This window comes from Numida meleagris, chromosome 3, assembly GCF_002078875.1.
Source record: "Numida meleagris isolate 19003 breed g44 Domestic line chromosome 3, NumMel1.0, whole genome shotgun sequence".
Taxonomy (NCBI): Eukaryota; Metazoa; Chordata; class Aves; order Galliformes; family Numididae; genus Numida; species Numida meleagris.
Window position 1 is genome coordinate 27,158,880 of NC_034411.1, and position 72,089 is coordinate 27,230,968.

General features: G+C 40.8%; 1 protein-coding gene and 2 long non-coding RNA genes across 5 annotated transcripts in view; 1 reads left to right on the plus strand and 2 right to left on the minus strand.

Annotated features, from left to right (window-relative positions):
- On the minus strand, window positions 23,973–54,004 carry PPP1CB (protein phosphatase 1 catalytic subunit beta). Of its 3 annotated transcripts, none has more exons than XM_021391907.1 (8): window positions 53,692–54,004; window positions 41,977–42,108; window positions 38,491–38,721; window positions 38,040–38,144; window positions 31,542–31,613; window positions 28,046–28,197; window positions 26,350–26,484; window positions 23,973–25,738 (listed from the first exon to the last, which is right to left on the minus strand). In XM_021391907.1, exons 1-8 carry the CDS (start codon window positions 53,741–53,743, stop codon window positions 25,634–25,636), a joined length of 984 nt encoding a protein of 327 aa, XP_021247582.1. In that variant the 5' UTR covers window positions 53,744–54,004; the 3' UTR covers window positions 23,973–25,633. The 3 variants fall into 3 exon arrangements, with proteins under 3 accessions (XP_021247582.1, XP_021247581.1, XP_021247583.1); XM_021391906.1 differs by lacking the exon at window positions 53,692–54,004 and adding an exon at window positions 51,784–52,784; XM_021391908.1 differs by lacking the exon at window positions 53,692–54,004 and adding an exon at window positions 49,110–49,320.
- Window positions 58,294–72,089, minus strand: part of LOC110396316 — a 23,119-nt gene continuing 9,323 nt past the window's right edge. Inside the window, exons 3-5 of the long non-coding RNA XR_002436922.1 lie at window positions 68,436–68,500; window positions 66,271–66,327; window positions 58,294–66,106 (exon numbers count right to left, since the gene is read on the minus strand). This is a non-coding gene — a long non-coding RNA (uncharacterized LOC110396316). The remainder of the gene's footprint in view (window positions 66,107–66,270; window positions 66,328–68,435; window positions 68,501–72,089) is intronic.
- The window catches only part of LOC110396317, an 8,028-nt gene continuing 5,241 nt past the window's right edge, over window positions 69,303–72,089 (plus strand). The window contains exon 1 of the long non-coding RNA XR_002436923.1: window positions 69,303–72,089. This exon is cut by the window's right edge and continues 4,131 nt beyond it. This is a non-coding gene — a long non-coding RNA (uncharacterized LOC110396317).

Here is a 72,089-nt window from a genome sequence, read left to right on the forward strand (position 1 = left end):
GCTGCTTCAAAGGAACACAGTGAGCCTCCTTTTTCAGATATACTGAACTCCAGAAGGCTTAGCTAGTGTCAGGGGAAATCATGAGTCCTCTGGAAATCTCTGAAATGTAGGCACATCATGTACAAAGGGAGACTGTACAAACAATACAGCCAAATAAGTAAATTTCGGCAATAAAACAGTCATTTACTGAGGATAGAGCATACAGAGAGCAAGAATCAACTGGGAAGCACTCTTTTGTAAAATTATTTGCCCAATTTCCATGTGAGCTATCAGTGAATCTTGGAAATGACCATAGGGATTTCCAGTCACCAAAACACTATTGCCAGCTATTTCCATGCCACAAACATGACAAAGACCGACTGAACACCTCTCCCTTCTTCCACACTGGTTTAAGGCAACTTTTCCACTACCTTCAAAGTGGTGACATTTTCAAATGACAAGAAAATTCTGTCTGGCATGGCACTGTCCCTCTCCTCCCCTCCATTTCCAAAGCACTGCAGGACCTGTGATTTGCTACTGCAACATGCACAGTGCTCAAAGGGAATGCAGAGCAGCTCCAGAAAAAAAACAAACACTAGGCATAGGAGTCCACTACTTGCAATGCAAAGCCAGCTCCACCATCTGCACTGCCACTGCAGCACAGAGATCTTGGTGCAGGAAAGTCACCAAGACTTAAAGCAAGATCAGAGAAAGCCACATTACTGCCTGCTCTCCTGAGGTGGGCTGCAGAAGGACTGTAAGTTAGGTCACTTGATTTCCGTATTAACTCCACTGTACAGGAGTGGGTTGGGCATGAGGACTAACATAGCAGTAAGCCCAGTCTTCAATCCAAATCTTGAGGCTTGACACAAGCATGAAAACTGAATAGTAAATACCTTTCTTGAAAGGTTCCACTTCCATCAAATATATAGATATACTTATCTCCAAGGTTGCAGCTGCCAGCCAAAAATCTATCCATCTCAAGAGATGAACAGTTAGTGTGATAATGAGATCATATCCTCTGAAATTAATTCCCTGGTACTCAGTTTGTCCAGCTTCAATTCATGGATTCTGCACAAACTGTTTCAGGGAACGCTGCAGCTCAGCTAAAGATGACTTGTTAATAAACAAGATGCTGTTACGAACACAAATTAGAAAAGGTCAATAAACAAACTCTATTTTAATAACATCTTTTCATTTTTTCCCCAAGAGAAAGAGAGTAGCAAGTAAATACGTTCGTATGAAAACTCTGTCTCCACTTATTCTGCTGCTGTTAATCAGCATGCTTAATTGCTCTGGGGCAAGACTGTTTTTATATCAGCAGAGGATGAGGCCCCTGCTAGATTTGATTCACCACTGGGTATCAAAGACAACTATGCTGAAACGAGCAATAATAATACTGATACCAAACAAGAATAAGTTGCCTTCTCCATGTCCCACAAGAACTTGGCCTTCTCCAAGAAATGCAGAGTGCACCTGAGGCTGGCAGCCTTACTGTTTTAGAAGTAGTTCCTAATTAAATCTTCCACCAGTAAGTGGATGAATGGACTTTCTTTGACTGTGCAATGAGCAGGAGAGCCTAACAGTCTGATAAAACATCTTACCCCCTGCACAGCCATTTCGAGCTGATCTACAGACTGCCTTTTGAGGTATTGCCATGTTAAAAATGCTCTTGCCTGAAGGTATTACCTCACTGTGGCAGATGTCACCAACTTGGCACTATCTGAAAGGTCTATTAAAAGCAATGCAATGAATTATTCGAGTTGTCATCACAGCACTGCTTTTGAGATATTTAAAATGGTTTATTATTGATAGCCTCATCCTGGAAAGTGCTGAGCATCTTCACTTCCACCCATGGATACCCAGAGAGATGAGGGCTGGAGCAGAGGCTCCCCAGATGCTGGGCACCGTCAGGTCTGCTCCTGCTGCTCTGCGTGCCTCCACTGCTGGGAGAGCTGACCCAGCAGCAGGCACCAGGCTGCCAGTGGTGCTCGGAGTCCTGAGTCCTGTCTGCTTTAGTGATCTGGGGAAGTGACGTTGATGGCAGCCTGTGGAGGAGCTGCACCAGAAAAGGGAGTGAGGAAAGGTGTTTTCCCCAACTATTTTAGTGTTTGTCTTTTTGCTTCCCAATATCCAAATTTGTGATTAAATACGTATACACTCATCAGCAATATAACAATTTGCCCCAAATTGAGTCTGTTTTGCCCATGACGGCAACTGATCTGTCTTCATCTTGACCCACGAGCTTTCTCGTTCCTGTTTTTTCTATTTTATCCCCCAACCTGCTGAGGCAGTGGGTAGTAAGAAAGTGGCTGGGTGGGCTTTTCGCTACCAGCTGGGGCCATCCCACCACGCTTAGGTACCAAACATAATACGGACAAACGGTGAACCATGTGCAGGGAACCAGGAGCTACAGCACCCATGGAAGCCTCAATGAAAGGCAGCAGCTCCTGGCACCCACTGAGTACTGAAAGCAGCCAGAGCTGGAAGAATGCTTCTGCTGGTCCATCTGGCTGCATCTTATTTCTGCATGAGGAAGAAATATCTCTTGGGTTCTGCTATGTTTTCTGCCAACACATTTGACTTCCATCTTGGGGCACAAAACACAATATAGCAAAGCATCCTTGAAAAATTGCTCAGCTTTGCTACGTGGCAGTAATGACTACATCTATTGCCAATAAAATGAAGAGGAACAAATTCTGAGAGGGGAAAAAATATCTATAGGCGTACAGAGGATAAGAGAAGTAAGAGTAATTTGCTGCGTGGGTCTCTAAAGCACAAATCTTTGGTTAATTTCAGTTGCTGATATTGCTGTTGTTTGTTTCAGTTTAGACATACCACCAAGAGACAAAAAGGAAACGTCAGATATAGAGTTAGATTATAGAAGAGAATTTACACACAGCTTCCTCTTAAATTGATTCAAATTGTCTCAGATATGAGCCAGGTCATGCAAACTAAGATATCCCTAACCGCTGGAAACAGAGCCAGAATAAATATGGATTTGAAATATGAAAAAACGGGAAGTCTCCAGGCATCTCTTTCTCAGCATCCTCAGTGAAACGGAAGAGAGTAATTGGCACATTAACAACAGTCATGTACAGTATTAAACTCTAACTTCTCAAGTGCTACCAAGGGCTCAGAAATATTACAGGGGAAGCAATAAGTCTGGTTAAAGCAGAAGGAAGATATAACTCATGCAGGTTTAGGATCTACTGAATTGGTCTACTGAAGGGCAGAAAACCCTGGATGCAACGATACTTTAGATCTTGCTTAACTGAGAATTCAATCTAGCTTTTTTTTTTTTTTCTGCAGGAAACAAATGAAGCCACAGATACCCCCGTAAGACCAGAGACAGATCTGAAAAGCACCAATAATGAAAGTACTAGAAAATTCTAGAAGGGAAAGGAGGGAGCTACCGAGGCATCAATACACCATGCAGTTTGGCAGCTAGGCAAATTGATGCATTTTGGGCTGCAAACACATACATACCAGTGCTGCGCCAAGACACCCAGGCCAACTCTGAATGAGGTACTTGTGTTACCAAAGCTCCTGTGGCTACATTGGCTTGACACTCCATTCAATCTTAAAGGAGCAGGACACATAAGCTCAGCAGCAGGGAGTGACAGAGCAGCATGCCAGCAGGGCTGCACGCTGGCAGAACCCAGGCTGACTAAAGTTGAGCTACAATGCAGGTCTCAAACCCATGAATGTTTTTCCAGCTGTTGAAAGAAGGGCTGGGGAAAAAGAAATCATCCCAGAATCACTTATCTACGCAGGCTGCCACGGCTGGCTGCACTAACTTGAACAGCTACAGTGTTCCTCGTAGCTGCTAGAGGATGTCCCAGACACTGGCTGCTTGCAGTAGTAGTGTCCCCAGTGAGGTAAACTCTCATTTGAAATAGGAAAAATCTGTACTCGGTCCCAAAGTAGACACCGTGGATGAGCAGGCTAGACTTACCTCTGTGAAATTACATGACAAGTTCATCACTGGAGCGCCATTCTATTCCGCAACCATTTCTGTTTTCCTTTTCCTTCTTGGGAGTTGCAAGAACGGGATTAACGGGAATTCAGATGGCCTTCTGTTGTTTAAGGCTGAATCTTACTTGTTACATTCATACAAGGTGGCACAGAACTAAGCAGACATCTAACCTAGACAGGCAGGCTTTCATGTTATGTAAAGCATAAGGAGATTTGAAAGAAAAGCTACTATTAACCTCTGCCTAATTTCTTCTAAAAAAGATTTTTTAAAGCATTTGAAAGCAGGACAAAGTGGAAGCTGTATTTCAGAATAAGGCCTGTTAAACAAAGGCCACTGAGATATACAAGACTTAAGCATACCGCAGTGCTTCCTTTGTCTATCTTTTCCATCAAGCTTGAACCTCTCCGAACAGAGTGCTCCCTCTTGTACTATATACTGCACACCCTGAAACAATGAACTCTCAATCCCTGGAGTGCCCAGGTATTTATGTAATAGAAACAATCATAACTGTTCTGAGATAGCATAGGTTGTTATTCCAGGAAAGATTAGATCATGGTGTAGACCTTGAGTTTACTACTTAGTTGGGGAAACATTTCTTGAATATAAAGAAGCAATTGAACTGCCACTCTCTTCTTCCTTAATCACGTACTACAAGCTTCTTAAGGACATTCAAGTGATCTGTGCGACAAAATACTGCTTGAATACTTTCTCTTGCAGGCACTGCTACAGTCATGCTGTCACAAATCCTGCTAGTAACATTACAATGACATTTCAGCACCCTGCCAGGAGCAGACCACGGCAAACTAGGACAGCCAGTTCAGTCCCTGAACAATGAATGACACAGATACAGAACCCAAATTCCTCTTAATTCCTGCCCAGTGTGAGGAATCAGGTAAACGCTCCAGCTCCTCACACTGTTTCATTGTCTACCGCTCTGAAGAGGGCTGACTATGAACCTCAGACACTGAAAAACAGAAGACCAATCAGATAATGTAGCATCTCTCTCCTTTAACAAGGATGGCATCGTTATTTCTAGGTTACTGTATTCTAAGCATATACAGTGAAGCTGACACCATTGTATTATTTGGTCCTCAACAGCTGGATGCTCTACTGTTAAATTTATCCATGTGTTTGGATAAATCCTGTCTTTCTTGAATCCTTTTCTTTCCTCAAATATGTGCATCAATAACACGTGATCAAAACACAAAACTTCCTTAATATGGGGAATTCCAATTGTGATGAAGTCCCAAGACCCTACATTAGGATTTTTAACATTTCTAAACAGCCTCTGGTTCCAAATCAGCTACGGGTAGGCACATTAAAGCAGCTACCCATTATAAGTCTGAACAAGGTTAGACCTGCAGAGTGATGCCTCGGGGTGAATATTTGTTTCTCTATATTCTCTTAATTCCTAACTTCTCCACCAAACTATGTAGGGTGGTAACCTCACATTTGCAAAAGATGTCCATCAACTTCAGGTATACTGATTCAAAATAGATTTTTAACCTCTGTGGAACAAGTCAAAATGCTCAAATTTGCTTTGTAATTGCAAACAAAAAATGGCAAAAATATTGATATTACCTTTCAAAGTACTTTTTTCTGATTTACACTGTATGCAAACATGTAAGATCATAACTGGAATGAAATGCTTTTGGCTTGTCAAAATTATAAACATTAAAAAGCTTTCCTTTGCATTTTAAACACTGTGTCTGCTCATGTAAAATCATCCCATTTTACTCAGTCAGGAACTTGCAGTCCCAGCCCTCCTCAGCCAAATATTTTCAATTGTTTTTCTTTAGAAATTTTGCTTGTCCTGTCAAGAGTTGATGATTATTTTCATTATTTTCTGCCAATAAGTGGGACTTAAGCACAAGAAAGGTACCACTGCACAGGAGACAAATTGGCTTACTGGGTGCTACGCACCACGGTTCTCTGAATTGGATAGTGCGGCTTCGTTTTTGCTCCATAGTTTTAATGATTCTGGACTCCCTTCAAAGGACAGAGAAACAGCAAATATTCACATAAAAATCCTATATTGATAAAACAAAGTTCAAATTTAAATATAAAAATTCCCTTTAATCAGCTATGCTTTTTGCCTTTGCAACCCCAGTACATTTACACGATGAATCATTCAGTCTTCTGAAGACCTACAGAAGAAAATAGCTTTGACACCCATCCGCCCAGCAGGCTGGGCTAAGAACAGAGGTTCATTTCAAAATGCATTCTTCTCATTTCATGGTGAAACTGTGATAATACACCGTACAATGAATATTTAAGGACTTCTTAAACCTTCATGGCTCTGTTACGTACCATTTGCTGTTTGCTCACATGCAAGCCACTTTCCATGGTTTAGCAGCAGTTCTGGTCAACTGAGGAGATCCCAGACAACTGGAGACTTGCCAGCATGACACCCACCTACAGGAAGGGTCAGAAGGATTCAGGGCACTACAGGATTGTCAGCCTGACCTTGGTATTGAGGAAGGTAATGGAGCAGATAATCCTGAATGCAATCACACAGCATGTGCGGGACTCCGAGGAACCAGGCCCAGCCAAAACAAGTTCATGAAAGGCAGGTCTTGCTCAATGAACCTGATCTCCTTCCATGACTGGGTGACTCACCTACTGGATGAGAGAAAGGTTGTTGATGTGGTCTCCTAGACTTTGGCAAAGCCTTTGACACCATCTCCCATGGTATTCTCCTAGAGAAGGTGGCAGCCCATGGCCTGGACAGGTACACACTTTGCTGGGTAAAGAACTAGCTGGAGGGCTGGGCCCAGAGAGTGGTGGTGAATGGAGTTAAATCTATCTGTTGAATAATCATGAGCGGTGTTCCCCAGGAGTCAGTGCTGGGGCCTGTCCTGATCAATATCTTTACTGATGACCTGGACAAGGGCATTGAGTGCACCCTCAGTAAGTTTGCAGATGACACCAAGCTGGGAGGAAGTGTCGATCTGCCTGGGGGTAGGAAGACCCTACAGAGGGATCTGGGCAGGGATGAGGCAAATGGGATGAAGTTCAGCAAGACTAAGTGCCAGGTCCTGCACTTTGGTTACAACCACTGCAGGCAAAGCTACAGGCTTGGGGCAGAGCGGCTGGAAAGCTGCGTGAAGGTAAAGGATCTGGGGGGTATTAGTCAACAGCCAGCTAAGCATGAGACAGCAATATGCCCAGGTGGCCAAGAAGGCCAGTGGTATCCTGACTTGTATCAGACATTGTGTTGCCAGCAGGAGCAGGGAGGTGATCATCCCTATGTATTCGGCGCTGGTGAGGCTGCACCTCGAGTACTGTGTTCAGTTTTGGTCCCTCACTACAAGAAATATATTGAGGCCCTGGAACCTATCCAGAGAAGGGCAACAATGCTGTGACAGGTCTGGAGCACAAGTCTTATGGGGAGTAGCTGAAGGAACTGGGATTGTTCAGGCTGGAGAAGAGGAGGCTCAGGGGAGACCTTATCACTCTCTACAACAAACTGGAAGGAGGTTGTGGTGAGGTGGGGTCAGCCTCTTCTCCCAGCTAACTAGGACAATGGCTTTAAGTTACGCCAGGGGAGGTTCAGGTTGGATATTAGGAAGAATTTCTTTTCAGAAAAAGTGGTGAGGCATTGGAACAGGCTGCCCAGGGAGGTGGTGGAGTCACTGTCCCTGGAGTTGTTCAAGGAAAGGGCAGATTTGGCACCGAGGGACATGGTTAGCGGGCAGGGTGGTGACGTGTCGACAGCTGAGCAGACAATCTTAGAAGTCTTTTCCAATCTTAATGATTTAATGAAGTATGAAATTCAGGTTTAAATGTACCTTTGGTACACACCTGTCTGTCTACACGGTTACATTTTATTTTTTATATCACTAACTTCCTATCTTACAATCACGTCACCAATGGGTCAAGTGGTCAATTTAGAGGCTTATAATTTTATATACATATACATGGTTTTATAAATCAATCCTTATAGCTATACACAGTGAAAGTAGTTTCTAAATGGAATTTTGCAGGGATATTTAGCTTTGAAAACACAGAGAGCCTAGACAGGCACATATTCTCTGCCCAGTGCCTAGTGGGCAGTTCTGCATCAGAGCATCCTGGGCACAACCCTGAAAGAAGCAGGCAGACATTTAAGCATTCCCTGACCCCATGAGCACAACGGCATGGCACAAAGGAAAGGGTCAGCTGAACACAGAGAGCTGCAGTGCTGGAGTTATGACAATGCTACAGTGTGACAAGCTACAGACATTACCAAAGTAAAAGCTTTTAATAATTCATTTCCCTGGCTCCCCTCCTGGTGCTTGTTCTACAAGTCTGTTGTCTACCCAAAACGGGACTTCATTTGGCATGTGCTTAACCTTAATAACAGGAAAAGAAGAACACTAGAACGAGATATATGGGGTTTTGGGAAGTTGCAGCTCACCTCTTATTTCTTGCATTTTCCACTCTTGAATAGCTCTGAGCAAACATACACAACTGCCTGCCTTTGTCCTTTTGTATACAGGGCCTCAGGAACACCCTGCTTTGTGAATCATTCTGCTACGTGGGTCCTGAACTCAACAAATCTTTCATAAGCATATAGGTAAGCAAAGGAGGGAAAAAAATAAGATAAAAGAAAAAGCAGACCATCTAGCAACATCTCAGATTGACAAATGTAAGCACAAAAGCTAGGAGCTTGTACAGACCGCCACGTCCATAGAACCCCTATGCACAGTCTGTGCAGTCTGTATTATGTTTTATCTGTCTGCAAGACCAGGAGTACATATCCTACAGTTATCAGAGGGAAGTTGCAAATGCATCCCTAGGTGTAGCAAAACGTAAGACAGATCCTCACCAGTAAACTAGGACATGAGTAAATCCTCCATTCTTCTGAACAATTCTTCACAGTGACAACTCCCTCCTTCCCACACGCACACTCGCACGCCCAGGGAAGCAGGGGGCGGGGGAAAGCTGAGCTTTGTGATGTTGTCTGGAAGCTCATCAGACCCAGGCTACTTCCAAGCAGAGGAGGGGAGCAAGCTCCAAAGGCTCTGCTGAGCTCAGCTGTGAACCGGCACTACGCTCAGAGACGACCGCACGCACTGCTGAGACCGGAGCCCGCTGAAGCAGAGAAGAGGGCGTATATCCATATCCCTCACCAGGAAAGAAAGACAGGGTGGGAGTGAATCCCCAACCTGCTGAGATGGCTTGCAGCACCGGAACGCTAATTTGAACTGACAGGAGGCAGTGACAACCAAACCCAAGTGAAGTGCTGTGGCTCCTGAACGCTGCCAAGGTGCTGAGGGTGAGCAGAGAATACATAGAGGAGACGCACAGTGCAGAGGTAACCCTGGCACTGCTGACGTCGCTGTGATGTATGGGTCTGAACAGTGCCCAGCTGAAGCTGCTGCTTCACAGCATTGTTTTTTCTTCTTTAAATGCATGAACTTACCAAGTCTGGTTTTCTGACCCTAGTTATTATACCGTGAAATAAAAAAAAGGCTTTTGGTAGAGGATTAAGAGACTTCAGCAGCTAGCAGGAGAATATGGTGCAGAATAAACTGTACAGCTTGTCGCTTCATTTCCCTTCTAGTATTACAGGATCCTGCACAGTAATAGAAATTACCCAGTTTCAGCTATCAGCTTGGGCCTGAATTTGTCGCAGCATACATCGAATCAACAGAATCAGCTCAATGACTAGAAATGGATCCGTAAGCATAGACCTCGCATTCACTAGCACTGTGACAGCAGTTGTGGCAGCCCCCCCTCTGTTGGCCTTGTCTAGCCTTTGGGTGTCATCATAGCAGGGAGGAGGAGTGCAGGGGACAAACATGTACTCATGTTTGCGATACAGAACAACTTCAAGCAGTGGTAGGTTCCTACTGCCCTCTGGCGTAACATGCTTGTAAAGCTTCTGAGATGGAGGTATCAGGCAAGATAGTCTATCACAGACTACATGTTACCAGCTTGAATTAAAACTGTGGTAAATGGAGAAAGGCTGCTTAAAATAATACGTTTTGACTTCTTCTTTCTTCTAATTCTTTAAGCACATACACGTTTTCTGTACATACACAGAAAATTGACCACAGGCTGATTCCTCCTTGCTATATTTTTGCTTTTAAGGTTATGTATTTTGGGTTTTAATAACACCCACAGCTTACAAATCATTGAAAAGACCAACACAGCCCCGTCTGTACCATTTGCCCACTCCTTTCTGCTTTAAGGACTTAACAGGTGTTGACCCAGAGTACACCAAGTTACCAACCAGCAAGTCCCTCTAACAAAGTGCACCAGCAAAGATGGCTGGAAACCTCTTTGCACTACACAGTCAGCACAGCAACCAAAACCATACCAAATTTTCACAGCAGCAAGGCTGTCCAGGCAAAACTTCATATTAAGTAGTTTGTACAGAATAAGAAAAAAACCTTGGCCTAAAGAACTTATAGAGAAATTTCCTGTCTTAAAAATATGACAGCAGTACTACTTACGTTACAGATAAGAAAGGATGCTGGTCACTATGCAATAACAACGTCTATTTCCAAGTTCACCCCTGTATAGGGAACTCCCTTCAGCTCTTTTTCTGGTAGCTCGTGTTCCTTTAAATCTTTGTAACTTATGGAAACTTGCATAGAGAAACTCAAATAGCATTTTCTTACATCCATTTTCTTCTGTTCCTTCCCTTGACTACTTACAACACTAGCAAGAACTAGATGACTGAAGCAGGCTAAGATATGTTTTTTCTCTTTACTGTTCATGCAAACAAAATCAATTCCTGCAGAAGAGAAGTTATATTTAGGGGGTAATAAACAAGATACAGCTACTTGGTTTGATTTTTCTTTTCCCCTGAAATAAAACAGACATCACAGTCATGGGAGCACTAGCAAAACACAGAAACTGTAGCTCAGAAACACGCATGTCTGAAAGAATGCACATAAAAGGCACACGTACAGAGGCAACATGTAAAGAGCAGCTGAGATTCCCAGTGCCATTTGGATGCCTATGTACTTGCCATTAGAAGCAAAAGGAATTGAGTACTCGAATGAAAGTCTTGGAATTCTTCTAAGAAGTTTGGAATGCCAACATTTTACTCTTCTAATTCCATTCCTAAACTTTTTCAATACTTGTACAAGCACCTATATTTAAGTGGGAGCAGAACTCTATGGCTAGGGCTGCAACACACAGACACTGCATAGGCAAGGGATGGCCCACAGAAAATTCCACGCCCGCACGTATTTACGTATTCATATAAGGCTAACAGGATACCTTGCCCTTCTATCATCCCAAGCTATGGATCAAGTTTCCTGTATGAGCTGCTACACCTTCAAAGAATGGGCAACTACAACTTCCAAGTGGTTTGATGCTTATACTTCTTTTTAAAGGCAGCATTCAACTTTCAACCAAAGGACAAACAATAGCTAAAAATCAGACATTTGAGTTATGGGAAATCCTGAGGACAGAGCATGTTACTGAGTCTGCAGGCAACTGCACCAATGTTAGCAAGATCAGTAATATATAGAATACACTGGGAATGGCTGCAGTCACTTGCCTGTAAGACACAAGAGTCATAATCTATGGAGAGAATCTGACTCCTGTTTTGATAACAACTCTTAAATGGCGGTGCACGTGATGGAAGAGCCTACCATGCCCGTGTCAGAGTACGTATGTACGTAGCTGATCCTAAAACCAATGGAAAATTTTTGGGATGGATTAGGATGTCAAAACATTCTGCTTCTAACTGCAACCATATAATTTTACTGAGGCCAAAGAACACTGGAGGAAGCAGCCAACAGTTTGTTTATTTTAAAGACAGATGTGTGGAATGTTGACAAAGCACTGCTTTGCTTGACTCAAGTGGACCAACAGGCTTTTCAAGAAAGCTTCAGGCAGGTACAGGCTCAAGTTTCTGACTGGAGAAAGTATGCACAAACAGAATAAAGATGAGAAACAAGTAAAATATTAGGACTAGCATTAATGTACTTTGCTGCCATGCCAAAGAATCTCTATTTATGATACTGATTTGGTTAAGTGCTTGAACACTTCAGTATGCAAATAATCCTTATGACTGAAAGGGAATACTTTCATGCTTAAAATTCAGTACACAATAAAGTGTTCCATTGTGTCAGTGTTTAAAAGGATTAAGGTCTGCTAATCCATTTAAAAACTCCCCTCTACCTTAACTACCTGAAGAATGTGATCTAATTGATCTAGAAGACTAAATTAGACTACTGTTCTACACCAATTTACACCACTGAAAAACTATGGAAAGCTAATGCAACACTAGCCTGACCCTGAACATAAAAGCTACTGCCTTTAAAAGCTGTAGTGAAATTACAGGACAGTAGCACCACTTAAAGTGACATTGTTCCTGGTTTCACTTTCATCTCCAGTTACTTCAAACATCTGTACAAGCCTCCCTCTAATGTCTATTTTACCATGTAGAAAAGAATATATATATGGCAAAACACTTCAAATTTTAAATTATATGCTATTCCTCTTGGCACGCAATTATATCATAGAGGTTGACTACCCAAGCAAAAGGCTTGACCCCTTCCTTTCACAAACTAGTCCATTTGAACAAATGCACCTCTGAAACTGATAGCTGCTACTGTCCACAGGCTCAGCAAAAGTGGAAGTCCACACATGGAGAAGGCTACAATGCTTCTTCATCAACAATTAGCAAGTCCCTATACAGAGATGGGTGAAAGACCGAAGAAAGGTTCTGCTCTTTTCAGCATGAGGAGTGTCTTTCTTGGACAGCACTGCGACTTAAGGGTAGTCAGGCTTATCTTAAGGCTTCCTTCCTCTTCTTTACTGAACAGCCTCATAGGACAGCAGCCAGCTGCCTGCTTGAGTAAGAATTCATCTTTGAGGTTGTGTTGAGACTAAGCCCATGTGGCCGTAGTCTTCTTCCTCTTCCTCATTTACCTTACAGAGGTTGCGACTACTAATATAGCCCTTCAGAATGTGATAAGCTTATCTCAGATGCTTTACTGATAGGTAAGGAAGCATAGACTGCTCATGCCACTGGAGGGTTACAGAATACCATGTACACATTCTGTAAATACAGTTCCTACTTCCACTACTGGATGCCACCTGCCAAAAGACATCTCCAGTTTAAAGGAAATCCCTCTTGCTCAGGAAGAAGCAGCTATTTGCTATCTTGTTAGAAAGTTCTCTCTCTTTCTTCATAACCATCTCAAGACAAACTCAGATTTATCTTCAGGTTGTTGAGGTTTCCAGGTAACCTTTTTCTCTTAAGTATAGGATTAGGCTTTGGGGCAACTTTCCTAGAATTCATCTTGTACAGCTATTAGATGCAGAACAGGATGATTACAGTACGAGGAACAATCAAGTCCCTGCTAACAGTAAGTTGCATAGGTCACAACACGCACTTTTGTTCTAAAAGCAAGTATTAGTCTTACAGGCCTCCCAGCCACATCTACTTTAGTAACTAAAGACAGACGTAGAATTGAGCCAAGCATTACCATACAGCTGCTGAGCTACTCAATTTTTAGCACACACCTCGACACAGCCTTCCATGCAAGTCAAAAAGCCATTTATCAGACATCTATATGCATCCTTTACATAACACAAGAGAGATTTTGCTATGTACAAGAAGTTACACGACAGGAGTCCCACAGGGTGGACTCTGCCTCTTGGAAGGAGGGCTCAGCTGGCACAGGCTGCACATGGCATCTCAGCTGGAGTCAGCCAGACCCTATTTCTCTTCAGCAGAAGTTCCAGTTGCTTTCAGAAATCCCAAGGATAAAGTATAAGCCAAAAGAAAGAAATTCAGATCTTATCCTTTAGTTTGTTGTCCCCTCACCCCCCCAAAAAAATAAACTTTTAGTTTATTTTGTAGTCCTTTTATTTGCTGCTTTTTTTTTCCCATTATCCATTAAAAGAAGTTGTTTGGCATGCTTCAATGTATACGCAACCTGACTTCTTTGTTGTTATTGTGATTCCATAAAAGTTTGCAGATACTTATTATCAGACAAGTTTTAAATGATACTTAAATTCAGTAAAAAGTTGATTCCATGCTGTGTGGATAAGCCTTAAGCCAAATAGATGGCTTTGCCCTTCTGATTTTTTGCATACCATTATGTTTATGACCCAGGGGGTATTCTGGCCAGAATGTTGACTCATTAGTCTGACCTGCCTCAAAATATGACCGTCACAGCACCAAAAGCTTCACAGTGGGAACACTTAACATTGCAAATGAACATTTTTCAGTGCCCAGGGCACTTTGTGCATCATTCACTGCTATTTAGCTACTTGAAGGCTTCCCACATCCATTCAACAGTACGATGAATTCAGCTTCCTACGATGGTAGGGATAGAAAAGAGCTCAAAATGTATCTTTACTGCCATTCCTTTTCATGGAAACGAGACCAGTTCATAGTAGCAAGGCTGCTATGCCTTGGGTTTCTGAGATGAGACACGTATGTTCCATCTCCTTAAAAAGTAATTACAGGGATCAACAGAAGCTCCTTGCTTTTTTAAGGAATAACCTTTAATTTTATTAGTGAAGTATTACTTCAAAAGAATCAACAACTACAGAAATATATTGGTTTTTGGATACAGCCATGGTCTGTAACTACATGAAAGCTGTACTACTTTGAAATCAATGAATATTTAGTATGCCTGACAAGCAGATTTGTGCTCTGAAATACCTGCTAAATAAATGGTTTGAGTTACAGCAGCATCTAACACAGGACAGTCACCTCATGCAAGGTATCACTTGCTTAAAATAAGTACACGTACTTGTCAAAACATGGTTACATTTATCATAGATGAAATAGAGACAGGATAAACAGGAACATGCTTGTGTGCCCAAGAAGCAATAGATGGACGATACATGACTGCAGGTAAGATTCTTAAGTCCTGCATAACCCAGTATCAGAAATAGGGTGCAAAGCATCACAACAGAAGCATGAAGTGATAGCATCTTAAACTAGAGATGCAGACATTGAAAGAGGAAGTCAAGGAAGTTTAGAAAAGCACTAGTTCAGGGTACGTAGACTGAACTATCCAAGTGTTCAGATCTGTTGCTCAAACCTCTTCTCACTGCAGCATCCCAGCATTTTCTTAAGAAAAATTACTCTATGAGGATGAAAGGTGTCTGGTACACAGGTGATCTGGCACTGAGAATACCTTGGTTGGTTTTTTCTTTTTTCCAGAAGTGTTTTTTTTTTTTTTTTTAAATACGTGTTACTGTTTCTGCAGGACGCTGAACTATTGGGAAACACTAAGTGTTAACAGATGCCACCATTTCACCAGATAAAGTCTCTCTTGGTGGAAAGCATGGAACAAAAGTCCTGATATAAATTATATCAGGTAGCAATGTATCTTTGATACAGACCACAGAGCTCAACTGATGAATTCCTTTTAAGCAGCAACAGAAGTTTCTGCATGCTATTTTCCTAAATTATTGCAGCTCAAATTTAAACGAGCTAAGGCATATCCCCTTACCTCTTCATTTTAAAGGTCACTTCATCCACTTCTTTCGCCAGAATGCATGGCATCATGTTTCAAAGACGTTTGTTCCTGGCACTATTCACACTGTTGTATTGTTTCATAAACAACACCAATCATAATCACCTCTTGCTGAAGAGCTGTAAAATTGTAGCTTGGATACCAGTAAAACATTTGCTAAAGCGCTACAGAACATGCAAACATCTCAGCAGGAGAAGCTACCTTTACCTTACATTACTGCATTTAAACCACTTGATACATTTGTTTTTAAGAAGCTTGGGTGTTTAGTGAGATTCAGGGGTGACTGATTCTCAAACCAGCCACCTCAATTTTCATTTCAAAGATCTGCCTGCGAATTGTATCTGTACACACATATTGCATGTAAAGGGAGGATAGCACCAGCAGCTGCAAACCAATAAGCACAGAGTACAGGTAACAGAAACAAATCCAACTTTTTAGAATGGAGGAAGCGGGTACATAAAAATAAAAAACGTGACAGTAAGTGGGTAAGGAACTTACCCAAGCAGCTTATTTCCCACCAGGTCTACAAAGCCTAGCACTCTCAAACAGAAATACTAAAGCTGGTTGAAGTCATGCGGCCAATTTTCCTGCAAAGAAAGTCAGTCTTACTGAAACAAGAGGTAAGCACCAACTGCATCATACCACTTTCATTTTCCCTATAGGGAAACTTCTAAAAACAATGAACTTTCAAATGTTATTTCAAAGAATAATTTTGAGCATGCTCCAATAAAAACAAGCAGTAGGCTCAGATGCCTATTTCTGGAAGACGTGTTCTTCCCATGTCCCCCACTTTCAAGATCTTTTTTTCTTCCCCAGATAAGCTGCATCGGGCAGCACGAACTATTTCCTACACAGAAGGATGTAAAATAAACCACTAATACAGGCTACTATCACAGAAGTTATATAAGGTTGGACACTGGAAAAATTCCTTCTCCGCAAGAGACGTCAGGCACTGGAGCTGGCTGCCCAGAGAGGTGGTGGAGTCATCGTCCTGGAGGTGTTCAAGAAACGTTTAGATGCTGTGCTAAGGGACAAGGTCTAGTGGGGAAACACGGACGGTATGCAGACAGTTGAACTGGACGATCTTAGAGATCTTTTCCAATCCTTGTGGTTCTATGATTCTAAGCTGGTTTTGTCAGAAATGGGGACTGAAAGGTTCTAGAGAATTAGTCACTTTGACGATTGCTGAAAGGAATAGCAAACCCATGGTGTGAAGTTTAAGAAATCCAACTCCCACCTCATGGACTACTGTGAATGTGACACCACTTGTGAAGGAGGGATTGCAGCCTTTTCTGCTTCTATGTGCTATTCATGGGTCAGCAAACAAACATGAACAAAGCAGCATCTCTGATACAGGTGGAAAATTTTGTTTTTCTTATTCTCCGAAAAGGTTGAAAATGAAGGAAGGAAGAAAGAATCTAGGATAAAACAGACTGAGCAAGAATCAAGTTCTGGAAGAATTCAAAGCAAAAAAAAAAATAATAGAAAACTTTATTAGGAAATGATGGCCACTGCTGCCCACATTGTGTACAAGTCATGTTGATTACTATCTTTAAGTAGGCAAAATTAACCCTGACTGCAGACCTGAGTCAGGAATTAGCATTTCCACGCCAACCATCACACTTTGCCAGTCTTTCGTTATTTCTGTCTTCTATTGTGACACTTATCCACTGTAAGACTGTGCTTGTACTTAAGTGATTGTTGGTTACAGGCCACTTTGACATGAGAAGGAAGTAGGAATATGTTATATTTGCAGAGAGCAAACAATTCTTACTTACAAAGCATTACCAGTGATTCCAGTACCCAAGTTTTCTTCTGTTTAAAGACTAGAACACAAAAAATGGCTGGGGAGGTAAGAGACCTACAAAATTCCTACATGCATAAATCACAATCACAAACACAGTTTAAGTAAGCATGAATGAAAATTCATGTCCAACCATCCTAAAAGAAATCTATGATTACCTGCAAATTATTAGCTCTCAATTTAGGCTACTTACATCAAAATACTGCACTTCATCTAATGAAGCCTACCTGTACAGACATGGTCACTAAGCAAGCACTGCAAAAAGTGTTGACAGCAAACCTGCCTCCTTCAAGTGGTACTGCCTGCCACACAAACACTTCTCTTATTTGTGGTACACGGATGCCACCTCCTGGCCATTTTGATACTTAAACTACCAAGTACTGCATTACAGCACCTTTCATAGAGATAGCAGTAAATCCACAAACTGAAGGATTTTAACCCTTAGAATTTCTCTGTTACCAACTAAAAAAAGAACATGCAGTACTGCACAAGTACTTCATGCCTGACAGGTATAAGTATGAGACAGACAAGGTCTTACACATTTGCCAGAAGCGCCTGAAGTACATCCAACCCTGCCTCTGAAGCTTGGCCACAAGCTTCAGAATTCATTTTCTCCCACATTGCTTCACCGCCTCAGGTCAACACGCCAGAATCCTGAGGACACAAGCCATTACTTGACCTCAACTAGCAGATATGACTACAAGAAATGAACAGATTTTCTAACACACCTGCTACACATCTCATGCAGCTGTTTAGAGATGCTTATTTCAGCAGCAGATTTCAACGATCCATTAATTCTAAGCCTAGTCTTTGCTGAAGAACTTTTTTGAGGGTTACCACATTCTTCTAGCTTTACACACACTTCATGGTCTGTGCTCTAGAAAAGCACATATCAAGAAGTCAAGCAAAGAGTGCAAGTCTGAGTGGTCAGAACACTTGACTTGAACAGGAACAGCTCACCAACTGTGCAAAGAAAGTTGTGTTCCTTGTGAAGTGGCCCAAAACCCATACAGAGAAGCAGAGACAGTGGGACCTGTATCTTTAGGGGCAGAAAGGAGACAGGAATGAGTGGGCTAATACAAGCTTCTAGTAGTTCAACATGGCCTACTAAGAACTAAAAATCAGTGTGGTCTAGCCAAAGGGGCGAGAATCACACTCAGTTCTGAGGAAGACCAGAAGACCAGTCAGGATTATGTCTTACAACAGGTTTCTTTTGTACACAGCCTTGATCATCACTCTATTCTTTCACCTGATTTCCATGACAGCTTTAATTTTTCTCCTTGAGAATCTGAGGATTCTTAAGGAAGAAGACTCAACAGACCTCACGAAGTCCGCCAAATTTATGGGAATTAAATCTGTACTTCTTGCCAAGGTAAGCCTAGTTTCAGTGCCACAAGCTCTAAGTTATTACAAAGCCAAGCACCAGGGATATATTCCAGTAGTGATCAAGAGAGAAGGTTTGAATATCAGACAAGGATAAACATGCAATAAATTACCAGTTCTGCAGTAATAGCTTTTCACCCACTGGCCTTCAACCACTAGATGGCATCTGCACGCTGGATCAATTTTAGCAAATAATTAAATCAACTGGATTGGCTCCTTTTCATAATCACTTTTATATTCTCAGGTAGCATTAGTATAAACTAGATTCAAGGAAAAGAATGTCTTTTCACCCCAGCTGGTAAAGGCAAGACAAAATCCTCTGAGACTAGCATACCAGTTGCATGTTGTTGTACTTTCAGGTAAGAACCTTGAGAAGTAAAGACAAGGCATTTTCTTTTCATCCTCACTTCGACAGAATGGAGCATTTGGTCTTACAGCCCATTCTCTTCGATAAGATCTAATTTTCAAGAGATCCGGTTAAATTAAGGTAATTAAGATGTCCATTAAAATGTAATTCTCTTAACATACTCCCCCTCCCAGCATTTCATAGGAATTGTGCATTCCATCTCTGTGGGAGGTACACTAAGGAACAGTGACCTGCAGTACATATACAAAACATACTGAGGGTAATTGAAAATAACTCATTTATAGATGCCCAGAGATTCAAGCAGAATAACTGCAGAAATGCTGCTAGGAAATATCATAGAATCATAGAATGGCTTGGGTTGAAAAGGACCTCAAAGATCATCCAGATGGAACAACGTGAAACTCTTATAACTACTTCATCACAGTTTGCTGGGGCTCCAAAGCAAAATGATGGAAAAAGAACATTACATTGGAAAATATTTACTTTCCAAGGTTAATGCCTTTTGCATTCTAGCAAGGCTGTGTGCTCCTCCTCTGCTTCACATCATGAGCTGCACCATTTTGTTCACAACATTTCTTTTCTCCCTAGCTAAGTCTTTTCAATAATTACATGCACCTAGAGTGTTCTCTTGCACCCCCTAAGACTGAAACCTTTAAAGCAACATGAGCAGGCAGAACTTTCTACTGAAGTTAAAAAATCACCAACTTAATTATTCTGCTCTTTGCAAATGTAGTTTACTTTTTCTTTAATAAGCTGTCCGTAAGACTAGAAAACAAATCCTGCCTATTTGCTTTCCTTCCTGCATTTGACACTAACTCAGATTAAGTTAGAACACTGAAACTTACTATCTGGGCATGTCTACTATATTTCAACAGGATTTTCAAGCGGTGCTTGTTTCTAGAGCTCTTCCTAGGAATACTGTCCTATTCTGGTCTTACTTTAAGAAAACTTTTCTCCACCTGAAGATACACAATAGCTTTTGCTGATTTTTGGTTTTTTTTTTTTAGCAGCTGGATCTAGTTCACACTTGCTTTCTGATAAGGTTGCTCCTGAAATCAGAGTTTGCAGTAAGCTAAACATGAAGCTTCCTCTGCAGATAATTGTTAAAACAGCACAAAAGCAGCAGGAAAGGGAGTGTGCTAGGCCACTGACACCGTTTCAAGACAGCAACAAGAGTTTTCCTTAGAAAAGATTATCTACATATGGCATTGATTCTTTCAGCTGCTTTTTCTCCTACTGATAAGCAGAACTATATGCTCAGTATTCAGTTCTTGTAACAGTCCGAACTCTTCACAGATGCGCAAAGATCTGGAATTTCAGTGTGCCCCAAAACATGAACTTCAGCTCAATTCTGATTTGCATAAGGACTATGCTTCCCTCTAAAGCATATTAGCCCATGTTGACTCAGACACCCAACATGCTGTGCTGTGGTCACCTCTGCTCAAAGTAAGGAGACGTTCTCTTGCCCTTGCTTTCTCACCAGTCTGTTTGAAGCCAAATGCTCATATTTATCCTCATAAAAATCAGACATGCCGATCACAAGCCAAGTTACAATTCAAGCAACTTAAAAGCAACACAGTATTGACCTATCATTTTGCTTCTGTGCTTTAAGCTGTAATGCTACCTGCATTAAGTCTATATAAGACATCTTTCTCTTCCACAACCCTGACAGCAAGGAACATTCCAGATACACCAGCCATGGATATAACACTAACAGTTTGACAAGCAGAAATGAAACACCAGTATGAAGACCAGGCTTTTACAACTATTAGCTATGTAAGCCTCTATAAAGGATACTCCTTTTTTTTTGTTAACCTTTGAGCTTTACACCAAAGGCCAAGCATAGGATGTTCATGTTCAGAATATGTATTTTCCAGAAATTTCAGCTATCCAAAATTGAGTTGTTTTCAGTTTAACCGTATTTGATAGCAGTACTGTCTTATTTATTTCTATTACTACAGAGATAAAAATGTGTTTATCAGTCTTTAAGTACCTACTGGCTCCTGTAATTTCAGCTCACCGCTCACACAGTATGATAGCAATATCCTCATGGACTTACCAAAAGGTAAGCCACAAACAGGATCCTTTCTTCTTAGAAAGAGTATCTTACTGCTCATCAGCTCCCATTTCTATCATTCGGCAGTTTGGCAGAACTGCAGCAGATGACTCCACGGTAGTCCCTAGGAATTAGCAGTCAACTACACAGACAAGTGGGATCTTTATCCTCAGACAACCTTTAAACAGGGGTGTAGCATATTAACAGTAACTTCCTTCCTCAAGCCCGAAGACTTTCCGGGCATAGTTTTCCAGAAAAAAATAAGCAAAAAAGTCAGTGCAGTGATACTACAGACATACCTATTAACTTCTCCTCTGGAAGACTACACAGTCTTCATTAACAGGATCACGAAGCTTGCTGACACCTAATAGTGCATCTGCAGTTAATTGCTAAGTGAGAAGCAACAAGACCAACTCAAACCTCAGTGTGTCCAGAAATACTGTGTCTAGAGGTAGGCAAACAATATGATCTGCTAATATAAAGTCTGTTACATCCTTTTCATTAAATTTATTTCCTATGCCATCAGATCAGTGCAAACAAGAGCACATATACAGAGATAGTTCTCAGTGTTAGAGCAGCATAATGTTCACAACTGTAAGTAATAATTACGTATTTCTCCTCCTTTAAAGCAGCTAATCATTATGAATATGATTATGAATATTCTATGCATAGAAATGCCACTAAGAAGCATACGGAAAATGGACAAAAAGAAACAATCTCAGCTCAAGAACTGATCAACACGAAAAACCTAACAATTCTCCTACAGCAACATCCTGAAGTAGATTTTTCTCTCATGTTTGGAAAACACAGAACACCTGTCAACCAAGAAGGACAAAGACAAGAGGGTGTGTGCTTCTTTGCATGCTATTACGAAATCAAGAATGGGTATTACTGTCAGATAAAATGGGAGTGTGGGGAAAACAAAAATCCCTCAAATGGTATAATATTTCATATACCTCTTAAAAGCCTATTTGAGAATCCTCCTGTAACTTCCCAGATCACTGATGCTGCGCTACTTAGCAGCATGTTAAGACTGTACATAAGATGTTTACATGGAGAAAGACCCCCAGCGATTAATCCATCAGCAATTTCCACGGAACTACTTTTTTGAACCCAACACTGTTAGGGCAGACTGAGTCTCCTGGACATTGATCAAGGTAACCAAAAACTGCACACAGCAGGGTAACTTCTTACTTCTCTCCCAGCCCCCAGCACAACAATCCTGACCACCTTGGCTCTATACCCTAGAGAATATTCACACAAAACACAAGACTGTTTCTCTTGCTTGCAGACAAAGCAATTGCAGCCCCTATTTCTGAATAAGTTAGTCTTTAAAAAGCATCTCACTGTATCGAACTCTCGAATCCAGCAATACTCATTTCACCCTGAACAGACTTTAAAAATACTGTCAGCGTTCCTGCAGCAACTGGTGTGAGTGCTGGAATGTTGCTCAAGAAATGTGCTAGGCCAGTCATCAGCACTCCTCCCTCTCACCCCCAGCCTTCTGGTCAGTTCCCTTCTGGTACAACGTGTTGTTCTATACCTGAAAGGCTTCATGTGACCAGAAAACAAGATCTCACTCACACTTCATGACAGGTGACGGTAAAAAGATTTCATTAGCTGGTGACACATACCAATGCTATCATACCATCCATGTTTCTAATTATACAGTCTTCCCTGTAGCAAGGATTACACTATTAGTTTATTCACTAGTGTACACACGATTAGTGTGTCAATATTACATACCATCAATAAGCCATTCATCGCTTTTTTGGACTTTCAAAGGGGTTATGAAACTGTCTAGTATGGTCTAGCTCTTCAAACTTTAGCCCCCAAATCTTGGACAGTTTAAAAGACCAGAAACTGACACTGCTATTGCTGCTGTTGCTATACCTTGAAGCATGGTATTTTAAGTCAAACCTGTCAATGACATCTTAAATATTTAGAATTCCAGTGAACAGCACATGCTGTTCTTAGTTGCTGACTTGACACGATTAAACTTCTGAAGTTATAAAGAGCTACTGACTTCTGGGCCATCTCAATTATTTTACTGAACATAGTTTCAGGCTCTCATTTCCAGAATGGACAGTTGTAAAAATACTCAAGATCTACACAAACAATGCACGTCAGCAGAAATAGTATTGTAAGTTTTGTTCTGATGTTCCTGACTTGTTTCCAGTATGGAAACTTCAATCCTATCTGTAAGGATAAAGATATTAAATCCCATATGATTTCTCCCCACACAGATTGAAAGATGTCAGCAGACATCCCAGCCATTTTGTGTGGAAAAAGCACTCAAACTCTTTGCCAGTGATTGCTATCATACAAAGCAAGCGATTCTTTCAGGATAATACTCCTAGTTATGGTAACAGTTTAACAAACTAAGAACTCCTTATTTCTTTAGGATACTTAATAAAGTCTGAAAATTATATTCTTCTTGCAGCAGCATCGATGCTACAAGTGAGTGCGTCAAGTACACAAAAATAGAGCCTCATACCTAGACTTTTCATGACACAGAAGCTATTATTCCTGAAACTAAGGAAAAAGAAAAGTTAATTCAGTTGATGGGTAGCATTCTGGCAAAATGCTGGCAAAAAAACAGCATTTTCAGAACCTGTAAACCTAAACCTCAAGTAAGCAATGACTTCAGAGCATGAAGTTACCTCATCGAGGCTTAGAGAACAGATTTCAGTTACCTCATCACCCACCAACACTGCTCTCACTCACTCTCCTGTCATCACTGACTTTCAAAAGAAGTGTCTGAGCAGTATCGCAAGTAACCTACCTCTATATTTTACATTGTATGAAACTGGTGCTTGCTTCAAGACACGGTGACTTAAACCATTGTTCAAAAACAGACCAATCCAATATATATCAGCAATACACATGCTGTATTAAAAAAACAAATTCCACACTTAAGAGCAAACGGTAGTAAAATAACCAGACAGACTTCATTCAAATGAATTAGACAACTTTTACTAAATGAAAAAACTACATTTAAAATATGCATTTAAAACAAAAATGGAATTAGAAAAGACTTAAATCCATTTTGAAGAACTTGCTCGCTGTGTCGGAAATCAATATAACTCTTGCATTATATAATGTGCCAGTTCATAAAATGCAAGTTACCAGAATTCTCAATTTAACGTTTTCAAAGACGATACTGAAGTAGAGATTTTCACATCTACAGATGCACACTTAGAATGGTATAAATCTGAAGCCTTCCCCCAAAGAATCTTACAAATTCAACAATATTCAGTAAAAGCTTTTGTATTTATATCCAATAAGTATTGCATCCTAAAGCATCATAGATCTGTACCTTTCGTTTACCCTACTACGAACTTTGTATCTTCTCTGTATCTTGCCATTTGCCAATGTTTACCCCTTTGAGAAAGGAGAGAACTGAAAAGAAATACTGCATAACTCTCAATCATGTACAGAAAGTATTGCTACTATAGTACACTACAAAGCAGAAGTCTATACAATAGTATATGAAATTTGATCATGAAAATCCAAAGGATAAAATCTTTAGTGACATAAGCCTTACAATCATGTTGGACATTCATTTAGCAGTTTTAGCTCACCACTAGTAAGCTAACCTATTGTCCATCTGTGAACATCCATTTAAGTACACCCTCTCATGAAAAAGAATGTCAGCTTTCAAAGGCTTAGCAAATAAGGATCTCCATGTTCTGTGGAACTACGTAAAATGAATTCTGATACAAGTAGGGAGTTACCAGTTACCTGGAAGCTAAGCATGCCAAAGGTGTTTCATGCTAATAAAACTAAAGCCAAGGTACCACATAATCAAGTTACCAACTAATAGGCAATACCATTTTTGTCTTAAGTTAAATGATGTGCCATAGCACAGTGTAATGTCAATAATTTAAAACAGCGTAGTGTACAAATTAATTGTGTGGCAGTTTAAGTTAAAAAGTCAAGGCAGGTTTTCCTGTCTCAATTTACGTTGGCTGTCAAGCTGTCCAGTCTGGGCATGGTGGTAATAATTTGCCTTTTAATCGCTACCATACTATCAACTTTGCATTATAATGGGGCACACATTTGCGCGGCATTACTATGAATAACATGAGGATAGAGGGAGGATAAGAGATCAATGGATGTTCTAATTCCCTTCCGTATTTCAATTTCAAAGAGAGCCAGGGAATATGACTAGATACCATAGTCGCATCATTCTAGCTACAAAATAACCAAAGTAAAAGCAATCAAGCAACAATAAGACCACATTACACAAATGGAACATCATGCTCTCATCTGGTTTAACTATTACACCAAGTTTTAACTGGGATGTTGGTCAACTTTAAAAACTGTGGTAAGTGTGAATATGCAGTTGCAATAGGTTTTTTAATTTTTTATTTTATTTTTTACTCTATGCTGGATATTAGAAGTTGGAGCTATACTTGTTACAATACAGTGTCGCACATCTTTCTACTAGAAAAATTAATAAAGATCCTTTACCCGTCTCTTTAAGTTAAACGTGTGACATCATAAAGGGTGTCAAATGGCTGGATGGTTTTACAGTGCACACTTATTATATACTGTAATATGGAGTTTTGTCCTTGACAGATCTGATGGTGTTTCTACATTATTCCTTTCTTCACCTCTTCTTCGGTGGATTAGCTGTGCGAGGTGGAGTGACTGGACGCCCAGAATTCAGTCCACCATACTGGTACTTGGCTTTCTTTTCAGATGGCTTCAATATCTTAGAGAAAATAAAGAAGTTCTTTTGAATCAGTGACAGCTGAGAACATTTCAAATACCCTTAAGTCAACACAGGACCTCATTCAGAACGAACAGCTTGGGGGGGGGACTAGAAGTCACAATACGACTGTACAAGTTCTGAATCCTACAGACAATGGCAGTACGTAAAACTACTTCTAAAACCCTCTAGTTCCCCCATTTTACTGGGGTGGAAGGGAGGAAAGAAAAGGAGCTGAAAATATCACATCCAAGAAGGAGTAAGGAATAAAACTTGAGCAGAATAACTGCACTAAATGAGTGCCATTAGTCCATCTAGCTACTTTCTCTGATCGGTAGGTATGACTAACAAATTACCCAAATAACACTGAAATGAGCATACAAACAAGAAGCAACAGCCAATACTCTGGAACTCAGAAAACAAATCCCACACAATTCCCTAGAGAATAGTTGGTTTGCAGTCCTACTTCTGTCAAGAGACCAGACTGCTGTGACTTCATTTCTGTAGCTCAAGTATATTAACCTAGCCTAACCAGAAGCATGTCAACAAGCAGACCAATACCACCTATACAGTCCAACACTTAAAGAAACACTTAGTGTACAAATGCACCATACCTGAAAGGAACACATCAGAGTTTCATCCACACTCATCATGCCACCTGCATTGTCAAACTCTCCACAATAATTTGGAGCTGAGAACAGGGTGACCAACTGCCGTTTCGCAAAGAACTCATATCCATCTTCAACCACCTGTCAACACCAAAGAAATTTATACAGCTCACATCAACCAAAAGATACATTTTGAAGAAAAGGGCTAGTCTTAAGGTGAACAGTACTTCTATTAAAGACACAAGAACTCAGTAAAAAAGTATTTTATCTTAGTCTTCAAAGAGGACAGATTCACTTTATCTAAACAGTGAATGCCAAATCAAGTAGACTTAACTGTCTGACAATCTTAATATTGGATATGCATCAGTTTCATTGTTTAATGTCATAATACTTGGAAGTCAGTTACACACTGTCAGTTTAAGGATTCCCCGTATTTTGTTTATATGCAAACTGGGATACATTTGACCTACTAGTTCAGAGCACAAAAGGTCCACGTACCATCTTAATTGCAACTGTAAACATTACGTTTCACTTACAGTACAGTGTTGGTCCTACAAAATTTAGGAGTAGCCCGAGTGTAAGCTTTTGACAACTCTGATGGTCTAAAAGCAAGCTGGTTTTGCTGTGCTTTCTCTAAGAGCACAGAACACTTAAAATACTGCAAGTAGCACAATACGTCAGCTAAGGATGTTCCCTCTTCCCCAGAATAGAAGCCTCACATAATAGACTGAAAGTGATACACAACAGAAAACTGCTGACAGAAACTTTAGTCCAACTGCCACAGTCCTTTGAAAGATGTCATACATTTATAAAGAACTGAAGCATCTGTATGAATACAAAAATGCTAATGGTAATCACAGTGCAGTTGAGCAATCTTAGCATCTGTTCTAAACACTAATATTTTCTAGTATTTTTAGCAGTTAAATCGTAAGAAGAATGCAAGTGTTCTGACAGAGCACCTGAGCTTAATTATAACAAAATAAAAAACCTATTCTTCCTCCACAGAATGCCAGAGCTTTTAAGATGAACTAAATAATAAAACTGGAACATTACACACGGAATTGAAATCTGACGTCCACTTAAGTAGGACACTTGCTTAAAATCAGTTCATAAAAACTGCAAACAAATATGCATAAAGATTGTCCATGCCAAAACCAATTTTGTTCTCTGTGCCTTTCAGTAAGGCAAACAAAACTATGCCGAAGTACTCTATAACTAAATTGAAGGCAACAGTGAAAGATTTTATTTACACACCTGTTTGTAGAAACACTCAAAAATTATTAAATACTGTCATGAAGTCAAGCAGAGATAGTTGCCTAGTAGCTGTGGCTTAAACTACATAATACTGAAGTAATTTTCGGTAATACAGAACTCAAACTTCGGCGTAATTCTTGAATTTACTTTGCCACTTTTAACCTACACATTTCACCTCTAGTATTAACATACAATAGTTTAACAGTAAACAGATGACAGACAGATCTGAGGAAATCTAGTGTAAACGTTTTAGTTCGCTGACATTAGATACTCAGTTCAGTGAGTAAACAGAAGGATGGAGACTTACAGCTCCTCTATTACGAACATTTTGTTTTTCCTAGAAGTAAAGCAATACAAAGTAAGTTTTAAATACATCCTACAGACAACCAACACCAAAAATGCATAAAGTATAGAAGTTAGAATAAAGCAGTAACAGGATCATTCATACCTGGTGAGCTCGACAGATCAAATCCAAATCATGACGATTCAGAAATTTACTGACCACATCAGCGCCAAAAGTGAAAGAGACCCCGCGATCATTTTCACCCCAACCTTGCACATCTTTGTCTGGGTCAGACCACAGCAGGTCACATAGCAAGCCTTTGAAAGATAATGTAAATGAAAATATTAGTCTTAGGAGGTAAAATACAAATAAAATAATTTCACTGTAAATGCCAGAGCAGCTTCCCTAGAAAACGAAACAAAACACACCCTAGCAACAGATTCAGCAATACCTGAATTTTCATTCAGACAAGATGGTCTGCCTACATCTGGAGAATATGGCAAGATTTTTTTCCCTTTGAAAATGATAGTACATTGAGATGAAACGAATCAGAACCAAACATCTCTCTGAAGTAATATTTAACTGTAATATTCAGCATATTTACAGAGAGCATTTGAGGAGTTTAAAAAACACCGCAGTGCAGCACACTTTAAAAGGCAACCATCCATTTCACAGCTCGCCAAGCAAGCTTAGTTTGAAAGCCACAGTGAACTGAAAAATCCTGTGCAGGACCAGTCAGAAAAAAAAACAGATAAATTTGTACCAGAAACTTCTGAACGTGAAACCTTTCTTACAATACATGAAGAACTTTGACTGAATAAATGAAAATCTAATTTCATTTTCAGCTTGGTTGAACAACCATGATTTTTTAAAAAGACTCAAGCCTAACAGTTTGGAACCTAAAATGAAGTAATTAAACCTTTATCTTTTAACGCTGGTGAATGCCTTTTTCCAACTGCCAACAAGAAGTGAGCTAGCATTGGAGTTAAACTTTGTACTAAAGATGATCCTGCAGTCCAACTGCAATGCCTCAGGCCAACAAGCTGCAACACAAACCAGAAAGCATTCAAATTGTACCTCAGCTGACATGAAACTGTACTCTTCTCTGCCTTTGATGACTAACCCTTAAATACTTAAGTACTTAAGAGCTCTGTTTCACAACCAAAAGGAGATGTCTGCAGGCTTTGCTAGCCAGTGCTCAAAATTTGATTTCCAATTAAGCCAAGTTATTAGCTACGCAAAATATTGAAGACACTATTCTGCAAATAGGAAGATCTGCAAGTTATGCTCAACCACTGCTACTGACAGAAACCTACTGTGCAATTATTGTATCTTTATATACAGCTATCAAGTGGTCTTTGGTGAGACAGAGACCTCTCTAACAGAGGCCAGAACTTTATTTGCTTTTAGGAGACAAATCTGAGTATGCACAACTACATTTTACATCAGATACCCACCTAGAAACAAGCTACTGAATACGGACTGCATTTGAAAAGAACTTCGCTGAGATTTAGACTTACGCTGAATATACTTTTCAAAACAGTTTCACTATGGTGCCTAATGTTTTCCTAGCAGTCATTCCCAACAAGTGGCAGAAGCCTGAACTAAAAAGTACTACTTCTTCCATTCCTCCACCAAGATATCAAATAATCTTTAGGGCTGCGCACAGAAAAATACAAATCTGTCTTACAATCTTCAATAGCTGTGTAACAGAACCTTACAAAAAGTCTGTCTCACCTACACAAGTGAACTACACCAGCCAGATGGTTTTATTTATTTGTAATATGCAACACCTACCGTTACAATAGCTTAGGCTGACTGGAAGGACGTAACACAGTTGACATGAGATATTCAAGATTACACAAAAGAGGGAGCAAGAAAAAAGGGAGCTACAGATTCCTAATGTGGGAACGGTCAGCAACGACAACCACAATTAAAAAAATATACCTAAATAGTTGCATTTTGTGAGGGCTAAGAGTTACTTGGAGACAAGTGACTTAAGTCAGAATAAAGAGTCACATTTGGGCAAACAGCTTCCAAACACCATGAAAAAGCCACGAAAATAAAAGGTCTTTAAACTGCAGTTGAGGTTGGAACAGCTTTTTCTATCAGACCAAAACAAACCATCGTAATGATCTAATCTTATCAGCACAAGCCACGAGAACATCTAATAATTTTTGCATCAATGTGAGCATTCACATCATCATCCCTCTACAGACAGACATCTTTCAAGGACTTCAACTTTCACAGTGAGACTACTTCAGTTTACTTTCTACAAGATTTGCTTCCATTCAGTCATTATATATTGGTTGCCATCAGTAGGCCCAAAAGACCAAATCCTTCAACATCACTGTCATTTTAGCTCTAATGGAAAACATCTGGCTGCTTCTGAAAGCCAAATGAAGACAGTAAATCAGTGGATCAAAAGCTTCATAGTGTCCCCCCCACCTTTTTCTTTTTAATTTAAACACCCTATGCTTATTTCTAGGAGGTACTAAGAATACATCGCTTTAGTGGAGTGTCCATGGAAACTGGAACTACAAGGGCAAGGGCATTCCTGAAGTGGGGGTGGCTAAGCAGTAGCAGCAGCCTGTTGAATAAAACTACCTTTTCTGCAAGCCCTGATAAATGTAAAGTCTGACTCATTTATAATGACATTTATGTTGATATGGAGTGAATTATAAATAGCATAAGAGGAAGAACTTCAAGTTCCATTTATACTACAGAAACACTCATTTACCAGTCTAGTAACGCATCTCAGTTTCAAGTGAGCATATACCAGCTTGCATAGAAGCGCAGTTGATCGAGGGACAGTAGACAGATTAAAATCAGACCCTGAATTACTCCTATGTATCAGCACTGATGACATTACAGGAAGTAGAATTCTTCTTTTCCAAGGTTAACTATAACATCGTTTCAAACAAAAAGAAAAAAAAAAAGAAAAGCTTTGAATGCAGTATTCTCTCAAAGTTAACTTCCGGCTGCTGTTGAAACAACACTTAAAATCCCACTGCACTGCTTGACAGCCTTTTCAATCCTCTAGTAATAAAGCTGGAATAAACAAGACACTAAAGAAGATGATTAATACCATTCCAAAGGAGTACTGTACAGAAAGCAAAGGAAACTTGCATTCAATATCTATAAGCAAAATATAATGTATTAGCAAAAGAAAGTTTCAAGACCACCCAATGATACAAGCAATGTAATTCCAATGATAGCAAAGTTGAAGAAGGAAATACTACAAATTTGATGAGGAAGGAGACACGTTACCACTGGGCTCACATACAGAGAGGCCCAAATATTTCAAATAATACTCTGCAACCTTTAAACAGTTGTGTTCTTTGAGATATTAAAAAGTTTGGGTGTGCCTAATCAAGGCAAGAAAAAGAATGAGCTGTTTGGTTGTATTTGATCCTCTAAGCCTGTTTTAAAGCAGGCGTGGATAGTTTGTTATGACAAGCAATAACAACGTGGGCAGTAACCTCTAGCAGTATCAGTTAACTGAGTCATCACGAGGAACAAGATTCATGCTCTGCACTGAAATAAAGGAATACTGTATTGAACAGAGTAAATGACTTCAGTCACCGCATTGCCTGTACAGAAACTGATTAAACCTATTTCATCTCGAACACCCATTTACAGTGAATTTCATGCCACTCACCTGTGTCAGGAACATCTGTAGGTCTCATAATTCTCCGGATCTGCTCCATTGACTGGAGATCTGGAGACAGACCTGTAAGTACAAAAAAATCCAAGTGATTGATATACATATTTTACCTGCTACAAAGGGTTCCAGAGAACAAACAGGTTTAAAGGCAGATCATCCATTGTTTCCACTGTAATATAAACAAAAGATTGTTTTCAGTAAGACCATTAGGCTCCCAAACAGAAGAGCATAGTAACACAAGTGAAATTAGAGAGGTGCTTTAATTGTTTTCCTACTGTGATTTCAGCCATACACAGAACTCTGCAGGGAAGTATATTCCCTTCAGTAGCCCATTAAACAGAAAACCAGTGAAGGGCAACTTTCCCACCATTTTATATAACTAAAACGGATGCAGATCTTTGCAAACAATTTACTTTCTAAAAGCCAAAGAAAAGTATAACATACCCAGCTCTAAAACACCACAAGGAAAAACAGCCCCCAGGTATAACGTCCATCATAAGCAACTGACAACACTATTTCAAAGTGTTACCACACACTGAGGGCTGGAGCACCTCCCCTATGAGGGCAGGATGAGAGTTAGGGCTCCTCAGCCTGGAGGAAAGAAGGCTCTGGGGGGACTTTATAGCTGCTTTCCAGTACCTGAAAGGAGCCTACAGGAAAGCTGGAGAGGGACTTCACAGGGCACGCAGTGACAGGATGAGGGGAAATGGCTTTAAACTGAAAGAGGGTAGATTTATCCCAGATACTAGGAAGAAATTCTTGACTGTGAGGGTGGTGAGACCCTGGAACAGGATGCCCAGCAAGACTATGGATGCCCTCTCCTTGGAGGTGTTCAAGGCCAGGCTGGATGGGGCTTTAAGCAACCTGGTTTAGTGGCAAGTGTCCTTGCCTACAGGTGGGCAATTGGAATTAGATGATCTTAAAGGTACCTTCCAATCCAAACCATTTTATGATTGTGTCAGCTGAGCTGCAGCCACTGGATGCTGCAAATGAATACTAGATTTTGCAACTGCAATAAATCAAGAGCACAAAAGGTACTCATCTACTACAGCTCAGCTGCTTAGTCATTCATAAAACCACAATGTTGATTATTTGAGTCATTGATCACAGAGAACACACCTCTTTTTGTATAGTTTCACCATATTAATATATAATTGCAGCTAAAGGATGGGGTTACCAAGTTGCTCTACACTCTTCAGGTACACGCTCCCTCCAGAACTGTTTTTACTTAAGGCATACAGGCACGAAGAAAAGAAGACTACTGGATGGATGCACTAGTATTTTAATGTGACGTTAACTAAAGGTTCCAAAGTGAGTGAAATACTTAAATCACTTAGGCTAAGACCACCTAATTAAGGAAGCCACAAATACAGAAAGAGCATTTAATTCTGACATGTGAGAAAACATTACTTTATACTAGCAAGTCATATCCATTTTAGTCAGTCCAGAACTTTGAGCACAACAAGAAACCTGTCACCGGAAAGGAATCACTACATAAAATAATCTCAGCTGACATCCAGGATTGGACAATAGTGATGGATGCACTGGATGAACAGAGACTTCAACATATTTGATGTAAGGAAGGATTTGAAAAACTTTTCAAGTACTAAGATTTTTAGATTTTTATTGAAGTGGTCTTCTGATAAAAGCGTTCTATCCTTATCAGCTTGCTAAAACCACCTTCATGATAATACCTTGAGGTTGTGAAGGATGGCAGAAATCTTACCTTAGATAGTGTATCAAAGGAGTTTTAGTCTACTTACAAAACAATATAGGGAGAGTAATATAAATTCAAGTTGATCATCAGCTTTTAAACTTTGACCCACTTCTCCCTCCCCAAATCTGATCTATTTGCATGTAGATTACATTAGCACAAAGGTGTGTGGGCTCCAGGCAGCACCACACCCTGAGATAGGAACAGGCAGTCTCAGCTAAGTACAGCCAGTTTGTGACCTTCGTTGGTCTTAGAGCTCTAAGCATCTCAGGTTACACCCAAAGCATGGAAATTCTTCAAAAGAAAAATTTTAAGTCATGTCTCAATCCTGTGGCCGCTAAGTTCTGCATTATTTTACACTGCTGTAAAATACCAAAAACCCATGAAACTGAATGTTTGTAGACCCCTTCATCATCTATCAACAGGCCGTTTTTCACCAAGTATTTCCTTTCCACAAACATGAATAGCTCATGCCTGAAATTCACATATATAGACAAGAATTGTGTACGATCAGCATGAAATGAAGGAAATACATAGGGAAACAGGTTGCTGAAACTCAGGTCAAGCTACTGCCTCTACAGTGATCGCTGCAAACCATGTATTGAAAATGAACTGAGAAGTACGCAATTGAACTAAGCTGTCCTGTCACAATGACAGCTAAGCATTCAGCATACTGTCTTCTTGAAGTGTAAGAGCACACCTTTCCTAATGGGAAACAGAAAGTGAGTTATTACCCATGGCAGACTCAACAAATTGAGGCCACAGATTTGAAACCACTCATCAGGTAGAGCTGGTGAAGTAAGAATGACTGTTACACATTTTCATATTATAATCCAGAAAGCTCCTCTGCTCTTAAGATACCATGTATGAGAATCAAGTAGACTCCTCATATCACATTAGTAATGTCACAATCTTACCTATTGTGTAATCTACTAAACTAACATAACATTTTAGAGCTTAAATCTAACATGGTCAGCTCAATGTGTTCAATCAACATAAAACTACATCACGGGATGTAATCACAAAAGGATATAATCACAAAAAGTCTCTCTAGATTAGAACTAGAATATGGCGTCAAAGACAATACGGTATACCACACAAAGCAGAGTAAAAGGGAGAAGCTGGGAATGGTTATAGAAGGAGCTTTAGTAAGGTGAGACAAAGATAAAAGTCAGAAGCAGGCAGTGAGGCCAGCTTTGAAGAAAAAGGTAAAACACTAAATGGAAAGATAAGAAAGTTTCAACAGAGGAGAGAAGGAGGCAAGTTGAAGGAATACCATCAAAGATCCTTCGAAAGCATGAACAAATTTGGAGACAGGAATTGCAAAAGTTTTACTTACATTGTGATGTCTAGGAGAAACAGTGACTTAGGATTTCAAGCTATTATAGATAGTCTACTGGGATAAATTAGGTGCCTTTATTTACTATGTTATGCGGTTTTGCAAAGTTTTATTATATATCCCATAGGACAATATTTTTAAAATAAACTATGCAAAAATGCGCAATATAGTAAGAAAGGCACCTACCTTATATCATCTACCTGCTAGCTTCAATCTCCAGCAGTTAGTGTTGTTGACTCAATGTTTACTACAGTAGTAACATCGTGAAAAGGCGTTGACAGTCCAATGACTTCAGGGAATCTGGAACGTAGTTTGGACAGGGTTGGAAAAGAGCGGAAAAAGGGCAAAGCTTAAGTGCTGAATGTCCACTTCCATTTATTAGGAGCGCACAGCACATACAGTACATTTTGTAACCTTTTCACTTCATTCCACAGCCAAAGATCAGTTGTGATTGACAGTATTCAGTATTTCAGACACAGGTGAAACCTGTACAAGATTAAGGGACAATGAATGAGAAACAGCATTTACTGTTTTATTGAATAAGGGGATCCTTAAAGCATACACACAACAAAAGTTTTCCAACTTCCTTAAAGAAGCGGTTAACCCCACCCCACCCCAGTATATTATTATTTTTTTTTTCCTCTTTACAACTTTAACTTCCTAGGCTTCTAGTTCATCATTCAAGTCTGATACTGTGCGTACATGCAGTTTCATCACCGAATACAGCATTCTACTTTACCTGCTAAGTATCCTTGGTGAATTTCTACCATCTAAGCTTAATTATTTACCTGAAACACCACAGTATTTTATCACCATTCATTTTTCTACTGTTTCAAAATAAAACAAAATACAACACACAAGGACAGTAAAGGAATATTTTTCAAGAAATTATGACTTATGATGGCTTCCTTGGTGCATAAGTGATTTTGTACAAGGGATTTGCTCCAAAAGTAATGCCTCCTATTTTATTACATTGGCCTATGATCTAAGAGGTAGATGTTGGTGGTATAGCAGTAGAGGCTGAACCTTCCCACCAATAGTTACATTTGGTTGCCATGGGATACACGGCAGCAGAAGGGCAGTCTGACAAAGTGGCAAAACATACGGAATTGCATATCATAAAAAGGTTTGAACTCTAAGGGACTGTCATGGTTTTGTGATTTTCGGTTATTGGTATTCCACATCATAACATCATGTAGTGGATGTACCTGGTTCTCAGAAGAGAAGGACTACTACATTCCCCACAGTACTTTGCTCCTCTGTTACCATCTTCCAGCCGGAGGGAAAAGATAAAAGCTCACAGTATAAAAACTTGCAGATCACGAGACTTCATCCCTTTTTCCGCCGTCTCTCATCTTGGCAGCACCTCGCTCTCCAGCCATCTTATCATCGGTAGTAGAGTAAGGCCTACCTTGATTTTGGGACATTCTCTGTATTGGATTTATCAGCTTAAATTGTAAATATATTGTATTATAGCGTGTTGTTTTGCATTCTGATATTTTATTTAGTAAATTAGTTTGTTCCTCCTCAGATTGTTGCCGCTGTTCTTTGCTCTCGGGCCATCTCCATACCCTTTTTCCCTTTTCCTGGGGTGTGGGCCCGCGGGTCCCCCGTCCCCTTCGTCACAGAACCGGGCCGAATGCCCGGTTGACAGTGACCTTTAAGATCATCTAGCTCCAACTCCCCGGCTGTAGGCAAGGACACCTCCCACTAGACCATGTTGCTCAAAGCCCCATCCAGCCTGGCCTTGAATGCCTCCAAGGAGGGAGCATCCACAGCCTTACTGGACAACCTGTTCCAGTGTCTCACCACCCTCACAGTCAAGAATTTCTTCCTACTATCTAGGATAAATCTACTCCCTTCCAGTTTAAAGCCATTTCCCCTCAGCCAGTCACTACATGCCCTTAGAAAAAGTCCCTCTCCAGCTTTCCTGCAGGCCCCCTTCAGGTACTGGAAGGCTGCTAAAAGGTCCCCCCAGAGCCTTCTCTCCCGCAGGCTGAATAGCCACAACTCTCTCATCCTGCCCTCATAGGGGAGGTGCTCCAGTCCTCTGATCATCTTTATGTCCCTCCTCTGGACCTGCTCCAACAGCCAGACGTCCTTTCTCTGTTGAGGCCCCCAGAACTGGGCACAGTAATGCAGGTGGGATCTCACAAGAGCAGAGCAGAGGGGCAGAATCACCTCCCTTAACCTCCTGATCATGCTTCACTTGATGCTATCCAGAATACAGTTTGCCTTCTGGGCTGCAAGCGCATGTTGCTGACTTATATTGAAGTCAACTGACACTCCCAAATCCTCCTCAGGGCCGCTCTCAAGCCATTCTCCACCCAACCTCAATTTGTGCTTGGGATTGCCTCGACCCAGGTATGAGACCTTGCACTTGACCTTGTTGAATAGACGCAGGGCAGCAGTCATCAATACAGTATCACAGATCAGGGAAATCTGCTCAGGAATTTTGGGTACGCATTATTTCTAAATCCAAGTGGAGCTGTTCAATCAAACTGAGTTTCTGCAGAGCTCTCACTCCCGCTAGTTTCTAATCAGCTCCTTGGCAATGCAGATATGATACCTACCACACCATTTCTGGATCGCTTGATACAAGGCAACAAGCTGCTGAGTAAAGAAGGCAGTTGCAAAGACAGATGCAAGGCAGTAGGATGGCCACTGCTACTACAGAAGTAATTTGAAAGTGTTGTCCATTGTTTGAATCGTTATGACAGTACTCTACAAGGTCCCAGAATCCTTTAAGTATCACTGTCCAGAAAAACATGGGGAGTTTCCTTTGATGAAGAAGAGTGCCTAAGTAAGCCCCAATATGGGAAGAAGTCACAGCCTTCTTGCAAATCAAACAGTCTTTTTCACTACAAGAACTGTTCAGCACTGGGACAAGTGCCCAGAATGTACATTTTCCAACAGTCAATGTCCTTTGGAGTCAGATGGAACCACAACTGATCTGATCCAACATCAAATGCCCTACTTCAAGCATCAGGCTTGATTATGTGTTCTCAGGGGTCTCTTCCGCCAACATCTTACAAAACCAGCTAAAGCGGCCAAGACTACAGAGCTGGGGTTACTTGTGAAGCCTTTTCTTTCGCTTTACAGCTAGAGATTCCAATATCTGCTATTCATCAGTAAACAGCTTTGGCAACAAGTAATGAAGCAAAAATTAGGCATGAATTCTCACGTTCAGTGCCCTCCAAAGAGGGATACATATTGACAGGAATACTTAGATGCACTTGCTCCTCTGGCACAAGCAGTCATTTATGCCTGGTAAGCATAACACCTGTTGGCTGCCAGATGTACAGAAAAATGCAAGACAACAATGACCTTTGCAGACAATAAACATCAGCTAAACATCAAATACGCACATCCCCACTCCATTTAATATTAATCCAAAGAACAGGTTGGACACAGCCTTTTAAAGTAGTCATCCATTTACCTCCATGACAGCAGAAGATCTTCTCATCCACGATAGCTGCAATAGGCAGACAGTTAAAGCAGTCTGTGAAGGTCTTCCAGAGCTTAATGTTAAACCTCCGCTTACCTACAAGAACAGTGTGAGAGATTAGGAAAGATGACTGTTTTCTTAAAGCCAACCTACAATACATAGCTTACATCCTTGATCTGGTTGTGATAACTGTCTTCTCACAGCTTTATTTCTGAAACCTGAGTACACTTACAGACTCCTACAACACCATTTCAAGGACAATAGAATACAAAATAATTCTAAGTTTAACCTTCTTCTGATATGTACTTTCAGAAAGTTTCAACGTAGGTTCCCAGAATACTGAAATCCTTACAGCACATGAATCATGAGTCATTACTAGAAGTACTTCCAAAACACAGTATTAATATACATCAGCCTTTCAAAAGAAATAGGTTTTACTTACATTCATCATAGAATCCATAGATCCGGTTGATGCTAGCACACTCATGATTTCCTCTTAAGAGAAAGAAGTTTTCTGGGTACTTGATTTTATACGCCAGAAGTAGGCAAATTGTTTCCAGAGACTGTTTGCCTCTGTCTACATAATCTCCAAGGAAAAGATAATTTGCTTCTGGTGGGAATCCTCCATATTCAAATAGTCGAAGCAAATCTGTATACTGACCATGAATATCACCTGAATAAGAAAAAGTTTACTAAGGATTAGTGCAACAATGTAAAGAGTAGACACATCAAGACCTTAAATCAATTACTTTTCAGTATGGGATGGTAAAAAAATAACATTCTCCCTTAAAAACAGACTGACAATGGGTGAGTGAAAAGTGAAAGCTATGTTAACATTACAAAACAAAGGACTTACTAATGCAACTAACTCACTATTCATAGAACTGCTATGTCAGTTATGAAAATCCATGGAAGTCTGAAAAACCAAAGCTAAAGAAGTCTTCAAAATTATGCTTAAGCTTTCTAACCACGCTCTCATCTGGTCAAATTAAAACAAAGTCAGAAAGACAATCATTAATGGAACAGTTACACGGCCAGGAAGCCAGCGTACTGTTATGTCACATGACTTATTGCAAAAACAGATCAGTAATGGATCTACACTCACTGGAGAGAAACTGAACATTGTACTGGCAGTGAGCTCTTGCAAAAGCCAACTGCTTGTCCTCCCATAACATCACTGTACTAAGATTCCCATTCTCCGGCATTTAGGGCAACTCCTTTGATCCAATTATTTATTGTAAATAGTACAGAGACTCAAAGGCTGACAGCCCTTACAGGATACTCAAATCTGCAGAAGTGTCTTAGGAACACTAACCATCGCATTATTCATCACATTGCCAGTTTTAAAATTAAGACGGCTTTCCACGTAATAGCTCTGTGCAGCAATTAAAGCACCACAGCACATCACATCAGACTAGGCAGAAGTAATTGCCTGTGAGCTGCCCATAAGGTCAAAGGTGAGACCTAAGCTGCTCTACAGTAACCTGTACCATAGATGTGATATATTCCAGCTGACAGTAGAATTCATTAACAAAGTGATTGAATGCAAAACGATACCTAAGAAACCGTGGGTAAAAGCTGTATGCTGACAATATGGACTACCTCTTGATCCCTTACACTAAGCATGTCATGATTATGTTTTCAACTGTGCTGTTTGTTCTGTGGCAAAATACCTGTTCTATTTAGTCCAGTAATTCTCCAGTAGAGAACTAGCTTCTATGACTGTAACAAACAAGCAAAATCAACAAACAAGATGTCCCCGCACATAGGCCTACAACTTGTTTCAGAATCTTAACCCAAACAAAAGGCCTTCACATCTTATAGCTGTGCACTCCAGTAGTGACTTGACGCTTTATTCCTCTTTATCTTTTCATGAGAAATTCAAATATGTCCTTCTTTAGGCAGTAAATGCTTTTAACTATTTCTTACTCATGGAAGGGACTTACATCCCCCTTTCCTTTTAATAATGAACATTATCCACTACCCAATTGCAGGCCCTCTGAAGTTCTACCAGCTGAAATCATTTATGCAACCACTACAACAAGAAGAATTTCTACTCCACTTGATACTTAGAAATCTCCAGGGTCAAGACCAGAAATCATACAAGACTCATCATCACGTCACCATGGTATTGAATCTAGTACTCCAGATCTACTCTATTAGTACTCACCAAGCTTCATCACCATCAGAAGTACTCATCAGTAAAATATATTATGGAAATATTTTATGTTCATTGTCTGAAACTACTTTCAGTTACACGCAGGAGCTAAAGGAATTAAAGGACTTAAAGGAACATTGTGTAGGAACTATTCTGTAAAGTGACCAAAGCACTTAATACTATTCCATTGAAGTCACTTGATAATTTAAAATACAGTTTCATACGTGCACAAGTTGAAGCATACCAGAGTAAAAACTACACCTACTTTAAAATGGACATTTACATAATAAAATCTTTCATCTTACATTAGAATACAGCCATTCAAGATGTAAAAGCCTACTCTAAACTGAATTTATTACAAAAAAAGACAGTTCTGTAATAATTCAAGAACTACCTGAGCACATTAAAATAGTAGTTCAAATGAGTACAGCAGCATATTGTGCTTTTGGTGAAATCCACCACCACTCTTGCACTTCTAAATAAATACATCTTTGATAGTTTCTCTCATGTTTAATTTAGATACACCTGACATTTCCAGGTGCTACCACTTTGTATAACATCCAATTTAAAAATAACAAATTTCTTATGTAACTGTGCATTTGCTACCCCTACTATTGCACACGTAAGAGCCTTCTGAGCTGTCTAGATTTAAACAAGTGAGAAACTAACTTTGTTTGAAGGAGTCTAACTATACATTGCAGACTTTAATATTAAAGATTGCATGCAAGTCTTTCAATTTTCTTCTATCTAGAAACTGGATGACATTGGTTTCTTTCTCATCATAGCATAAATACAACATAGTAAAGCTAGATTTTTACCTTCAACTTTATGTCATTAGGCAAGCTGGTTCTGTTTCCCCTCCTCCCCTATGCTCTAGCAAGCAATTACTCAGTCATTTAAAAGTGATTTTGCCATTAGTGTTTTTCTTTGTTCTTAAATAATTGGTAATGCTCTAAATGTAAGGCATATCGCTACAATTGCCCTGCCGGAAAGATTTAGTTCTATGAAACTTCAAGCAGTCAGATTCAAGCGTGTGTCTGCTGCTATTAACATGAAGCATGATTACAAGTTGCATTTACAATACTTTAGTAACAGTTAAACAAGCATGCACACCTATTAACAGTGTATTTTTGAAGGTGTCTAGCGTATTCTAAAGGCTTAGGGAGGTTAAGAACAGTTTTACTTATGTGATAACTGTTTGATGATACCTGATATAAAGCCAGAGGTATGTTTTACATGCTAACAAATGCCTTTTTTTTGTAAGTTGAAAGACTAACAATGCTTTCTTCAACACTATTTTCAGACAGAGACTAGTAAAGTATTCCATTTCATCTTATGTAAAGATCTTTGTTTAGTTTCCGCTATGAAGGGAACAAGAACAACAGCAAACATTTATTTCTTATGTTTTTTAAAATGCTTTGAGATAATGATCCATACAGTAGCAGCTCTGTGCAAGTAGTCCTGAGGAAGTACAAGGGACAGGTTGCAAAATTTGCACTAGAAGAGAGTGCATGCAGCTCTTACTGCCAACAGAACTTGCTTCTAAACACCACTGGGAGCAAATGTTGGCTGCCTTTTCTTGACTTAATCCAATCTAAACCTGAAGTGACGTTTAAGATCATGACGACCTCCATCACTAATCTGTATTGCTCAAGTCAAGGTCATTTTTGTATCTCAGTATCTTCTTCATCAACTTTTCCTTTTATTCCAGGTAGCATATAGCTAAATCAACACACCTACACAATATATATACATATGAAGTTTACGTACCACAAATTTTCAGCGGTGCCTCTAGTTCCAGGAGAATGGGCTGGCTAAGAAATATTTCCCGTGATTTTATGCACAAGCCCCGAACTTCTGCTTCCGTCATCTGAACGATCTTCCCAGGACGACATCCTCGTACTGAAATGAGACGTTTAACAATTAAAGATAGCTGGCACACATGTGTAACAACAGATAAGCGCACGAGCTGTGTTTGAAGTCTGTAACTGACAAAAAGAGCAGTATACATCAACTTATCTACCACATGTGCTGGAATTGCATATTCCAGCCAGTTCTAAAATTAAACTCTGATACAGTGACAACCTGCGCTTAAGTTCTGAACACATCCCTGTTAAGTCATGGTCCCAGAAAGCAGCAGTTCAAATCTTGCCTTTGTCTATATTCGGATAAATAGCAACTTCAGAAAGCGTTCAAATGAATTATCAGATTATGCTAGAGTATTCACAGCAGCCAAAAAAAACTGAGAAAGGAAATTCCAAACGCATTAACACAAAATGAACTTATCTAGGACAACTAAGTTCAACAAGGCAAACTAAATCCAAAGATGAGACAGGTATGTTGGCGCTTTTAGCAGCTGAAATTATCCTACCAGGAATATCACATTAAACTGTGTCTACGTTGATAAAATCTTCATTCATACGTAATGGATCTTATCGGAACCTCAGCATCCAAACAGACATTCAATTAGCATGAAATGGAATTCCTATATCCACAAGTACTCCTATCCATATTTAGTACTAAAGTTTCCAAAAACATTCACACTGCACTTCAGCTAACATCCTCTGGCAAGCCTACCTGCAGCTGCTTCTCTCCACAAATACTTAAGTGATTCTTCTCTCAGAGGCTTTCATGCGCACACGAGGCAGCAAAACAGAACAAGCATCTACACTCCGGCTGATCTGGTTCAGTTTTGCATCTCAGTATAAACCAACAATCAGATGCAAACTAATAGAGCAGAATATGGCAGGCTAGCATCATGTTCTACCCCGTGCTTCACGTGGAGCAACGCTCAGCATTAAACCACAGTAGTAGCTGTAAGAAAAAGTGGTATGAACCTTCAGGAGCCCAAATCACAATATTTTCAAACTCTAACATAATAAGACTTGACTTGAAAATATTTACTGCAGTTTCAGTAAATCTTATGAAACTTGCTAACAGAAGAGCAAAATGAATACATCTTCCTTTTTATTGCAGCTAAGCTCTCAGCCAACATACTTTGCAGAGTAGATAACTATCATCTGCATTCTATGTGGGAGAGAAAGGATATATGGGGAAACAACCTGTCCTAAGTCACCTAGAACTGAAGTCCAAAGTGTTAAGATCAGAAAGCTCTGCCCTGCCTATCACTGCGCAATTCCCCCAGGGCACATGTGATCAGTCCAATGCTGCTGTGTTGTTTGTTTTTAATTAAAATAAATAGAAACCAGATCACTTGTTTAACTGAGGTTAAGCAGCCGCAGAAGAGATGAGGAGGCAAAAAAAGAATCAGTATTTCAAGTAGGGAAGAGAAGATGTGAAACTACATCTTGGGACAGCCAGCAGGAATGCCACAATAGAAGGAGGGCCAGCTTATCTGCACTGATAATACACTGCTCACTAGAATCCCACAAGAACAAGGCTTGTAAAAACACCATAGGGAGACTTATTTCAGGCAAACTCCAAATGTGACACATCTCTAAATGACTCCATGTGATATTTATCATAGATCGTAAGTCACATGCCTTCCTCTAGCTATACTAGAGAAAGCAGACAGCTTTTACTAACTTCTTTGTCATTCTTCCTGCATTAGTATGTGAGACTACATGTTAAAAGAATACAAGGGCAAACAATTAGACACAAAGTGATTGGAGAACAAATGCACGTAGGCTTCAGTTGCAGCACATCTCAAATGTCTACTAAATGATGCACTCAGATGCATTTTCAACCCCAAAGGGATTAGTAGCAAGAAATTAAATAAGTCTATCTTGACAGCTTTGCAGAGGACTTGACTACTCAATCTGCAGGTACCCAAATCCTCTGAACACCTCCATGCTTTGAGTACCTGCACTTCAGTAGCTTACACAACTCCCTTTTGCAGACCTGAAACTCACTGTGCTAGACACAACAAACTGTCACTATACCTGAGAAAGTTCCCACCTGAAAGAGCAGTCCTAACAGTTTCAATTACTATGAATGAAGTAATTATGCTGCATTTTAAACCCACGGTTGTCTGATGCCTAAAACATCAAGGTCCTACTGCATGCTTCAGCCTAACTAGCTTGTCTGCCACATTTTACTCCACTAACTGCTTTCCTTTAAACCCTTTTGATAAGCAATTAAGTTTCCTTCTGTATTTAACTACTGCCAATGTTTTGCAACACCAAAATGAAGCCATTTAATAAGGATTAAAAACAAGAAGTGGCTTAACTGCACACATATTACATCCACTCTAGTTTTGGAACTCAAGCCCAGGAAATTTACCGATGTTTCCCCAAAAAGCCCCCAGCAAAGCACAGAGACCAAAACTGAGGCTGCAGTTCAATGAGGGCACTCATAACACTAGCTTTAATCGAATCAATATTTCCTAGAACACCACCATTGGCTCCCTTTGAAAAAGGGAGGTTTAAACTTGGAACAATTGCTTCGCAGGATAAAGCCATTAAATGCTGCTGGATTTCCGCACTAGAACACGTACTGAACATGCAGCTCGTGACTTCCATATCAGCCAACTGCCACAGCACATCCCGAGACGTGGAGCTAGCTCCTGAGCTTTCACAACAAAGCCTTCCAAGCTGCAGCCCCCTAACAGGGAAGCCAACAGATTGGCAACTCATTACCACACACAAGTTCTCCAAATAAACGGAGCTTCTAAAACTATGTTGAGCCTGTCACTGGGAGACAAAATGCCTGGTGACCGCAGTTACGGGCAGCCTCAGGAAAGGGAACAGCCGTGGGCCACCGGGCCTTTACAAAGGCCTGTCCATCGGAATTATCAGCAGCTCTGCAGAACACACAAGCTCACTTACATTTCAGGAAGCAGAGCCTGGGCATTCCTGAGAAATAATCATCAATAATATATTAAACAGGCAAGTTTTCTCCCACAATCCCCTGAAAGTCAATTATACAACTAATGTAGTGAAAAATAAGAAGCTACCGTGACCCCAGCAGCCTCAGCACATCACTGCACTTGCACGCAAAGGTACTGAAAAGTTACCCAGGCAGGCATCTGGATGAGCTGGGCCACAGCCCTGGCACAAATACACAAGCAGAACTGAGCACGTCTTTCACTCGCTTACACTACAGCTAGAGTTCTGTTTACGTTTCTTTGGCTCAGCCACTCATTGTATGGAATGTAAGTAAGAGCATCTCTCACCATATTTAGTTTTTCAAAAGACAAGCCCTCAAGAACTGATTTAAAAGGAAGTTATGAGAACTGGATCAAGAGTACAAGTAGTGTTTTTCAGACCTCTTTGCCAATTTCTATAGGAAGCCACTATTAAACATGTTAGCCACAGATACAAATTTTACAGCACATGCACCTCACAAAAGGCTTTAACAGTACAGGGAAAAATCAATCATTTCTAGTGCTTACCCAGAGGAGGAACAGAACCTCAGCATTAGGTATAAATTAGTTCTCTATGATGCAGACACAGTAAACAAGTGTTGACTTACACAAAAACCTTTAGCAGGGACAACAGCTCCTCTACTAACTCACAATTCTGCACGCATAGTGCTATGCCAGAATAAACCTTTCCTGCTAGGAGCTTAAACCATAACAACATAGTAGAGAACAAAAAATTAAACGCCACCATATACATTGTATTGTGAAGCTATTATTTTAGCACAATAGTTCCTACAGTCACCCAAAACTACTCTAATTACTATCAATATGTCTCAGCACCTACACAACTGTTGGTAAGTAACCTTAGTAAGTCTAACAATAGGAGCTAGCAATTTGAGATGTGACTTGCAGTGCCAGGAAACAAGTTCCCACACTAAGTAGAGTTTTGTTTGCCACTATCCTTCCAAATTCATGTCAGAGACTAACAGATTTTGTAAGGCTGCCACGCTTCCTAGCATTACAACGCCAAGCAAAGTGGTCTAAGAACTGTCTGCTGGAGGCTCTATGAGTTTTGTTCCTTCTGCCATACTGTTCCATGGAGTCAAGCAAACACATTTAAGCCAATCTGTCATGCTGCCCCTGATGTGCCTCTCACTTTAAGTAACCAAGCTTCTCATTTTGTGGTATCACTAATAGAAGTTTCTTCTATTACTGAATCAGCTGCGGTACGCACAGCTGCCCTTAACACAACTGTATTCTAATACCACACGTGTCCTATTTAACGTACAACACTCAATGCACATCATTAGACCCTAGACACACCTCTTCCAAGTTTGAAAATATATTGGTGCCAGCATCGCTGCTATGAAACAACTTCCATCTTCCCCTGCACACCCGTTTTGCATACACACTTGCAAGGCCACAGAGTACACTGCATCAAGGAAGGCAACAAACAACTGAACATCCAGCTGTCTGTCGCTTGTACAACAAAGTATTCTGGAATATTTGTTGAACCCCAAACAGCAGGAGTAGAATGGATGTGGAAGTGAAAGGTGCTATTACCTGTTAGTTGGACAAAACAGTTTTGACAGCTTTGGAAACATGTTCTAACATTACCTAGCTAATTTTTAAAAATCGAAGTCACAAGTTTCCATGGTTTTTAAGTCAGGAATCCTGGATTAGAATTAAAATGCTGTTCATTTTGGAAAGCAAAGCTTCTACTCCCCCAAAATATTTTATTTTATTTAAGTTGTATAGCTGTCACCAGATGCAGCCACTCCCTATTCTGCAGCAAAATGGAGTTAGGCCAACAATACAAGTTTCTGGGATTGTTTAGTCTGGAGAACAGGAGGCTCAGGGGAAACCTTACCACCCTCTACAGCTACCTGAAATGAGCTTGTGGCAAGGAGGGAGGTCAGCCTCTTCTCCCACATAATTAGTGATAGGACAAGAGGGAATGGCCTCAAGTTGCGCCAGGGGAGATTCAGCTTGGATGTCTGGAAAAAATTTATTCTCCAAAAGAGTGGTCAAGCACTGGAACAGGCTGCCCAAGGAGGTGCTGGGTCACTGCTCCTGGAGGTGTTCAAGAATCATTTAGATGTTGTACTAAGGGACCTGGTTTAGTGGGGTGATATTGATGGTAGGCAGATGGTTGGAATGGATGACCTCGGGAGGTCTTTCCCAACTTTGGTGATTCTATGATTCTGAATTGCTGCAACAAACCCAAGGTCCCAATGGCTTTCATTCTCATACCAGCCTGTGGACAGTAGTAACGCAACCGAAATAATGCCACAGCTTTGCTCCATTGAGTATGCAGCACACTGCTGAACATACAGCTACTGTGCATGTTACACACAGTGAAGAAAGCCCTGTGCCTTTCGTAGGGTGTACCATCTCAACTCTACACAAACAACAGAAGAACTAGCTTTTTGGGGAGCTTTTTCTGAAGAACTACACTCTTCAGTCCAAAATGTCTGAAAACACTAATATGTTTGTCTTCACTAGATGCCCTCGAGATGAAGAGTTTTGCTGAAGAACAGTGTTGGATCATGAGCTTGCTTTAAAAGGATTTAACATCATGAAAAACCACTACAGAGTAAAAGACTGTCCAAGCCTTCAATTTAAAACCAGGGAAATAACCAAACAACTAAGCGTTCTTCTTTCACCAGAAGTTGAAATTACATTCTTGAAGTTCATACCGTCCAGCAGGATTAATGCTCAGGGAGAAGCATCATTAGAAGCTATCTCAAATTGCTTCAGGGGACACTCAAATCAGTCCAGGACAATACGCGATTTACCCTACACCAAAACCCTTGCCAGCTGCATTCATGGGCTACCTGCTTACTTATATAGAGGTTCCAGACAGCTTATGGTCTCAGTCATTAGTAATCGTGTACAGTCCCAATCATTGCTGGATCCAAGGTTGAAGGATAAGATCACAGCAGTCACTGCATACTGTGAGCAAAAAATGTAACCCTAATACTTGTTATTGCTCTCTATTTATTGTGTTTACTTAGCTACACTTGAACCAAAACCCCACATAACCAAAGTACGAGGTAGAAACCTCACACTGTGCAGTAACATACAAAGGGGTGGCAAGTTATTTTCCAGACCACTTGCAAGGTTAAACTAGCATAAAGATCTCATGCAACACAGCATGTCAGCTTCTTTCTAAAAGTTGGACTTCATTTTTCCTCTAGAGCAGTACTAACAAAATTACTGACTGGAGACAGGTGAGGGTTGATTACAAAGTTGCTTCCTAACTCCTGATGAGTAACAGGGAGGAAAATAGCTGAAGCGGTAATAAGAAAGCTACAGTTTAACATGACTTTTGCACTTCTAATTCCTCAGATATTTAAATACCATGGCTGCTGTGTTGAACAGGACTAGAGAGAATGGCCTCAAGCTACACGAGGTTGGATATTAGGAAAAATTTCTTCTCCAGAAGAGTGGTCAGATGCTGGAACAGGTTGCCCAGGGAGGTGGTGGAATCACCGTCCCTGGAGGTGTTCAAGAACCATTTAGATATATCAAGCAAGCTTGGTATTAAATTGCCAGAAGACAGGGCTGTAAAACAAATATAAAGTAGTCTCTGCTAAAAGATAAATCATTTGATGTTATGTGAAGGCAGTAAACAGGGCCATTTCTACATGAAATTCACAAGCCAGATACAGATGGCATCAGCAGTACTCCAGGCTGCAGTTCACAGTAGATTTCCCTGCACATACACAGCCCGTTCCCTGAGTACACCATCTGACCTCACCGCGCTGTAGCCAAATATAGTATGCTTGACTTCACACTGCTAAACCACTTACTTATTGTCTTTTTTTTTTTTAAGTTACATGCCTACTTTTGTAATGGCCACTCACAAGCATTTGACAAAATACTAAGGCTAAAAATCCTCTTATTTACATTAAATAAAGCACTGCTTCCTCCTTTTATGCTATAATTTAGCAGTACTCCCCAACAAGACATAAAGACAAATATTCTGCAGCAGCGTTGACTTAAGTAAAACAGTTACTGAATCATGTAAGCTAAAAGCAGCAAAATAACCAGACAAAAGAAAGGAACACCAGCATACCTTTTTTTGACACTGGGCTCATGGCTTATAGTACAATTTTTCAAGCCAACCATCCCATTCGTCCTGCACTTATAAAGCCAAGGATGAACTGGCTCACATCTGCACTGCTGTACAAACCCAGCAGCAAACATCACGCTTCTTGTATTCCTTCTCCTTGTTTAATGCAATACACAGTCTAGGAGGAACATACAATGAAAACCGACAATTTTCCCTAAAGAGAGAAAAAATATTTCAAAAAAATAATTCCTTTGCCAAGAACTCCTCATGTTGTTCTCATTTTTTCTAATACCAGGTTGTCCAATGATTTCACAGCAAACCAGGCAACACCCCTTGATCTTTCAAGATTCACCTCCATGGTGCGTTCTTAGCATTAATACCCATTTTTCTTCTCTACAACTATTTGTTTCAGTATCAGTAATGAAGCCCATGGAACTGTGGCACCGCTATGGTATTGTTCTTGACCATCAGGCAGCAGGGTAATTTACTGAGACATTAACCAAATCTGAAGCTCGCTGATTATAATGCATTAGCCCAACAGCTCTGTAGCATTTAACAGTAACAAAGAAAATCCCAATTATTTCATAAGCATTTAAATTCACTTTTCGCCTGAAAAATTGAGTCACATTCAAATATCAGTCTTTGTCACAATCTGTATTATCGCTGAAATAACAAGAAAACAAAGCTTGTAGCTTTCTTAGAAGACATCACTTTACACAGCGAGATCAGCTTTTATTAAGGTGGATGTAAAAATCGTGCTTTAAGCTGAGCATTGAAGTTATAACCGTTCCCCACGTCTACTGGAAGCTTGACAACTCTCCTCTTGGTTAAATATCTTCCAGCCTTCTTAGTAGACTCAGTACTATCCAAACTAGTAGCCCTGCTAGCTTCACCAAAAAATAAATTTGTCTTCAAGCAAATTTATATGCAGTTTCATTAACTGAATTCAATCCGTTAAAATGTTCCTAGACTTAGGCAAGCAAGGGGCTTGGTCTTGAATATTCATTTGTACAAGCAAGCCCTCTTCACAGAGATCCAGCTACAGAAACTGCTGGAAGACCAGCCCAACTGGACTCGTATACAGAGACAGCTACAGCACAAGAACAGGAAGGCCAACACCCCAATAAACATGGTAGCCTAATAATCACCATCCACGGCACTCCTTACAAGAGAAGGCACAGCTACTCCAGCATCTCTGCCTTGCTACAGAAGGAACTTTTCCATACACACTCAAAGCTTAAGTTCACTTAGAGCCTGGGTTAAATGTAAAGCTGGTATATCAGGTTAGCCCAGCATTTTTCCAGATGTCATGGCTTTTCCCACAGAGGGACATACGGTGCACCTAGATGGGGCAAAATACAGCATGTTCCACATCTTTTGTGCGGATAACAATCTTGTGTGTGCATACTCCTGGACTGACCACAGATAGAGTGGGCTGGGAAGATCCATCCACCAGATGGCATAGCTGAGAAAGCAAGAAAAATAACAACAAATAAAAAACCAGAAAACAACATACTGAATGTTTAAAAAAAAAAGTGTGACCATCTTTTTTGCATACTATAGTGCAACTAAGCCTGATCCATGCCTAGAATTCTGAATGCCTGTATAAGAAAAACTCTGAACTAATCCAGTGTGTTCACTTTTGTGGCCCCACATCAGTTCAAGAGTGTTTTAGCTAAGCTAAAGAACTGGTTGTATGACTTTTAAATGCTTGCAGAATCCTTTATGAGCGACTTCTGTATCAAAATAAGTCTTATAATAAGCCAGAAGTATTCCCAAAATCAATCAGGCACACATCTAGACGCATCATCACTAACAAGTAAACAAGTACCAGACATATTGCAGCAGTCATCACAAAACAAGCTCTTACCATTCATTAAACCAGCAGTGAATTCAGGACTAAAAAGAGTAAGTACTCAGTATATGCAAGAACACGGAAATAAAAAACAAACGTCCTAGGAGACTATCATCAAGCATTAGACTATGACTCAGTTGAGCCTTTCTGAAAACTGTCCCCAATTTAACTCAAGAGCAAATCAGTCTGGCCTCGAGCACTCCGAAGATCCCAACTACACAATCAGGGTAAGCATACAAGCACATCTGTTCAGAGTTAGTAGTTTGTCCTTGAGGAATTCTCCTAAGCAGCCCAGCTACAGGCCACCTCACACTGACGTCTCAAACAGGAAGAATCACATGGAGGGTAAGATGATCTACTGCAATCAAAAGGCAAGTTTAAGGTGTTATATAACCCAGAAGACAAGTGGTCTTGAGCAACCATAATGAAAACAGTTAGAAGAAATCTAATTAAGTAAGAACACAAGAACACAGGCTAGCCAGGGTCACAGCCTAGGAACAGGTGTCACAAACCAGGAGGCCAACTACAGCAGGGAAGGTTCATGCCATGCCTTTTGATACGCGTTTGCTATCTTTAAAATTTATGTGCAGCCTCAGACAATTGCAGACTGCTGCTGAAACCGAACACTACCCATCTCGCCTCAAGTAACCAGAACAACTAAAGGCACATGGCACGCCAACGTTTCATAAGAAATGCTTTTCATTATGTTAATGCATTTTGTTGTTTGTTGGGTTTTTGTTTGTTTTTATAGCTCAAAAGCCATATTTCCTCATTGTTTCAGTCAAAAATTGAAAGTGATAGTAATGGAGACAACAAACTTACTTTTTATAGACTGCTCCAGAGATAAAAGCCGAAAGGAATTGTTCTGCGCAAGCAGCATGAGGATGGACACACACTGTGTATCAGCACAGGTCAGCTAAGCAACAGCATCAGCTCTGTAACATGAGCTGCTAGTGGCATGAAAAGGCTTCCCTGTGGAACACTACCATTCAAACAGCAGCTTAAAATATTGTATATTAGCAGTAAAACAAATAAAATGTAATGACAATCCACATGCAACTAACTTTTATTAGTTTTTTCAAATGAAACCTGGAAGAAACTATTCCCTTTCAGATACAAGATCTTATACAAAGTACTCCCTCAACTGTTAGGAGGTGACACACCAAGAAAAAACATCCTGTTTTAATGAAGAATCTTCCGGGTCTCTGCTCAAACAGATAAACTGGCTGACAAACAGATGCAAAACTATCACAAAAACTTATTTCTGAAATTGCATATGCATATCCTTAGAAATGAAAATGGCATGGAATGAAAAACATAGATAAGGCTGCTTGGTCTCAATACAGCCAATCACAACCTAAAGAGCTAGAGAGTTGCAACACAAGCATTTATGGTGTATGCAAAAGGTACCAAGTAAGTATTTTAAAGGTCCTAATCACCTTAAAACATTCTATTTTTAAGCAACTACCACATGGGCAGAGAAGAAAAGTACTTCTCAATTTTATTTTTTCCCCAAGAGTCTCTTTCCATAAGTAAGACAAAAAAAGCAACCAAAAATAACCACAACACCATACATACACACACATTAGGAAGTTAAAAACAAAACTACAATAAAAAGTCAGTGTTTAGTAGGTTAGTGCTTAGTTTGCCTTACGCCTACCTACTAATCTGGATTTCAACATGCAGAAAATGGGGATTTTATCTGTAGTTGTGATCAGAGATAAACTCTGATAACAGCTGCAGGTTCTTTCCATACTACGCTACACTGCGTATCTTGAAACACAAACATGAGTGCAATTGGCCAACGCCTTCATGTATTTTAAAACATTGATTTTATTGTTTTTAATTTACAGTTTCACCTCCAAAAAGGATACCAACTGAAAAAAAAAAACAACATGAGAGCCCTACAAACTCTGCTTGGCAGTAACTTGGCTATACAAATTTTTCAGACTTCGGAAACTTGTTTCTATTCCAGGATAGTACGCACTCCATACATTTCTTTATATAAGCCTTCTACAAAGATATTTAAGTACACGAGGTTTGCATCTCCATTTGTGGCAAGTCAGTGAGTGAAGAGCGCGTATCCGCGCGTACACTCAGCTCCAGCACACCGGGCATTGGCTGCATGCGGGATGGATGAGGTACGCGAGAAGAGGCCTGCGGAGACCCAACATTCAACACAACTTACAAAAGAAAGAAAACGCTAGTTAACAGCATCTCAGCTTCTCCGGAAAGAGGAGTCACCTTCCCTCCTCATTTTGAGGGAAACCCTCACGAAACCCATCGCGGCCCTGACCAGCGCTGCGCAGAGCACAGGCAGAGGGCCGCCAGCCCGCCGTCCCCCGCTCCCACACAACCCCACTCCCAACGCCGCTCCCCAACGCGATTTCAGACACGGAAAGCTGCGACCGACCCAGCCGCCCCTCGCTCACAGCCGAGCCGCCCCCAACGGCGGCGGGAACCGCTCCTCCGCGGCTTTTCCGCCTTTTCGATGCCTTTAAAGGCAGACGGCCGCCCCACCCGGAGCCGGCAGGGCTCCCCGCTCCCAGCCCCGCCGGGTTCCCCCGCAGCGTCCCCTCCCCGCCGCGCGAAGCCCGACCCGGCCGCTGGGACCCCCCGAGCCGCCCCGGGCCCGAGGGAGGCGCTGCTCCGGCTCCCGCCGCGCCCAGCCCGCCCGCCTCCCGCCGGCGTCCCCCACTCTTCCGCGGGGCGGCCCGGAGCGGCGCTCACCTTCCAGCAGCCGGGTGATGAGGCTGTCCACGTTCAGCTCCCCATCCGCCATTTTGTGGCCACTACACTCGGTCCCGGGCGGGGAGAGGGCGGGGTGGAGGGCGCTCCGCGGAGCAGCAGGAGGAGGAGGAGCGGGCAGCGGCAGCCGCGGCGCAGACGGCTCCCCCCGCCCCCCGCCGGCAGTCCCCTCCGGCCACCCGGCGTCGCGGCGCAGCCAGTCGAACGCGCTGCCGCCGCTCCCTCGCCGCTAAATGGGAGGAAGCGGCCACCCCGTCTACCCGCGCCTCCTCCCCGCCTCAGCAGCTGCCGCCGCGCATGCGCCGCTCAGCCCTACCCGCCGCGCCGCTTTCCGGGCACTGCGCAGGCGCTGGAGGAGTGGCGGGCGGTGGGGTGCATGCGCAGCGGGGGTGTAGGCGGTTCGTTAGTGTCGGCGGGTTTCTTGTTTTTTGTTGCTGTCGGGTTTTTTTGGGGGGGAAAAAAGCACAAAAGTGAGTCCTCGTAGACTGCGTGTAACTTGTGTATCACTCTTCCTGCTGCTGAAGCCGCCTGTGAAAGCTCACAATGAAAAACCTGTCAGAACCGAAGTGATGATGGTGCTCTGTGTAGCTCGTTCTGGAGCAGTTGTCGGCAGCCCCATAACTACCGCAGTTTGTGTGTCGTTGTGGCTGGATCTGCCAGGAGTACCTCTTTGGTGATTTCTAATGATGATTTTTTTTAAGATGAGTACTGTAGAAGCGTGTTAGTTTACACACCTGCCAACAGCTGCTTGCCTTGGATGGACAGAAACATGTTTTAAAGTATACATGGTGAGAAGGTGCAGACTGGGTCAGCAGGCAAATAAATGTGTGTTGGCAAAATACGTAACTTGCCTTGTGCTGAACAAATGACAGGTGTTCTGGAGCAAACACGCCACTTATTCATGTGCCTAAATATAGGTGTTGATGCAAAAAAGCACTTCTGTGAGCTTGAACTTGATCTTTTCATCTGTCCATGCAGGCCCACAAAACCCCATCACCTTTAGTTTGAAAACCTGGTATTTATCTCTTGATGAGGAGAAAATGAGGAGGAGGAGAAAGCGATTAGGACAAGGCAGGGTGATGGCTAGGCATCACGATGGCTAGGCGTCAGGCAATGCCAGGTGTCCAGGCAGCCAGGTAGAAGACCGCTCCTTTGAAATATGTAGGCAATGATCATAAAGCTTCACTTGGATCACTGAAGGAAGAGGAAGAAATTCTGCAGAAGAAAATGTATTTTGTATCTCCCTTTGTTGGTAGCATACATGGAAATATAATTCCAACTCATCTGCTGAGAGCATACACATATCCTTCCTTATTTTCCCATTTCTGACAGTAGTAAAAATCTAAATAACAAATCTTTGGGTTTTTTGTTTTGTTTTGTTTTTGTTTTTTTGCAAATTAGGAAAAGCAATCATTCAACTCTTAAAAAGATTTTCCTTATCCTAACTACTAATTTCTGCCAAAACTCATACATACCTGTTCCCTCCTGACCTTTCAGGAATTGTCCCAGTTTCGTTTCTTACTACTGAACTGCTGTGAGGATTATTTTAAGGCATGAAATTCAGACATAATTATATATTATCATAGAACATTTTGCATTGACAACAGAACAGGGATATGAAGTTGTCTTTCACTGTGACATAAAGATACAATTAATTTGTCTTCAAAAACTCCAGAAGATACGAAACTTTCAGATATGTTGAGCAAAACATAATTCCTTAACAACTGTTCTTACTAGGCATGTCAGCGTGTTCCAGTGGCATATCATAATATAAAAATAATAAGGGGATGCTATGGAACAGAACCCGTTGCAACAGAATGTGGAAAAATACCTGACTTCTTCCTTTGTAGGTTCTTTGCCTCTTTTTTAATTTTACCACATTCACATCGTATCTGAAACCATACTGACCTATATAACTTCACGCTTTTCCATTTGTCAACGAAACGAAACTGGGACAAAACTAGGAGAACCAGGTACATTCACTACATGATGTTATGATGTGGAATACCAATAACCGAAAATCATAAAACCATGACACCATTCTTGAAGACCTCTAGCATACTCATGCAGCTTGGTTTTCTACTCCACTTCTCTACTTCTCAGTTTTTGGGGGTAAGGGATGACATTATGTAAGGAGGAAAGCCCACTGACGCTGCCTTTGCCATCAGTACAACACCTTACCAGCCAGCTCCTGGCCCTCACACCAGTGAGTCTCCCCACCTCTTCCTCATCCTCCATGCACTCTGCAGTAGGAACATGTCTAAAACAGTGTTGTTCCCCAGCTGTATGAGGCTGTTGCGTGGGAGGACGGGCATCTTGCTGTGTAACAGGACTCTGCAAAGTATGCCCCTGCTTGCTTTGTAGCTTGAGCAGGGAAATGAGTCGGTGGCTTTCTTACTTGGTGGGTCAAACTTGATAGATGCTGTGGTTTATATTGGCATAACTACGTTACAGCAAATGGAATTAGAAGATCAGAGAATGAGGCCCGTTGTCTTCTGTGTTTCAGAAAGAAGTATTTAATACGGACTCAATGTGTTGTCTTTGATCAAGGGGAGATGTTCAGTAACTTCTGACGTTACAGCATACACAAATACAGACCAAAGATATCTAACTGGTTATTTAAGTAGCAGGAGAAGCGGAACATTGCTGATTTGCCTGTGGCAAATTCTCATTAATAATACTCATCTTTCTAAACTTCCTTTCCGTTATTTTGAAATATCCTCTTACGTCCACAAACAGGGCTTTGCTGCTAACTTTCCCCTGCTCGGTCTCAGTGCCATTTACTGTAAATACCCTGCATGACATCTTTCCTTATCCATATGCTGCCTCAAGGTATCCTTTAATACAGCACTGAATATGTAAGACTTTAACAACAGAGATTTCCAAATAAGGTGGCAAAAAATGGTGAGTTACTAAGTGTCATTCTCTAAGTTGTGGCTCTCTAGGCACACATCCTTACTGTCTGCTACTGAGACAGTTGTGTCCCTGTCTTGACAGCTCTGATGTTGCCTACTCTTTCCTGGTTGCCTTACATGGGCTCAGCTAGTATGTCCACCACTCATTCCTCTTTATAATTGGTGCAAGACAAGTGTTTTAAGTATTGACTTCAACATTGTTAATGCTGCTTTCAGAAACCATGGATCCAGCTGCCTTGTCCTGCTTGGTCTGTCCTCAGTTACCTGACTGAAAGTACATGGCAGTGTTTGACAGCTATCCACTCACCACATCTTATTTCTGACATGTTGTATCACCCTTGCTGAGCCTAACTTAGAGCTGACTACTACTGCTGTGTAGGTGGGAGTAGCTGCACGGCTCATGGTTGTTTTTCCATCCTGTAATTAAGAGCATATTCTCCCGGGCCAGAAGCACTGCTGCCTCGGTGGCCTTTTTCAATTTTTGACTTGAAATGGGAGTTAGTGATCCCAGTCAGCACAGGTATGTGTTTTCTGGGGACAGCTTGCTTACAAAATATTCACAGGTCCTGATTTTTGAGCAAGAAACCACATCCAGGGATTCTCAAAATAGGCAAATACTGCTGATTAATTATCACTATTATGTTCCAAAACTTAAGATCCAGAGGCAGATACAGAAAACCAAGCAGATCCTACTCTGTAGCTCCTTAGGACCCTTTTTCCTTTCTCAGCATTTGCAGCAAAGCTGGGTGAATAATAGGTTTTGTTCTATACTTTTAAAGATTAAAGTATATATACACTACTCTAATACACAGAGCCAAAACCAAGACTTTCTCAACTTTCCTAAGAAATGAGTGAAGGAGGAGGACAGTCCCAAGATAATCAGTGGCTTGAGTTCAGAGGCACGTACCCAGGATGTGAAGAACTTTCCTGTGAATTGCAACATCCTAGGTGGGTCTCTTGGTATTGCTTTTTGGAACGGTGACACTTTGCATAAATAATTAAATATCAGCTGGAGCAGAGATGTGAGTTTGGATCTGTGTCAGATGAAAACTCTAATCATTCAACAAAAGAGCCAGTCGATCCCTTTTGATGTAGCTATGATAGTTTTGAGAAATAGTTAAATATTAATAGAACCAAAAATGCAGGCTATTATTAAAGTAATACACTGTAAATATTCTACATACATTTCATACTTATTCTTTCCACTTCAAAGAGCTAACAGGCGATTCAGATTCACCCTCCTCAGATTCTTGTCATATGTTTGCTCATAATTACCTGGGCACCCTTGGTGAGCTCTTGGTTTTAATTCCCACATTTATAAAATGGGAAAAATAACAAATGTGAACCTCTCCAGACAATGAAGAGACATAACTGAAATATTTGAAACGCGTATGAGATCTTTGGTTGATATTCAAATGTGTTTGCCATAATCATCAAAGCTTTAATGATTGTAGATTAATACCAACCCTTTGTTCCTGTGAACGTCCTGATTGCCTTTTAAGAACACTGAAAGGGTAGGGTAGGTCTAGATGTTCAATTATTTTATCTGCAATTAAAACAAAAAAGCAGATTATTGATTTCAAAGACCAGTGATAAAAAAAAAAAAAAAACAAACAAATTTCAATCCAGTAAGTCTGACTTAAAAGTCTCATTTTGGAAAGAGCAGCAACCCCCGCCCTATCCCAGTAGCTCCAAGATAGTGTGGAGACTTGGCAAGATAAGAATTGCCTTGAAGGCATGAAGGAGAGCCTTCCAGGAGCCTCATGCAAAACCATAAGGTAAGATACATACAGTGTGGCATGTCACAGATGACTTCATCTCTCAGTGTCAGAACTATTTAAAAGTGGGAGGAGTGCTTTTTATTATTTTTTTTTATTAGCATATGATACAATCTCAGTTCCCCTGGTAGCCTGCCCTACTGCCCACAAACTATCAGAAATTCGCAGCACCTGCTGTGGCATTATTCCCTAAGCAAGGAACGGGGAAGGAAGGACTTTGAAACAAAACAAGGCAAGTCATTTGTGCCTGCAAGATCTGCAGATCTCGGTTTGTAGAATGTCAATGGAGCTTACTATTCCTTTGCTTTGGAGGAAAAAAAATGTTCCTACCCTCCTGTTTCCCAGGGAGGAACAGCTGTGAGAACTGAAAATGCCTGCATCCATTTTCCTAAGTAAACACAGAACTATTTCGTTTCAGGAAAAGCAGATGGTTTGTGCCCCGTGAATATGCTGGCATTTGACACTAGCAGCCAGAGTTTCACAGAAATAAAATGTACACAGAGCATTAGAAAGACTCCTCTAAACTCTGGGGCCGAACTCAAGAAATGAAAGCTATGAATGCAGTAAGAATATCCTTGCAAAAAAAACCCAACAGTGTTTATCTAGAGATCTCAAAGGGCTTTCTAAATATTATTAATCAGACTACATAACAGTCCGCAAAGCAATTAAATTTCTTTATACGTTCCTCACAGAGGGTTACACTGAAGTAGAGAAGGTAAATGAGCTCCTTCGGGTTATGCAGTGAGTCATGGTTTGGCCTCCTGTGTGCTCTGACCATCCACATTTCTCTTCTCTTGCTAATACGTCTCTAGTGCACTGTTCTCATCCGTATTCCCAGGACAGGATTTTTCAGTGTGAAACCCTTACAATTAATAGCACAGAGATGAGACTGTGGTGTATGCAGCATGCATAGCCATCACTGGGACATCTGAGTGCTCTATGGGGAATTTATAATATGCTAAAGCAATATGCCAGCAGCCCTCCAACCTGCTGCTAATGGCAGTTGCAAGGGGTGTTAAGTGTCTGAACATACTTAATTATTTGGTGATTTTTATTGATTGGGATTATTGCTTAACATAACTCTGTACTAACAAGACATCTCTTCTTTACCAGTCTGAAAGTGTTTTCCAAACAGTAAATAATTAAACTCTATAATCTCAATACCATTTTGTTGGGCAACTAGGAGACTAATGTGATTGTCTCGGGGTTAATCAGGGCTTTAGCAGCAAGTCTCAGAGGCTTCAGACATCAGAGGCACTGGTAGTGTAGCTCTTTAAGGTCTAAAATGCATCTTTGGGTGTTGGTTTCCAGGAGAGAAGCCACGTTGTGCTCTGCTTTATCCCATCCACTTCAGGACTGAGGGCGTGCCACACCTGCCCTACAGTTGAGGCAATGCTATAATTTTATATACTTCATGATCAGCATTTTAAGAGTTTGAATTTGCTATTTCTCCATTATGTAATTGCATAATAATAGTAACTTAACTAACACAGCATAAGTGGAGTTCTGCTGTTACATCTTATGTAAATTAGAGATATTTAGCAATATGGTTACAGGTATTTCAGTGTGAGAAGCAATAGGTTTCTTGGATTCAGGGGGAAAAGGAGCTGTTGTGGAGACCTATTTTATAAAGGAAGAGCTCTTTAGTTGTAACTCATCGTCCTGTGGCTCATTCACTAGAGAGGAAGCTAAAGAGCTTCAAGATATTAAAAACAAACAAACAAACAAACCCGACTCAAAGCAAGCAGTGTTTTCTGTGTTTTTAAAGAAATGCAGATTTTTAATTTAGATACAAAAAGTAATGATATATACATGAGGAACTTGAGGCTGAGTTTAGGTAACATGAATCACTAACGAAACAGTGGTGAAATAGCTAATCTTTAGGCCAAAAGAACATTTATTTTAGTTGCTAATCCGCTCATAAGAAGCAGATACTCTTTATATTTAAAATGTACTTCAGAAGAATTTACAAGAAATGTGAAGTCAAACTTCAGTATCAAAATGTGTCAGCTAACTTGACTTCTACCAAACTGTGACACTCGCTGGTCATTCCCATGATCTCATTTGTGTGGTATTTTTAGTATCTATCAGGTAAGCTAATTTGTCCTAGATGTTCCGAAAATAATTTGTCTATGTACAGTAAGGCTCGAAAGAGCAGGATCTGGGAGAGATCCAGAAGACATGAACATTAACCCACGTTGCATTCAGTGACTTGAAGCATGGCACACTCAACACCATGCGACCCAGCCCAGCAGAGAAGACTGAGGATGGTGATGTGAGGATGAAAGGGGCAGTGGCGAGCAGGAGAGGGTGACAAGCAGCCCCGAGCACTGCTGTGGTGAAATTGCCCCCGGCCGTGGCCTAGCAGAAGGCTGTAGCCCTGTGCCACCCGACTGAGTCACTGCACCGCTCTGATAAGCCACAGGCCTTATCGTACCTCTGCCTGCCATCTGCAAAGCACTGATAACAAAATTTAAATACTTCAGAAGGATGTAGCAAAGCTTAATTGGGGTTTGTAACATGTTTTGAACTCTTTACACACTGTACCGATGCAGCATCTAAGGTATGGCTGTTACAGAGCATGTTGCTCCCAATGATGTGTCTCCTCAGTGCCCTCTGCAAACACACTCTCTTCCCACACCACTCACGTTCATCATCAGTGCTCAGATTTGGTGCCATTGTGTTTCCTGGACACCTTCTAATTTAAATTTCATATTTTGATTCCTGGGTGATAACTTCAAACACCAATTTTCTTCTACTGCACTCTATGGACTTCTTCCTATTTTAATGAAACCTAGCAACCGTAATGTAAATTGGAAATAACTACAGCCCATTAGACTACTGAAATCCCTGAAGATCTGAATTATTCACTATTAACAGAACTTGTATAATTATAGGTTAAGATATCACTTAGGCATTTAGCATACATCATCTCCACTGTTAATTTTTAGCTCTTGATCTGTATTAGTAACCTCAGCTTGCTATATTAAAGGATATGCCTCCAATTAGCCTAAATTTAACATTCAAGAACACATCTCTGGTGGGATGATGCTCATAAGTTTAGAACATCCAGGCAATTTCAGATGAGCTTCTGAGGCTCTTTCTTAACTAGAAAATATTTTCCTATAAACACTTCCAAGACTTTCACAGGGGCAGAAGTAAAAGGGCAAAGCTGCATTTTGCACACAAGCGGTGCAGGCGTTGGCCCTCTGTCCCTGCAGAGGGATTCAGGAATTAGCAGAAGTGGTGGGTCATTGAGTGAGGCAGTAAAGATGGATTCTCAGTCATCAACTACATAATTTTTTTTACTGTTTGATACCTGCCTTAGATGATTAGCTCACTCTACATAATCCTAAGTAATCACACTTCCACTTGTGGCAAGCCCTTTCAAAACACGGAGCTAGGAAATCACATGCTAAACAGAAGCTGGGCTGTAAGATCAAAACATTTTGCCGTGACCAGCCCTGAGGAAAGATACAGGTTTTGACAATGTCCTGTCATGCATACATTCAGTAAAAGGAATTTATAAATTCAATAAAATAAATTTCAGTAATACTAGTGAACTTATTAATGAAGGGAAATGCAGTATGCTTGGTCTGCTGTATAACTGTGTCATGAGACCAATTCAAAAAACATTTGCTAATATTGCTGAGTGTCTCCATAAGAAAGGTCTGGGCAGTAAGAAATCCTCTTCCTGGGAAATCGTCTTACAAATTTATAATGGCAACCATAACAGAGAAGAGAGAAAGCACTAAACTGGAAAATGCTATTAAAAATTAGACTAGAATCCAAATTATTCAAAGCTTAGTCATGAGTCTCACACAGCAAAGCTTGTTGCAGTACATGGATTTTAGTGAAAACAATCAGAATCAAAAGATTACACTACTAATGCCTGATTGCATTGTACCTAGTACAACAACAACAAATAATAATTTTTCAGATTACAGTGCAGTGAAGATTTTTCTTTTAATTCATCTGGGAGATTGGAGTCTATCCAGTAAAACCTTTTGTCATGCAAAACAGTCACTGTAGCACATATATACTAATAGTCATATCTCAAAAAATACACAGGTGCCTCATTCTCACTAAACACATTCTTCTAGCAATGCTAAATTCCTGAACTATGACACCCATGATCACAGCCATCCTATCAGCCACTGAGTAAAGCCTTTGGCTGCTAAATCTCAAATGTGTTAAGTTCTCCATGTGCTCACAGTTAGCATGGATGGTAATGGTACCTCATGTCTCCATTTCACGAGGATCCAATAACTTATCATTCGTTTGTTGGTATTACTTGTCCCTGCTACCAGGATTATTACTGTGTCCTACATAAAGAATGTGCTCTCATCTAAAATCTCTTAGAAGCTATGAGAGCATGGACAAACACACTGGTGTCCCAGTGCAGGGCTCCTTGACCATACCTCTCTTCTCACCCCATGACTCCAAGCCCAGCTTCATACATGCCAGCTTTAGTGCAAGGAGGAAGCATTCCCCTCTTTCTCAGACTACACCACAGGTCATGGATTACAGCATGCTCTGAGCAGTGTCACACATCCAGATCCCAAACCCCATTTCCTAGGTGCACACTTTAGCTGGTATATTTTTTTCTTTTAAAACAATCCTCCTGCTAAATGCTTAGCTAAGGAGAGGGACTGCTGGCCTCCTGAGCAGGGCAAGACTGCAATGAGGTCCCAGTACCCACTGGAGCTAGCCTTGTTTAGGGTTGGGGTATGGACATGATGACCCTAGAGGTCCTGTCCTAAATTGCTCTTGGTACCTCACTGCATAACACTACCTATAGGCCTATTCAAGGCAGTCTTCTGTCTAGCATGTGGGGTTTTTGTTCACCCTGTAGTTGCTTTTTCCTCTAACTGATCCTACAGGGTGTCTGCACGTCTGTCTGGTGCTTTGCATCACCCTACGTGGGCAGGACCTACTTTTCAGCCTCTCAGTGCCTCCGCAGGAGCTGCATGAGGCAGCAGTCTGGCTCTGACCTCAGCATTGCCTCATGCAGACATATCTCTGAACCCTGGCAGATTTCTCTTCAAAACTGTCAGATGTTTGAGGAGTTCAGGTTTCTCTCATCTACTCTGGAATTTTAGGTTTAATTCTTTAGAACAAATACTTTTCCCACTCTAATCAAACAGCTTTTGCCTCAAGCTGTGTCTTTGCATGACCATTTACTTCAAAGATTTTTAAAAGATTTTTCCTTGCACACTCCAGATTACTTGCAGGTAAAACCATTCATGCATTTGGTTCTTTTATCTCAATAAACACGTGGATTTCCAAAATATTTGTGGTACATTATCTTAAAGGTTTCTTTCTCTTTTCTTTTTCCTATTTCAATCCAAATACCTGCTTTCTTTATACCGAAAAAAAGTAAAAAATTGTTGTTTCTATGTCTGAATTGTATTTCTGCGAGGGGAGGTGAACACAGAGCTCACTAAAACAGTGATGACTACAGACAGAAATACCACAGGCAGTACTGTGTAAGTCCTACTGCCCAGCTGCTGTAAATCCTTTAAATCCAGCCTTCTGCCTGCAGTCTCCTGCACATGTCTGCCCTGTGAATTGTGAAAGCTGTCTAGGCTGCCAGCAGTCTTAGAAATGTTAGAAGAAGCCATAGGAAACTGTAAGGAAACACAGGGCAAGGACTAATTTTTGCATAGTTTTGTGCTTGCCAGGGCACTGCTCTTCAGTGTACCAGCTTCTTGTAGTGCATTGGTGTAGCTGTCCCATGACAGAACAGGCATTACTTTCCCTCCCTTCCAGCTGCTGGGCCAGGGCAGAGTCAGGCCTCATATATGGCTGGGGAGGGGGAGCCTTTTGTGAACAAGTCACACTTTGGTAAAATATTCTGACTGAAATTACCACCTAGCTCCTGTTTACACTTGAAAGTTTTGTCATCCTGGTGTAGCTGTACCTGTAAACTCCTCCCACATAAGGAGAGCACTTTTTGCCTGTCAAACGTGATCCAGGCTGGCAAAGTCTATAGGCCCTAACAGCAAAACACATTTATAGCTGGTTTAATTGTGTCTACATTAGGGCTTTTGTTGAAGTAGTTTTGTCATGAAAATCACCCCACAGGACACAACCTCTTGAAGTGCAAACTTAAATCTTAAATCTTGTCTACCAAGACAGATGTTACTGTGCTTTAGAACAATTATGGAAAACCAAGGTCTATTTGGTGGAGGGTGCTGGCCACAACCTCATTGTCAACAGACACATAGCTACATCCCACTTAACATCATATTAGCTAACCAGGCATCTGGTATGGTACAATCTAATTTGATTCTTACAGAGCTGTGGTTGAGTAGGGACCAGCCAATCTACCTTAAACTGTATCAGATACTAATAGGGCCAGGGTGAAATTTGCTTTATTTGAGCTTCTTTCTCATTGGCTTTGCCTCCATATTTCTTCCAACACATATTACTTTGGTTATCATCTCTGTGAAGTCTACTGAGTCATTTTTCATTTTAGGCTTTTTATATTCATTTTCCTTTTTTGACAACATGAAATGTAAACATATATGTCCTACCAATGAGGAAGAAATATCTGTCATTTCAATGGATACTCCTCTGGATCTTTAAATACCAACTACCTAAAATGTTTTTAGTAGTTTAAATTAAACAATTAACAAGCACAATCACAGTAGATCATCAGTACAAATAACATTAATATGTCCTCTTATTTGAGTATCAGTTTCTAAAGGATGTCATTAGCCACACTCATATTAGTTTTCCCTTTAGACCATACAGTCTTGCATTTCTAATAGTCTACCACATCTTAATTACTTTTCTTTCACTTGAGTGTTGCTAGGTTCCCTCAAAAATGCAAATGCTGCCCTTCAGAAAACAATAACACAAGTTGTTTAAATTGGCAAAGCTTGGGGCCTGAAGAAGTCAAATAAAGTTACTTACTGGATCACACGGAAAAGCAATACTACCTTACAGCATGAGTTTCACCTACTGTGAGTGCAAAGTGCATCCTCTCATGAAGGGCTGGAACCAGATGCATCCTGGAGTCAGCCACCTCTCAATAATGAACCCAGAGGAGGCAGTTGTAGGCCTCCATGAAAACAGTCATCTGAGACAGCACCTCCACCATCAGCAGCTACAAAAGGACTTACAGGGAACAGCAAGGACCAGAGGTGCAGCCTCGGCACATGTTCTTGATCATGGGATACACAGTAAATGCAGGGGACGAGGTTTTCAGAGAGCCAGGAGAGGCCAGACATTTTTGATATATTTCAGTATTGTTTTCTGACTGCAAGAACAGTAAAGGAGTAGTGACTGGCACTCCACTCCAGGGCTCAGAGTCTCCTAATAAAATGAAATCCTTGCTTCGCTACTCAAGCAAACAGACCTGAGAGCAGTTTTCTAAAAACAAACAAAAGTGATGCAAATGCAGTTTTAATGCTGGCACTCAGCCTATGAGTATAGTGCGCTTATTGCTTTTGCTTTGATGGCAGGCTGAAATCAGGATATAAATAAGCATACGTCGCTGCTTAAGGTCAGTCCTGCTGGGCTAACAGTGGGGTTTTCTCCAACCAGATATTTACCATCTATCAGAGTCATCAATATCACCACAGGAGAATATCATATCTTCTTTGCTGTGAGTGTGCGTTGTTGTCCTCCGCAGCACCAGCTGGTTTCCAAGTAGAGGTAACAGTAAATAATACTTGCAGCAGTGACACAATGCACCTGCAATTTTCCAAGTGAGGACATGAAGAATGATGTTTAACAAAAACAGAGACTTTCTTCTTCACAACATACTGCATAATTTTGGAAAATAAACAGTATAATTTAGATAAAGAAGTGGGAAGCAGACAAATCCAAAGGTTCATTTGTGGTGCCATGTCATTTACCTCCAGGCTACTGCGTGAGTCCAGACCAGGTGAGCAGTGACCGCAAGTTGTTATGACCTGGTGGCCAAAGAGAGAAGAGGTGGTGGGAATGCTTGATGTTTTCATGAACCTCTCTAACCATAACACAAAGACCTGGCACTGAGCATAGTGCACAAGTTAAACATCCTTTCAGCTCTCAGCTAGAAATAATCCCTTTTGATCCAGATGGAGGAATGATTGCCCTGCCTGGGACGCTCAGTCGCCTTGCTGTGGCCCACACTGTGCCTATCGCATGAAAAATGTGTACAGGCAGACCCCCAGCCCATCCAAATTTAGGTCATCGATTTCAGAGTAATTACCACCATTTACACCACAGAGGAATCTGCCCAACTGAGTTTATTTGCACTGAGGTCAGCCTGAAGATTTTTGTGAGCACTACATACATTTCTTCAACATGACTATTGTAGTTTAACTGCCCCATCTTTTAAAGTTACCAAGTATACCTCTCAAATAAATTGCACTGGATTTTTTTCCCCCCTCTCACACTATACTAGATTTCAAACACATTAATTTTATAGGAGCAAAGGACATTGCCTTAGACTTTTTACAGTGTTTTATGGTATTTTTCCTAGAAAAGTAATTTTGAAATTATTTTCCCTTTTTCTTCTGTGCATGCATTTATAAATATAGTCTCAATTTCTGTTTTTGTTGTTGTTGTTGTTTTCTTTTTTGTGCTAGGAACAGGACATATCATGGTACTCCAGGAATTCCCATTTCACTGCAAACTTGTACCTTTCCTCTATAAATGACATAACCCATTCTCCCTCACAAATGTGATACTGGATACTAAACTGTATTAAACTCTAAGACAAAAACCTGGTCTTTGGTTTTTGTCCAAAACTGGTGTTGCAGATTACAAGACATGATCAGAATATCTTTTTAAGGTATCTTAAAGGAAGAAAGATGGCTGCAGCCTCATTGCATAATAACTGCTTTTTTGATTGCTCCACGTACACAAACAGCAATGAACAGACTTTGTGATTAACAAATTTAAATAATTAAAGCCTCCTCCGACACTACTTGAGCGTTTAGTTAGCCAAGGAGTTGTTTACTTCCCATCTGACAAAACAACGGGGATTACTGTGGTTAATTAAAAGCAATAGTTAATAATTTGGAGAGTCTGGGGTTTACATATATTCCTTGAATGGTTGAACAGCAGACATTAAAATTAAAAAACTAAAAAATGAATACAGCTAATTTTTCCCTGACCCAGCATTTCACAGGAACTGCAACGCCCCAGTGGTTCAGGTCTGCATGAATGCAGGGAGGGGACACAAACCCACAGAACAAGGCACACGTGCTGGCAGTGGTACGTGGACATTTTCAGTGCTGTAGGCAATTCAAAGCCAAGCAGGAGACGAAGTCTGGGCAAGCAGAGGTATTGCTTCTTCCCATGGGCAACATGGAACAATGATTGAGACCTTATCTGTCCCACAGCTCAAGGTCTGTGCTTTGATTGATGTGGACACCCTGAATCAGAGAAGCAAGCAGCAATGTGTCTGCGTTTTGGTATCCTTAATCGTTATGTTCCAGGATCCCTTTTCCACCTTTACAACTGCCACTACTATTTCACACTAATGTGGTGTCATATATCTTTTCATCTGCTTAGAATGTTTAACACAAAATAAAAAACCCATGAAATAAAAACCCAAAACATCTCTCCCTTGCCTCAGAAGTAAGTGCTTTCTTGTCATATACTGAGCACTTCTTCAGGAAATAAATATTTATTTGCAGGGTTGGTAGAGGGACCTATTGATCTCTTGACTTCCATGTCAAATAACCTGACTGACCGTAACCTCCTCCCCAGGGCTCCTTCATTGCTGGCTGCCCTACTTTTCCAGTAGCTCCACAATTGGAACCCTGGTGGGGTGTGTACTCAAGCAACATGCAGTTTTTCCAAGTAGCTCTTTCTCTTTTAAACACCAAGCCTGACAGAAGTTCCATGCTCATTAGAACCTCTCTTTTTAGAGTGGATCAATTTCACGTCTAAACTTTAAGAAGACTTGGTGCTTTGCATTGGAACTGTGAGTAAAATTATCTGAAGCTCAGAACTAGCTGACTTTGGGGAATAAAGTTCATTCAACTAGAAGCTTGATGATCATGATTCAGAGGAAAGTAAATTTTACCTGTGTTCAATTTTGGTTTGGAATAGAGGCATACTGAAAAACATGTGTAGGGATGCAGAATAAGTCTAAGAAAAAAAAAAAGAAAAATTAGTTTATCAGATGAGCATACACGTTATTTTTTTATCCAGTCTCATTCAAAATAACTTAATTTCTTTGTGACTAACAGATTAGTTAACAGACTAGTTCTGAATTTTTTGAGAAAATCGTGGTTGGCTGTTTGTTTCTGAGCTATGGCTGAATTAATAGCAAGGAAAAGAAGAAAAAAGTGCAATTCCGTGGCAGAACAGCATACATGTGGAGAGCCCACAGCTCTTTGAGTGGAGCTGGGAGAGGGACAAGTCCCAGGAGAAACAAAGGCATCTCCAACAGCCTGGCATGGAAGGAGTGAGGCAGAAGAAGAAGAGATCTTTCTTGCAATGCTTGGTATGAATAGAAGAGCTTGACATGTATTTGATATGATGATTTGGATCGTGTTCAGAGGAGGGCGACGAAGCTGGTGAGGGGTCTGGAGCACAGGCCTTATGAGGAGCGGCTGAGGGAGCTGGGATTGTTCAGTCTGGAGAAGAGGAGGCTTAGGGGAGACCTTATCGCTCTCTATAACTACCTGAAGGGAGGTTGTAGTGAGCTGGGGGTCAGCCTCTTCTCTCTTGTAACTAGTGACAGGACGAGGGGGAATGGCTTCAAGTTGCGCCAGGGGAGATTTAGGCTGGACATTAGGAAATACTACTTTTCTGAAAGAGTGGTCAGACGCTGGAACAGGCTGCCCAGGGAGGTGGCTGAGTCACCGTCCCTGGAGGTGTTCAAGAAACGTTTAGATATAGCGTTGAGAGACATGGTTTAGTGGAGTTATGTTGGTGGTAGGTGGATGGTTGGACTAGGTGATCTTGTAGGTCTTTTCCAACCCAGCTAATTCTATGATTCTATGATTCTATGATAAAGCCCCTAGTGCAGAGAGCTGCTGGACTAGGATCCTAGATGTGGCCTTATCATAAAGAATACTTTAAAAATAACAGTAATAGTAACGAATATACACAGGGATGGGGATAGAGAGCAGTGGTATAATTCTGATTACTGATACTTTATTCAGTCTTTTTTCCCTTTGCTCTTCTTTTAGTTCTCTATTTTCTCTTCTTCCTTTCACTCATTGAAGCTGTGTTAGAGAAAGCATTCCTTTCCATGGAATTCAGTGGGCTTTGGATCAAACCCTACAATACATCTGTAGTTCATTACATTTTAAACAGACCTCACAATCTTTGTGCCATATATTTATTGTTCACATGAAGCAATGAAAAAATTTGGAATTAGACCAAGCAATGAAAGAAGGGTTAATACTCTACCCTTGTCAGAAATCACATGCCAGCTCAGCTGCTTCATCTTTTAGAAAGGAAAGTTCTTCTAAGCAGTTTTTCACTGCTGCTACATAGCCACGTTAACTGAAACAATAAATTACTTGCTCTTAGAGAGAATTGTGACCACAGAAACACAGTGAATTCTTTACTTTCTTAGTAAGCTGCCACTGAAAAACATATTTAATAGAATTTGATGTAACTGATTTTTTGGTGCTATTTTTAGTAATGTACAGATTCTATACAATGTCTTGCTTTTAGGAAAGTTTATTTTTTGAACAGTGATCACCATATTACTATTATTACTAATCCAGGCAAAGGAAACTCATGGCTCACCATCCCTTGCCCCTGAGTTGCCCCCCTCACCATGCTGGAAGCATTAAGTGAGTTAAAATTGATGGCTCAAAACCCATTCAACCTTCAGCACAGAACAGAGTTGTCTTCTGACTTAGCCTAATAAGTAACTACAAAGAAACAAAGAAGGGAGAAGAATGACTCAAAATTAGTTTCTCTGCAGCAAACACTCAATGATTGTTAAGAACCTATGCCAAGACTATCGATCTGAAGATAAAGTAGGCATGAAGAAACAATATGCACTTCAGCGTGGCAAACACTAAGGTTACAAAACTGAATCAAAGTACCTTACCCATGTTTACAAGAGATAGTCTAGTCCAGCCTTCGAACCATGAGTCCGAAAGAGACCTGATGCAGAAGTGGATAATTAGTCCCTCAGCTGGTGCTTTGGCTCAAGAAATTTAATCAGTGATTGAATCAAACCAATAAAACAAGTAAAATTTTTATTTTTCCACAGAATTGATCAGTACTAAAATACTGCAGCCACCTTCAGACACTAATATTGTCCAAGTCTCAGAGAAACAAAGTGCCCACAGGTGTGACGTATGGGATGTTCCTATAGGTCTGCCAAAGAAATCTCCCTGGTGGGGGTCAGGGACAGCTCCAGCTCAGCAGTTCTCAAGCTAGGATTGTAGTTCAATATTTGGGACTTTGATACCCCCTTCTGCTTTCTCTCCTGCTTTCTTTTCTTACCAGCTTTGTTATCAAAGACCTTCACCCTGTAAAGCTTGTTGCCTTCAACTTGGAGTTCAGAAGAAATGCATCAAGCCCCCACAAACCCCAAGGGAACGGGATTAATTCTTTTCTCATTACAACTGTGACAGTACTGCTGTTGTCTCCTGATCAGGTCACACTGGTAAAAAGCTGATTTCAGCACTAGCTGGAGAAGGATTAAGACTAGATGCTCCCCAGCGATAGTGCTAGGATTCTCTAGGATGTTACTGGAAAAACAAAAACATGAAACAGAAAATGCCCTACAAAAGTGCACTGCAGGCAAGTGGTCTAAGCAGGGGAACACACAACTGTGGCAAATGATTCTTGTGTCTGCAACAATTCCTCCTAACTGCATGTGCGCATCTGTTGTGCTGTCCCTCTCCTTATGTTTGCCACTAAGTAGATTTTCTCTGCAAAACCTGTGGGCCAAATTCTTAAGAACACCTCAGGGTCCTTACAATGACAGACAGGATTGTGTATGTGTGCATATTTTAGCTCATCAGCTTTGGTTTTTGAGTAAAATTGTGACACCTTTGCATAAGAATCAGTGGAAATTTGCCTGAATAAGAGCAATAGCACCAACAGATTTCTCAGGTTTCTGACCAGTAGCTGCCCTACATTCAGAAACTTTAATATTTGTTAATCCTGTCAAAAATACAAATATGGTGTGTTGGGGCTTACGCCTATAAGCCAGCAGCCATGCCTCCTGCTTCCACAGCTCAGCTTTTCAATTGTTAATGTGCATGGAAGACAAAAAAAACCAGCTAAGCACTTATCTTGAACACACTGGAGGTGTTTGAGTTTGGGTTGGATGGGACCCTGGGCAGCCTGGTCTGGTGGGTTGCAGCCTTGCTCATGGCAGGGGAGTTGGAACTGGATGGTCTTCAAGGTCCTTTCCAACGTGAGCCATTCCGTGATTCTATAAACTCTAGTCTTATGTCGGCTACTGATTTTCTGAAGAGCATCTTCTCACCTTAAAATGCAGTCCAATTTAATAGGAGACTGCACAGTGGAGTATCATGCACAGGAGTATTTAAAGTAAATAACAGCTGATGGTTTTGTAAAGTCAAGTTGTGTATTGCAATTTGATCAAGAACATACTACATGAAAACACTGAGTCATGATTAAGAATGTTTCTGCAAATACGCTCTTGTTTAGTCACAGGTTGCTTGGCCTCAATGCAGGAATTACCAGGTTAAATGGTACAACTTAAGCAGATCAGAGCAGCTGATCATAACAG

Bases quoted from the DNA above. Each gene is read 5' to 3' on its own strand.
- PPP1CB (XM_021391906.1), bottom strand. From the start codon at position 51,841: ATGCTGCTTGCGCAGAACAATTCCTTTCGGCTTTTATCTCTGGAGCAG. The intron at 42,109-51,783 runs GTAAGTTTGTTG...GTCTCATTTCAG, and splicing joins TCTGGAGCAGTCTATAAAAA to TACGAGGATGTCGTCCTGGG. The intron at 28,198-31,541 runs GTGAGTGGCATG...TATCTTTCAAAG, and splicing joins TACAGATGTTCCTGACACAG to GCTTGCTATGTGACCTGCTG.